This window comes from Mobula birostris, chromosome 13, assembly GCF_030028105.1.
Source record: "Mobula birostris isolate sMobBir1 chromosome 13, sMobBir1.hap1, whole genome shotgun sequence".
Lineage (NCBI taxonomy): Eukaryota > Metazoa > Chordata > Chondrichthyes > Myliobatiformes > Myliobatidae > Mobula > Mobula birostris.
This window is the reverse complement of record NC_092382.1, coordinates 95,733,735-95,805,823: the sequence shown is the minus strand read 5'-3', so window position 1 is coordinate 95,805,823 and position 72,089 is coordinate 95,733,735. Positions and strand designations below refer to the sequence as shown.

Below are 72,089 nucleotides of genomic sequence, written 5' to 3'. Positions count from 1 at the left end.
AGCATTCAACATTAACAATGTCTACCGGGAGTTGCAGTCACAGAAAAATCGACGAAGGTATCACTTGCACTTAAAGCGCACGACGCAAGCAGCAGCAGGACACGCACCAAGCCGAGCGCTTTTCCCTTTATCCACAGAGGATCAACTCACTGACGGGGCAGACCTGTAGCAATTTACCCTCTTGATGTTGAGTAGGGTCTTGCGATGGATTTTCGTAAGCACTTTGATTAGGTTCCCGGTTGTAGACTCATTACAAAAGTCAGCAGGCATGGGATACTGGGAAAACTAGCTGTATGCATACAGACCTGTTGTCCATAGATGGCAGGGGATAATGGTAGACGCCGCCTATTCAGACTGTATGCCCGGTGACCCATGTAGACAAGTTATCTCTGACTCGCCTGAGGAACTGGAAGGGTCTTAGTAAGTTTGCATATAACCGAAGCTTGTTGGTGTTGTCCATGCTGTAGGAGGTTGTCGAGGATTACAACGGGACGTTAACAGGACGCAGAGCGCGGCTGAGATGAGTTAGGTGGATATCAGTCCGGAAAAGCGCCAAGCGATTTGCTCTGTCAGTCGGATTTGGTGATAGATTAGGGTAGTTGATATCCAGGCATATTTTTGCAGGGAAGAAATACCTAATACCATTCGGCATGATTTTTACGCGATTATTGGAAAGTACAGGGTGAAAGACAGAGATAAGTTTTTTTTCACAAAAAGTGGTGAGTGCGTGGAAAACACCCTGCCAGGGTTTGTGGTAGAGGCGGATACATGAGTGGTATTTTAACAAACTCTTGAATCAGCTCAGGCTTATAGAGAATATTAAGGGCAATGTAGAAGGGAAGATTTATATTCATCCTAGAGTAGGTTGGATGTTCGGGACAACATGGCGGAGCAATGGGCTCACACTGTGATCTACTATTCCATGTTGTATATTCAATGTTCTATGGAAACAGACGGACAAAGTTCCAGTGTGTCAAAGAATACCAATTTAGCAAATAAAAATCAAATAATACTAAAATTATGTGTTATAGATTCCTTGAAAGTGAATCTGTTGATAGCTAAATCAGTTCGCAGCCGAGCTGAGTTTAATTATCCTCGGCTTTGCAGCAACCTGATAGTTTTTGGATAATAACAGTTCCTAAAACTGGCGGTTTGCGACCTAAGGTTCCGGTCACCCGCGACTGATGTTAGAACCGGTGGTTTGGGGTGTGGGCGTCATCTAGTAGAAAACTGCCGATTTCCTGTGGCCACGCTCCTTGCGATTGTGATCAATGTTGGGAGAGGACATTGCCTGTGGTGGACTGATTTATTCCATAACATACGAATCGGCGTAAAGGCGACACATTGAAAATTTGGTTCAATGGTGCCGCGGCAAGGATTTCTAACCGGGAGTCAGCAGAACCGGAATTCTGATCATCTGCTTTCGGAGGAAGAAACCGGAGGTCCGTGAGTCAGAATTAGCTTTACGATCACCAGCATATGTCGTAAAATAAGGGAGCTAGGGCTTTACTCTTTGGACAGAAGGAGGACGAGAGGAGGTATACACGATATTAAGAGGAATAGATAGAGTGGACAGCCAGCGCCTGTTCCCCAGGGCACCATTGCTCAGTTCAAGGGGACATGGTTTTAAGGTAAGGGGTGGGAAGTCAAGGGCGATACTAGAGGAAGTATTTTTTACTCAGAGAGTGGTTGGTGCACGGAATACCCTGCCTGAGTCAGTGGTGGAGGACGATACACAAGTGAAATTTAAGAGAGTACTAGACAGGAATATGGAGGAATTTAAGGTGATGGGTTATATGGGAGGCAGGGTTTGAGGGTCGGCACAACAGTGGGCCGAAGGGCCGAATTCCTTCTTGGGTTTATTGCCCTCTGTCCCCGGGGCAGAGTGGGGGGGGGGAGGGGGGCAGACGTCATAAAACCTGCAACATCAGCGAATTGATTGTTCTAAGAAATCGAGATTCTGGATAGCATCAGACAATTAATCTGAGAGTCCAGGGTACAGGTCTCTGCTCGGGCGATGTAAATTATGTCATCATCCAAAACCAGATGTAGACATGGTCGTCATACGACAGGACTCTCCGTCCTGTGCTCGGTACATAGGAAAACGGCCCAGCATATTGTCATAGGGCGGTGGCTGGGAACGGACCCAAGTGCAAGACACAGACATTGAAGTACCAGGGACAGGACTAGGATACAGGGCGAGGGCAAGGTCATGGACAGGAAAACCAGGAACCTGGAACAGGACTGGACAAGAGAACTAGGAGCCCGGGCTTGGACTCCGAGCCAGAGGCTGGACAAGGACCCAGTACCTGGGTCTTGCCTCTGGCTCGGACCCCAGAACTAGGTAAGGACGAGGCTTGGCAGGGAGGCAGGACGAGGCTGGAATCTTCAGGTTTGAGGCTAGAGGCGAGGCTTGGCAGGAGGGAGGAGGTTGGAGTCTTCAGGCTTGAGGCTAGAGGCTAAAGACTAGGCTTGGCAGGAGGCAAGAGGCTAGAGTCTTCAGGCTTGAGGCTAGAGGCTAAAGACGAGGATTGGCAGGAGGCAGGAGGCTGGAGTCTTCAGGCTAGAGGCTAGAGGCTAGAGACTTAAGGCGAGGCTTGGTAGGAGGAAGGAGGATGGGGCCTTCAGGCTTGAGGCTAGAGGCTAAAGACGAGGCTTGGCAGGAGGCAGGAGGCTGGAGACTTCAGGCTTGAGGCTAGAGGCTAGAGACTTAAGGCGAGGCTTGGCAGGAGGCTAGAGGCTAGAGACTTGAGGCGAGGCTTGGCAGGAGGCAGGAGGATGGGGTCTTCAGGCTTGAGGCTAGAGGCTAGAGACGTGAGGCGAGGCTTGGCAGGATCAGGAGTCTTCAGGCTTGAGGCTAGGCAGGAGGATGGAGTCTTCAGGCTTGAAGCTAGGCAGACTCCTCCTGGGCAGGGCTCGGTTCATCTGGGCAGGGCGCTGTACTCCTTGGCAGGGCGCGGATCACCACCCGACGGAGGCAAGGGACAGGAAGGGACAGAACCAACCGCAGATAACGTCAAGACGGCCTGGCTCCAGGACAAGACCGCAGACGAGACGAGGCGAGAGTTACCAGCAAGACAAGGCAAGACTTCAGGCAATGTAAGACGAGACGAGAACTTCAGAAGAGGCGAGAGTTACCGACAAGACAAGGCAGGGCTTGAGGCGAGGAAACAGAAGGCAGAGCAAGGGATACAAGTAGTAAGGACAAGAACAAACTAGCAGTCACTCCTGGGTCTCTGAAGGTATTTATGCAGCCAGCCCCAACGAGCATAAGCTGCCTCAATTAGCTCAACAAGAACAGAAACAGGGTTGATTGGAAAACCCGGAGCAACCGGTCGATGGACCGGACCGTGAACCGGAATATGGTCTTCACTGACCGGACCATGACACATATTTATTTTCTCAGAAAGTTAAGGTGATTTTGCTGTCGGCAAGCATTCCTAAAAAAAAAAAGCTTCTATAGCTGTTGAAAAATATTTGCTGCATAATGTTTTGTTTGCATAATGCCCTGGTAAGGCAATGTGAACGTGCAGGAACGTAATGAGTGGTTCAGGTGAAGACAGCACAGATACATGCTTCCCCCCAGCCAACCTTGTGTTAAATATATTTACCGAGGTAACCTCCACTGCTTCATTGGGCTGAGAATTCCACAGATTCACCAGTCTCTAGGAAAAACAGTTCCTCCCCATCATTCCCCTAGTTCTTGTCTCACCCACCTGTGGAAAGAACTTTCCTGCCTCTATCTTCTCTGTCCCTTTCATAATGAGCTGTAGGGCACTTGAACCTGAGTTCGTTGCTTGTGGAAACAGTTCAGTGCTGGGCTCAGTGAAGTTGAGTAAAGTTATCCCCTCTGGTGGAAGACTCTGATAGTTGACAGGAAGTAACTGTTCCTGGACCTGTTAATGTGGGACCTGAGGCTGCTATATCACATTCCTGATGGCCGCAGCGAGTTGTCAACATGGCCTGGATGCTGCGGGCCTTAATGATGGATGTTTATCGACAAGAAACGATGCTTCCAAAGGCAACATTCAAAGCTTTCAAATTTTCCTATATTATCGAAGTTTGCAACTCTGAAATTCTACTTCTCCGGGTAGTCAAGAAAAGAACGGAAGCTCAGTCATTAACTCCCACATCTCCCCATCCCCGCACAAAACAAATGAACAGAAACGGGGCAGGCACATCAGCCCCCATATCTCGCTCCTTGCACACACAAAAAAACGAACAAACACGTCGAACCCGGAATCCCCATCCTCGCAATGCAAAAAAAAAAAAACGAGAAAGCTCTGGCGAAAAGCGGACGATATAAAAAATTACAATCCTGAAAAAAAACTTTACAGTCCAAGTTCACAACCAAAACGCGGAAAACATGAATCTCATCTCCGGGCTCAGTCAGACACTCCCCTCTCCGACAGCAGAGCGATCAAGTGACAGGTAACCAGCGATCAGTTTCCGCATTCGCCTCCATGCTTCAGTCTCTCTCGTCGCTTTAATCGGAGAACAGTAAAAGTTTTCCTCGGAGAAATGGAGTCGCGCATCGGCAGATTAGATTAGATTCAACTTGATTGTCGTTGTGCCGAGTACAGACACAAAGCCAATGAAATGTAGGTAGCATCTGACCAGAAATGCAAAGAATAGTTTTATTTACAAAATAACTGCGAATAAAAAGTAAGTGCTACAGCACACAAATATAAAAATACTGAGACAGTACAATACGGGTGCAATACTGCTTAGCGCTGTGATGTGAGGTTCAGCAGGGTCACAGCCTCAGGGAAGAAGCTCTTCCTGTGCCTGCTGGTGCGGGAGTGGAGGCTCCTTTAGCGCCTACCGGATGGGAGGAGAGTAAAAAGTCCATGGTTAAGGTGAGATGAATCCCTGATAATGCTTTTCACCCTGCCCAGGCAGCGGTTATGGTAGATGTTCCAAATGGTGGGCAATTGGGTACCGATAATCTGCTGGGCAGTTTTCACCACCCGCTGGATTGCTTTGCGGTCCAAAACGGGACAATTCCATACCACACTGAGATGCAGTTGGTGAGTATGCTCTCAATGGTACAGCGGTAAAAGTCCGTCAGTATTCTGGGACAGAGGTGAGCTTTCTTGACGCTCCGCAGGAAACAAAGACGCCGTTGCGCCTTTTCAATCAGGATGGAGGAGTTCAGGGGCCAGGTGAGATTCTCGGAAATGTGGACACCTGGAGCGTTGTCCAGCAGCCTGCCCGCTATGGGTTGCGCGGCCGCGGCCTCTGCCTTCCCCTTTCCTCTTGGGGGCTGCAGAGCGCTGTAACTCTCAAATGGTTACTACACAGCAAATCACTGGCCCAACAGCTGCAGAATCACACCCGAGACCAGTCCTGAACGGGTCCTGGCCGTGTCGTTGACCTGACACGAGGGAAATGAGAGTCTGCTGGGCTCTGACACTCGGTTGTAGAGGTGGTAGGCGGGGAGTGGGCCAAAATCCTTCCTGGTTTATTGCGCTCTGATCTAGATACAGCGGTGCAGACGGTATGGATCCGGAAACGCTCGGGCAATGGGAATGCCCTCACTTGTGAGGGGACCGCTTATACTGGAGGGATCGCTGCCGAGGGTGAGATAGGATTGCAAGCAGGTTGACGGCATGGTCAGCCAGCAGAAAGCTGCTCGGTGAGACCTCAGACAGCCCAGTCAGTAGAGAATCAGATTTTCATCTGAGAGGTGAGGGTTTAAATCCCTTTTCAGGCGATGGTTTCAAATCACCAGGTTGATGATGCAACTGTATTATCCCCCAAATTAATTATTTTGATAGAAGTGTTGCGACCATTTCATAAATACTTACGTCTTAGCGGCACTTGAGAATTGATTCAGAAACGACGTATTCTCTCCCCCATCGGGAGTGAGAAATGACGTATAGCTTAAACTACGAACTCTCTAATTATTAGGGTGCTACGTATTAATTTACATTTGTACTATTTATTAATTCGTCGTTAGACTCACTCTGAACCTCTGTGCTAGACAGCGACCGAGAAACCACGAATTTCATGTTATTTCGGACACTGATAAACATCCAGGTTGTGATTCTGTGGCAAATCAGCGAGAGGGAGAGACCCCGGATCTTAGATCAGAGTGTCGTCGGCACGGAGCGCTGGGTTAATACAACGCCAGTAAAAGGCTGGAGGTCTTTGTTACCTAAACCTGAATTATCAGACCGCGAGACCATAAGACCTGGGAGCAGAATTAGAGCATATTGCCTATCGAGTCTGCTCCGCCATTTAATCATGGTTGTGTGGCGACCCACTTTCTGGCACACACGAACCGGCTCACAACAGCGCGCGCAGGCAGAGGGCCGGCCCCAAAAAGGGCGCCAAGCCATCTTCACCAGCAGGGGGGAAATCCCGCGCGCAGTAAGGGTCTGGGAATATGCATTCCCTACAGCAATCCCGCCCAGGGAGGGCGGGAACGGGCAGGCTTTAAAGCGGGCCGCGAAGTTTGAATAAATCTCTTTCATCGCAAGTCTAACTCACCGACTCCGTGTGGTTATTCTATCGCTGTGTGTAGCACATCGCTACAATTGGTGACCCCGACGGCCCAAACGATAGTTGGACCACAGATGACCGACGTTGCATCTGTTCACGCAGTTCCGTTAAAACTGCCAAGCTTCTGGACGCTGCGACCCCAATTATGGTTCGAACAAGCAGAAGCACAATTCCACATTCGGCAGATAACCTCGGAGTCCACTCGCTACTACTACGTGCTGAGCTCACTCGACCAGGAGATAGCTGCACAAGTTGAGGGGTTTATACAGTCGCCCCCGGACGACGGCAAATACACAGCATTCAAAGCCCTGCTCATAAGGACTTTCGGACTCTCACGGCGCGAACGAGCACGCCGCTTAATACACCTGGATGGTTTGGGAGACAGGCCGCCGTCAGCATTAATGAACGAGATGCTGGCCCTGGCTGAAGGACACAAACCCTGCCTCATGTTTGAGCAGGCGTTCCTAGGGCAACTGCCCGAGGACATATGCCTGCTGCTGTCCGACGCAGATTTCAGCAACCCCCGGGAGATGGCGGCCAGAGCAGATGTGCTGTGGAATGCCAGGAAAGAGAGAGGGGCATCCGTCGCACAGATCACCAAGCCGTGTGCCCAACGACAGACCAGACCAGCCCTGGCAGCAGAGCCTACAAAACCCGGCGACGGGAGTGAGGAGCCCAACGAACAATGGTGTTTCTACCACCAGCGGTGGGGCACAGAGGCCCGCCGCTGCAGACCACCCTGCAAATTCCCGGGAAACGCCAGGGCCAGCCGCCGCTGATGGCTACGGCGGCTGGCCATCAGGACAGCCTCCTGTATGCCTGGGACAAGCAGTCGGGACGCCGCTTTTTCGTCGACACCGGAGCGGAGATCAGCGTCTTACCTCCAACGAGTTACGACACCCGCAACAAAGAACCGGGACCCACCCTGAGGGCCGCTAATGGCAGCACAATACGAACCTACGGCACCCGCACGGTGCGGCTACAGTTCAGCTCCAGCCGGTTCACATGGGACTTCACACTGGCCGCCGTGGCCCAACCACTGCTGGGGGCAGATTTTCTACGAGCCCGCAGCCTGCTGGTCGACCTGCACGGGAAGCGATTAGTCCACGCCGAGACTTTTCAAACGTTCTCCCTGGGTGAAGCACAGTTGCCAGCCCCACACCTGGACTCCATCACGCTGTCCGACGATGAATTCACCAGGGTCCTGGCGCATTTCCCATCAGTACTGACACCGCAGTTCACGGCAGCCATGCCCAGACACGGAGTACAGCACCACATCCCGACCCAGGGACCACCCCTCCACGCCCGTGCTCGAAGCTTCCCCCGGACAAGCTCCGACTGGCGAAGGAGGAGTTCAATACGATGGAGGAATTAGGGATCATACGACGGTCCGACAGCCCATGGGCCTCCCCTCGTCCGGGGTTACCATCAAATCCCTGTACATCCGGACGACATCCCCAAAACAGCACTTATCACCCCGTTCGGACTTCTCGAATTCCTCCGAATGCCGTTTGGTCTAAAGAATGCCGCACAGACTTTCCAGCGGCTAATGAACGCGGTGGGACGCGACCTGATCTTTGCATTCATCTATTTGGACGACAACCTCATAGCCAGCAGTAGTCGGCAGGAGCATCTGTCCCACCTCCGCCGGCTCTACTCCCGCCTCACACATCAAAGTTGCTGCTGAACGCAGCAGGCCAAGCAGCATCTGTAGGAAGAGGTGCAGTCGCCGTTTCAGGCCGAGACCCTTCGTCAGGACTAACTGAAGGAAGAGTGAGTAAGGGATTTGAAAGTTGGAGGGGGAGGAGGAGATCCAAAATGATAGGAGAAGACAGGAGGGGGAGGGATAGAGCCAAGAGCTGGACAGGTGATAGGCTAAAGGGGATACGAGAGGATCATGGGACAGGAGGTCCGGGAAGAAAGACAAGTAGGGGAAACCCAGAGGATGGGCAAGAGGTATATTCAAAGGGACAGAGGGAGAAAAAGGAGAGTGAGAGAAATAATGTGTGTATAAAAATAAGTAACAGATGGGGTACGAGGGGGAGGTGGGGCCTAGCGGAAGTTAGAGAAGTCGATGTTCATGCCATCAGGTTGGAGGCCACCCAGACGGAATATAAGGTGTTGTTCCTCCAACCTGAGTGTGGTTTCATCTTTACAGTAGAGGAGGCCGTGGATAGACATGTCAGAATGGGAATGAGATGTGGAATTAAAATGTGTGGCCACTGGGAGATCCTGCTTTCTCTGGCGGACAGAGCGTAGATGTTTAGCAAAGCGGTTTCCCAGTCTGCGTCGGGTCTCGCCAATATATAAAAGGCCACATCGGGAGCACCGGACGCAGTATATCACCCTAGTCGACTCACAGGTGAAGTGTTGCCTCACCTGGAAGGACTGTTTGGGGCCCTGAATGGTGGTAAGGAAGGAAGTGTAAGGTCATGCGTAGCACTTGTTCCGCTTACACGGATAAGTGCCAGGACGGAGATCAGTTGGGAGGGATAGGGGGGGGGGCGAATGGACAAGGGAGTTGTGTAGGGAGCGATCCCTGCGGAATGCAGAGGGGGTGGGGGAAGATGTGCTTACTGGTGGGATCCCGTTGGAGGTGGCGGAAGTTACGGAAAATAATATGTTGGACCCAGAGGCTGGTGGGGTGGTAGGTGAGGACCAGAGAAACCCTATTCCTAGTGGGGTGGCGGGAGGATGGAGTGAGAGCAGATGTACGTGAAATGGGGGAGTTGCGTTTAAGAGCAGAGTTGATAGTGGAGGAAGGGAAGCCCCTTTCTTTAAAAAAGGAAGATAGCTCCCTCGTCCTAGAATGAAAAGCCTCATCCTGAGAGCAGATGCGGCGGAGACGGAGGAATTGCGAGAAGGGGATGGCCACATATTTTAATTCCACAACCCATTCCCATTCTGACATGTCTATCCACGGCCTCCTCTATATAAAGATGAAGCCACACTCAGGTTGGAGAAACAACACGTTATATTCCGTCTGGGTGGCCTCCAACCTGATGGCATGAACATCGACTTCTCTAACTTCCGCTAGGCCCCACCTCCCCTTCGTACCCCATCTGTTACTTATTTTTATGCACACATTCTTTCTCTCACTCTCCTTTTTCTCCCTCTGTCCCTCTGAATATACCTCTTGCCCATCCTCTGGGCCCCACCCTTGTCTTTCTTCCCGGACCTCCTGTCCCATGATCCTCTCGTATCCCCTTTTGCCTATCACATGTCCAGCTCTTGGCTTTATCCCTGCCCCTCCTGTTTTCTCCTATCATTTTGGATCTCCCCCTCCCCCTCCAACTTTCAAATCCCTTACTCACTCTTCCTTCAGTTAGTCCTGACGAAGGGTCTCGGCCTGAAACGTCGACTGCACCTCTTCCTACAGATGCTGCTTGGCCTGCTGCGTTCACCAGCAACTTTGATGTGTGTTGCTTGAATTTCCAGCATCTGCAGAATTCCTGTTGTCTGCTCCCGCCTGAGCGAATTCGGCCTTAAAATCAATCCAGCCAAATGCCAGTTCGGACTCGACACCATGGACTTCCTGGGCCACAGGATTACTAAAGACGGGGCAACCCCGCTACCCGCCAATGTAGACGCGGTCCGCCACTTCCCCCGACCCAACACAATCAAAGGCTTGCAGGAATTCGTGGGTATGGTGAATTTTTACCACCGTTTCCTCCCCTCAGCAGCCCGAACCATGCGCCCCCTGTTCACCCTGATGTCGGGTAAGGGCAAGGACATTACCTGGGACGAAGAGGCCGCAACCGCTTTCGTTAAAACCAAAGAAGCCTTAGCAAACGCCGCGATGCTAGTGCACCCCAGAACGGACGTTCCTACTGCCCTCACTGTGGACGCATCCAACACAGCGGTCGGTGGAGTGCTGGAACAACTCATCGAGGGTCGCTGGCAACCCCTGGCGTTCTTCAGCAAACACCTACGACCACCCGAACTCAAATACAGTGCTTTCGACCGGGAGCTATTGGCACTATACCTGACAATCCGGCATTTCAGGTACTTCTTAGAAGGTAGGCGCTTCACCGCGTTCACAGACCACAAACCGCTTACCTTTGCGTTCAATAAGGTGTCCGACCCCTGGTCGTCCCGCCAGCAGCGACATCTGTCCTACATCTCCGAGTACACGGCGGACATCCGGCATGGACTGCGACGTGGGTCTGTGCCTGGCCGAGCTAAAGGTGAAGCCGCTGAACATAATTTACCGCCCCGTCTTCCACAACTACCGGGTGCCGTTCTCCATCTGCTCGTACCGGCAGCTAGTCACCTCCCACCGGCTCACGCCGACTGAGCAAGAGGACTACTGGAGACAGCTGCAGGCCTCTGGCAATGAGAAATGCCCAAGTGACCGGTGAGGGACTTGATGTCTCTTAGCCCATACAAAGGGACGGTGACCTCCATGCAATAGAGAGAGAACGGTGGGGGGGGGGGGGGGGAGCGGGGTGTGGTCGTGGAATTGGCAGGGAGTACTTGTGATTTGACGACGGCTGTGTTGTGGGTGATAGGAACGGGAGAGTATTCATCGGCCCCGGACCTTACGGCCGTAGCAATTTACCAGTCCATTGGCCATTGAACTTAGGAGTGGGAAAGTGTCTTGATTCTCTAAGAATGGAGGTACTGGCAGTGGAGAGGGTCCAGAAGAATGATCCGCCGGGAAGGAAAGGGTTAACGCATGAGGAGCGTTTGCTCGCCAGCTGGAGTTCAGAATAATGGGGGCGGGGGGGCCTGATTGAAACCGATCGAATATGGAAAGCCCGAGGTGGAGTAGACGTGGAGCGGATACTGGGGATGTCTGGGACCTTTTCAGCCAGAGGGTTGTGGATCTGTGGATCTGTGGAAATCATTGATACAGACGGTCGTGGAGGGCAACTCATTGGGTATATTTAAAGTGGGGGTATTCGGGGTCTTGATGAGTAAGGGTGTCAAAGGTTACGGGGAGAAGGCAGGAGAATGGGGTTGGCAGGGATCATAAATTAACCGTGATGTAAGGGCGGAACAGACTCGATAGGCCGAATGACCTAATTATCACTTATGTCTCATTGACACACGGTCTTCTGTTCGCCCAGCCTTGCCATTTTGTCGGTATCGTTGCGTCTCCTGTGCTGAGACAGTGACCTCCGGATTCTCCATTGAGAACTGTGGATACTCCGGACCGACACTTCAGTTGCTCGAACGTAACGGGATTTAGATCATAAGATCATAGGACATCGGAGCAGAAATGGGTCATTCAGCCCATCGACCATGTTCCGCCATTCCATCACGGCTGATCCCGGATCCCCCTCAACCCCGATACATCTGCCTTCTCGCCCTGTCCTTCGATGCCCTGACCGATCAGTAAACGGTTAACGTTCGCCTTAAATATACCCACGGACCTGTCCTTCACCGCAGTTTGTGGCAGAGAATTCCACAGATTTACTGCTGTCTGGCCAAAAAAAAAATATCCTACTTACCACTGTTTTGAAGCATGCCCCTCAATTTTGAGGCGGTGCCCTCTAGTTCTGGATACCCCCACCGTAGGTAACAACCTCTCCACATCCACAGCATCTAGTCCTTTCAACTTTCGGTGGGCTTGAATGAGACTCCCCACCCCGCGCCACGGTTTCTTCTGCATCCCAGTGCGGACAGGCCCAAAGCTACCAAACGCTCCTCATATGTTATCCCTTTCATTCCCGGGCACTCAGGCAGCAGTTGGCGGTAGAGCACAGCAGAGTGAACAGTCTCTTCAGCTCAGCTGCCATTTGTGCGCCGATCATGACGCCAATCTAACTAATGTCGGCCACTGAACGGGATCCATTGCCCTCCATTTCCTGACCGTCGTAATGCCTGTTCAACCATAAAACCATAAGACCATAAGACCATAAGAAATAGGAGCAGAAGTAGACCGGTCGCCCCATCAAGTCTGCTCTGCCGTTCAATCATGGACCGATCCAATTCTTCCAGCCATCCTCATTCCCCTGCCTCCCCCTTCCCCATGCACCTTCATGCCCTGGCTAATCAAGAACCTATCTCTGCCTTAAATACACCCAAGGACTTGGCCTCCGTATCTGCTTGTGGCAACTAATTCCACAGACTTATCACCCTCTGACTAAAGTAATTTCGCCGCATATCAGTTCTAAAAGGACGTCCTTCAATCCTGAAGTCGTGCCTTCTTGTCCTGGACTCCCCTATCATGGGAAATAACTTTGCCATATCTAATCTGTTCAGGCCTTTTAGCTTTCGTAATGTTTCTGTAAAATCCCCTTCATTCTCCTGAACTCCAGCGAGTATAGTCTAAGAGCTGCCTGACGTTCCTCATACGGTAACCCTTTCATTCCTGGAAACATTCTTGTGAATCGTCTCTGAACCCTCTCCAATGTCAGTACAGTATATCCTTTTTAAAATGAGGAGCCCAAAACTGCATACAACACTCCAAGTGTGGTCTCACGAGTGCCTTATAGAGACTCAATATCACCTCCTAGCTCTAATATTCCATACCTCTAGAAATGAATGCCAACATTTCATTCATCTTCTTCACAACCGACTCAACCTGAACGTTAACTTTTAGGGTATCCTGCACAAGGTCTCCCAGGTCCCTTTACACCTCTGCAGTTTGAATTATCTCCCCATATAAATAATAGTGTGCCCGTTTATTTCTTCTACCAGAGTGCATGACCATACACTTTCCAACACTCTATCTCATTTACCACTTGTTTGCCTATTCCCCTAATCTATCTAAGTCTCTCTGCAGGCTTGCTGTTACCCGACGCTACCAGCTCCTCCACCTTTCTTTGTATAATCGGTAATTTAGTCACAAATCCATTAATCTTTTTGCATAAATCGTTAGAAGCAGCGGTCCCAACACCGACCCTTGTGGAACTCCACTGGTAACCGGCAGCCAGCCAGAATAAGATCCCTTTATCCCCACTCTCTCTTTTCTGCCGATCAGCCAACTAGCCACTCATGCTAGTAACTTCCCTGTAATTCCATGGGCTTTTATCTTGCTAAGCAGCCTCACGTCCGGCATCTTGTCAAAGGCCTTCTGAAAATCCGAGTACACCATGTCTACTGCATCTCTTTTGTCTACCCTGCTTGTAATTTCCTCAAAGAATTGCTGTAGGTTTGTCAGGCAGGATTTTCCTTTCAAGAAACCATGCTGCCTTTGGCCTGTGTTGTCATCTGCCTCCAGATACTCCGTACTCTCATCCCTAACTATCAGTTCCAACAACTTCCCAACCATTGATGTCAGGCTAACAGGTCCATCGGTTTCTTTCTGCTGCCTCCCACACTTCTTAAATAGCGGAGTGACATTTTCAATTTTCCAGTAACCCGGTACGATGCCAGAATCTATCGATTCTTGAAAGATCATCGTTAATGCCTCGGCAATCTCTCCAGCTACTTCCTTTCGGAACTCGAGGGTGCATTCCATCAGGTCCAGACGATTTATACACCCTCAGACCTTTAAGCTTCCGGAGTACTTTCTTAGCCCTGATTTTCACTGTACAAACTTCACTTCCGTGACACTCTTGAATGTCTGGTATACTTCAGTCGGGCCGCTGAGTTCAACGGTTGGCGTGCTGTGACACAATTTGATAAACCTCTAATTAGGAAGTATTGCTAAATAAATTCAGCCCTATTGTTGGAAGGATGTGGGGGCCTTTGTGAGGGTTTTACCGGATGCAGTTAAGATCAGAGAGGCTGAGCTGTACTTAGTACCCGTTACGCCACTGGCGGTTAAGGCAGCAACGAAGGGCTTCCATCTTGGTCTAGTCTTGGCTGCCATGGAAGACCCGGATGGAAACTCAGGAACACCGCAGGTGTAGAAGGATTCTTCACGCTGTTTCTGTAACCGGATGAACGAGTCGTTTCTGGGGTACTGCAAGTCTGTGTCTTTATTGATGCTTTGCTGCAGGCTTGTGGAGGGTGCAGATGTTTTTTTTTACTGGTGGTGGGTTGATGGATCGAGCGGTGCTTCGGGGTTCTAATGTTTTAACTGTCTTTCATTCACTGGGACACTCATCTGTTTTCGTGGATGTTTGTGAAGAAAAAGAACTTCAGGATGTATATTGTATACATTTCTCTGACATTAAATGCACCTATTGAAACCTAACAATTTTATTTCACCATTCTTGTGTCGCCCTGTTCTATGGTCCTGGGGAAGGACACTGGGACTACTGGGGGGTGGGGGCTTCATCCATAGATCCTTGAGAGTGGCCGCACTGGTGTACAGATCATAAGACCAGAAGACGTACTGTTGGAGAATACTTCGGCCATTCAGTCTATCGAGTCTGCACTGCTGTTCCGACACGGCTGGATTATTATCCGTCTCACCTCATTCTCCTGCCTTCCCCCCGTGACCTTAGACGCCCCGACTAATCCAGAACCTGGCAGCCTCCGCTCTAGACAGACCGAAATGACTCGGGCTCCACAGTCACCAGTGGCATTGAGATCCACATATTCGCCACCCTCTAACGAAAGGAACCCCTCCCCATCCCTGTGTCGGATGGCCAGGAAATTCTCTCCCCTGCTCCCGTGGTGGCGGAGAATATAAGCGCCGTGACGTCACGTGACGCCTCTCTAAATCATCGGTTCGGCGACTCGTGAAGAATTGTGGGTCGTTGTGGTCGCGGTGCTACGGGGAGGGCGTGTCCACTTACCGTGCCCGAGGACGCCGCACGGCCCATCCATAGTATTGAGAAACAACTAGAGACAGATCGTGCCCACAATAAAATTATTCTGTGCCCCCACCCCCAGGTGAAGCACATCCAGGGGAATTAGAACACATATCTGTCTCTCAGTCCCCTTTGGTGTTTCTTTCTCTCACTTTAATTTAAACAAGTTTCTGCTCAATTCTCTGGACGCCATGTGTCAGAATGCTGCGCGGGGGTTTGGGGACTTGAGTTCACGCTGCTTCCGTTTCACATGCATCCTAATATGGAAATACCGATGCCCAGGAGCGGAATAATCTACCACCCAATTTTTAATACGGAAATAAACCCTTCCTATAATTGAGCACGAAGAGATAGCAGAGGTACTTAATGAATACTTTGCTTCAGTATTCACTATGGAAAAGGATCTTCGTGATTGTAGGGATGACTTACAGCGGACTGAAAAGTTTGAGCATGTAGATATTAAGAAAGAAGATGTGCTGAAGCTTTTAGAAAGCATTAAGATGGATAAGTCATCGGCACCGGACGGGATGTACCCCAGGCTACTGTGGGAGGCGAGGGAGGAGATTGCTGAGCCTTTGGCGAAGATCTTTACGTCATTAATGGGGACCGAGGAGGTTCCGGAGGATTGGAGGGTTGCGGCTGCTGCTCCATTACTCAAAAAACAGGGTAGAGATAGCCCAGGAAATTACAGACCAGTTTGTGTTAATGCAGTGGTTGGTCAGTTGATGGAAAAGATCCTGAGAGGTAGGTTTTATGAACATCTGAAGAGGCATAATACGATTAGGAATAATCAACATGGTTCTGTTAAAGGCGGGGCGTGCCTTACGAGCCTGATTGAATTTAACATAGAACATAGAATAGTACAGCACGGTACAGGCCCTTCCGCCCACAATGCTGTGCCGACCCTCAAACCCTGCCTCCCATATAATCCCCCACCTTAGATTCCTCCATGTACCTGTCTGGTAGTCTCTTATACTTCACTAGTGTATCTCCCTCCACCACTGACTCAGGCAGTGCATTCCACGCACCAACCACTCTCTGAGTAAAAAACCTTCCTCTAATATCCCCCTTGAACTTCCCACCCCTTACCTTAAAGCCATGTCCTCTTGTATTGAGCAGTGGTGCCCTGGGGAAGAGGCGCTGGCTATCACTCTATCTATTCCTCTTATTATCTTGTACACCTCTATCATGTCCCTTCTCATCCTCCTTCTCTCCAAAGAGTAAAGCCCTAGCTCCCTTAATCTCTGATCATAATGCATACTCTTTAAACCAGGCAGCATCCTGGTAAATCTCCTCTGTACCCTTTCCAATGCTTCCACATCCTTCCTATAGTGAGGTGACCAGAACTGGACACAATACTCCAAGTGTGGCCTAACTAGAGTTTTATAGAGCTGCATCAGTACATCACGACTCTTAAACTCTATCCCTCGACTTATGAAAGCTAACACCCCATAAGCTTTCTTCACTACCCTATCCACCTGTGAGGCAACTTTCAGGGATCTGTGGACATGTACCCCGAGATCCCTCTGCTCCTCCACACTACCAAGTATCCTGCCAGTTACTTTGTCCTCTGCCTTGGAGTTTGGCCTTCCAAAGTGTACCACCTCACACTTCTCCGGGTTGAACTCCATCTGCCACTTCTCAGCTCACGTCGGCATCCTATCAATGTCTCTCTGCAATCTTTGACAATCCTCTACACTATCTACAACACCACCAACCTTTGTGTCGTCTGCAAACTTGCCAACCGACCCTTCTCTTCCCACATCCAGGTCGTTAATAAAAATCACGAAAAGTAGAGGACCCAGAACAGATCCTTGTGGGACGCCACTAGTCACAATCCTCCAATCTGAATGTACTCCCTCTACCACCACCCTTTGCCTTCTGCAGGCAAGCCAATTCTGAATCCACCTGGCCAAACTTCCCTGGATCCGATGCCTTCTAACTTTCTGAATAAGCCTACCGTGTGGAACCTTGTCAAATGCCTTACTAGACTCCATATAGATCACATCCACTGCACTACCCTCATCTATATGCCTGGTCAGCTCCTCAAAGAATTTTATCAGGCTTGTTAGACACGATCTGCCCTTCACAAAGCCATGCTGACTGTCCCTGATCAGACCATGATTCTCTAAATGCCTATAGATCCTATCTCTAAGAATCTTTTCCAACAGCTTTCCCACCACAGACGTAAGGCTCACTGGTCTATAATTACCCGGACTATCCCTACTACCTTTTTTGAACAAGGGAACAACATTCGCCTCCCTCCAATCCTCCGGTACCATTCCCGTGGACAACGAGGACATAAAGATCCTAGCCAGAGGCTCAGCAATCTCTTCTCTCGCCTCGTGGAGCAGCCTGGGGAATATTCCGTCAGGCCCCGGGGACTTATCTGTCCTAATGTATTTTAACAGATTTTTGAGGATGTGACTAAACTCTTTGATGAAGGCAGAGCAGTAGATGTAGTGTATATGGATTTCAGCAAGGCATTTGATAAGGTACCCCATGCAAGGCTTATTGAGAAAGTAAGGAGGCATGGGATCCAAGGGGATATTGTTTTGTTGATCCAGAACTGCCTTGCCCACAGAAGGCAAAGAATGGTTGCAGATGGGTCATATTCTGCATGGAGGTCGGTGACAAGTGGTGTGCCTCAGGGATCTGTTCCGGGACCCCTACTCTTCGTGATTTTTATAAGTGACCTGGATGAGGAAGTGGAGGTATTGTGGCAGCTCTATAGGACCTTGTTCAGGCCCCACTTGGAGTACTGTGCTCAAGTGACCTGGATGAGGAAGTGGAGGTATTGTGGCAGCTCTATAGGACCTTGTTCAGGCCCCACTTGGAGTACTGTGCTCAGTTCTGGTCACCTCACTACAGGAAGGATGTGGAGACCATAAAAACAGTGCAAAGGAGATTCGCCAGGATGTTGCCTGGATCGAGGAGCATGTCTTATGAGAATAGTTTCAGTGAACTCAGCCTTTTCTCATTGGAGCGACGGAGGGTGAGAGGTGACCAGATAGAGGTGTATAAGATGATGAGAGGCATTGATCGTGTGGATACTCAGAGGCTTTTTACCAGGGCGGAAATAGCTAGTACGAAAGGACACAGTTTTAAGGCGCTTGAAAGAGGGTACAGACGAGATGGCGGGGGTAAGTTCTTTATGCAGAGCGTGGCGAGTGCGTGGAATGGGCTGTCGGCGAGGGTGGTAGAGGTGGATACGATAGGGTCGTTTAAGAGACTCCTGGATAGGTACATGGAGCTTAGAAAAATAAAGGCCTATGGTAATTTCTATTGTAAGTATATGTTCGGCACAGCATTGTGGGCCGAAGGGCCTGTATTGTGCTTTAGGTTTTCTACGATTCTGTGTTTCTATGACCCCCACCATCCAGACCATGCTCTCCTCTCACTACTCCCATGGGCTCGGATCTACAGTATTCTCTGTTCCCGCGCCAGCACGTTGAGGAACACCAGGTGACCGGACAGCCATCTGTCTCCTGAACCAGCGTTCAACCACCTCAACGCGGAACTGACTCCACTCACCTTGAAGGGCCTTACACACTCCAACTGTCGGATTTATTTATTTACTTTTTCTTTTTTTACACGATTTGTCCTGTTCTACATATTCAATGCTTGCCAGACATTGTTAGGAATAGATTTTTTTTCAGAAATTGTATTCTATTCCTTTATTTTTCTGAAAAGAACAAAATTTCTAGCTAGCAATTGGTGACGTATGCAGACTATGGTAATAAATTTATTTTGAACTTCGAAACACTTCCTTGGCGAATGTCTGTGTCTGCGTCTGGTCGGTCCTGGAAGTCCTGGATTGTTTCAGCTGGGCTGCAAAGTAGGCAACACCAACATGTGCCCATTACTCGCCGTGTTGAAAAAAAATCCCGCAAATCTCCCTCCAAGTCCACCACCGCTAAAGACATGCTAGCAAGGACAGGGGCAAAACTGCAGCCAACAGGTTGAGTTGCAATGTAAAAGGGGAACAAAATCGGGAAGAATAATGGATACAAGACTGAAGGGGTTGCAGTTGAATGCAGCAGTATACGGGAAAAGGTAGATGAAATTGTAGCATATTGATAAATTGGCCTGGTTGACATTGTGAGCATCACAGGATCGTGCTGAAAACAGGATTACAGCTGGGAGCATAACCTCCAAGGATACATATTGCATCGAAAGAACGGGCAGGTACGCAGAGAAGGCGCCGTGGCTCTGTTGGCAAAAAGAAAAAGAAAAATTAAAACAAATCCTTTGAAAGAACTGACAAGATCGGAAGGCGTAGAAACCCTTTGGGAAGGGCGAAGAAACTGCAAGAGTTTAACGGCCCTGAGGAAAGTTATATACAGGCCTCTGAACAGTAGCAAAAACGTGGGCTACAAATTAGTAGAAGAGAAAGAAATTACACGTCAAAGGGGCAATATTACGGTAGAGTTGGGAGATTTCAATACGCAGGTAGATGGAGAAAATCTGGTTGGTGCTTGATCTCAAGATGGAGGAGTCCAATGTCTGAATGTTGGCTTTTTGGATCAGCTCGTGGTCAACCCACAAGTAGATTGGGCTAGGGTGGGGGATCAGCTAATCTGGATTGGATGTTGTGCAATGAACCGGAATTGGTTAGAGAGATGAAGGTACAAGGACACTTTGTGACCGGTTACCATAACATGATACAATTCACCCATTAATGTGAGAAGCAGAAGCTGAGGTCAGATGTATCAATGTTAAAGCGGAATTACACAGGCATAAGGAAAGAGCTGGCAGAAGTTGATGGTGAGGAAGGCAAACGAGATGTTGGAACTAATTTCAAGAAGACCAGACTATAAAAGCAAACATGGGATGTTGAGGCTTTATAAGGCACTGGTGAGGCTTCACTTGGAGTATCGTGAGCATTTTGGGCCCCTTATCTAATAAAGGATGTACTGACGTTGGAGCGGGTTCAAAGGAGGTTCACGAAAGTGATTCTGGGATTAAAAGGGTAAACACGTGAGAAGCCTTTGATGGCCCTGAGCCTATACTTACTGAGGGGGATCTCATTGAGGTCTATCGAATGTCGAAATGCCTCGATACAGTGTACGTACATGTTTCCTGTGTTGCGAGAGACGAAGGCCGAGGGACACAGCCTCAGAACGGAGGAAGATCCATTGAGAACGGAGATGAGGGGGAAATAGTTCTGGGCAGAGAGTGGTGACTCTGTAGAATTCTTTGCAACAAGCGGCTGTGGAGGCCAAGTCATTGGGTATATTTAAGGCAGAGGCGGACAGATTCTTGATTGGTCAGGACGTGAGGGGTTCCGGGGAGAAAGCAGGAGATTGGGGCTGAGAGGAAAATGATAAAATGACGGAACAGACGCGACGGGCAGAATGACCTAATTCTGGTCTAATGTCGTCTAGATAATGAAATGTCTACCCAGGGACAAATAATCCGAGTGTCTTACTGGTCTGGGCTAAATTTGTATACTTCTAACTGCTCTTCCCCAACTTTTAACGCTCCGGAGAAAACAATCGAAGTATATCCAACCGTACGCTGCAGCTGAAACCCTCTGACCGAGACAGCATCCGTGAGGCATGTTTTGTACCCTATCCACAACGCCCAGAACCTGTCTGCTTCTGGACGAGCAGATTTACTCCGGATTCTCGGACTGCGGCTTAATCAGGATTTTAGGCCTTTTTGCGATGCTCTCTACTTCCTTCTGCACTTTCAGGGGACGACTGACTCGGACCTGACTGGATGTTTGGAAGAAGTAAACTTCCTGGGGTTTCTGGAAACGCGGGCGATGGGACTAAATGGATGACCATGCATAGGTGTTTGCGCATAAGTCCTGCGCTCAAATGTCTTCTGGATCTGCCCAATGAAAAGCATCCCGGATGTTAATTCCCATTGCTAGGGTAGCTGTCCACGGAGAGTAATTCTGGGATTGATGAGTGGCGTGCTCTCGTCTTCATTTACAGTCTCTGGTACGTTATCCCCGCCTCCTGGCCGCGACTGGCAATGCAAGTCCCATGAGGAGCTGCATACATCAGTACCGCCACCTGCCGGCTGTGCTCAGCGCTTCCTGGCACATGGGGATCGACAAGGCTCGGTACCGCCATCTCCCGGCTGCGACTGGCAGTACAAGGCTCATGTGGAGCTTCAGATTTCGTGCATCCCGAAGTCCATTCAATTCTCCGTCGGCACCTACTTGTTACAATATTTTTTTCCCTTTCTTAACTGCAAAGATGAGACGCGAATTGTGAAAGGAATTTCTCATTGCATTGACGTCCATCGAGGTAAGGAAGAATAGCATAGATAATATTGATGCTATTATATTAAAAAAATAATAACATTATTAATAATAATAATGATATAGTTTTTATATTATATCAAAACTAGATGCCCGAGAGAATGATGAAGGCGACCTCAGTCATAATGCTTTATAGAGATTCAGGCTGGTTGATGGATAGGAAAACTTGGAAGGATGATGGCCAACATCGCGAAATAGAAGTGGGTTAGAAGGGCAATAGGGTCAACGCAGATCTTTTCGACAACTAGGTCTTCTCCGTGCCGCATAACTCTCCAATTCTAAAGGTAGGAAGTATTGACCCTGACGGATGGACTTTAAGAAAGTAGCCAAGCTGTTCTGAGGGTGACGTCACAGAGGTACACCTAGTGTCCACTTCATATGCTGCACCGGTACACGGGTTCAGAAACGCAAATATCTAATCAGACATTCATATGTCAGCAACTCACGTAGACATGGTCAGGAGGTTCACTTGGTCAGACCAAGCATCAGAGCAGGCAAGAAATGTGATCTAGTGACTTTGACTGTGGAATGATTGTTGGTGCCGGACCGCGTGGTTTGAGTATCTCAGAACCTGTTGACCTCCTGGGATTTTCACGCACAGCAGTCTCCGCAGCATGCAGGGAACGGCGCGAAAAAGAAATAATCCAGTGCGCGGTAGTTCTGTGGGTGAGAATTAGGGAGGGGAAAAGGAGAATGTCCAGACACTTCCGTCTGACAGGAAGGCAACAGCAACTCAGTTAACCACGTTTTAAAATAATGGTGTGAAGGAGACGATGTCTGAACGCACCACACGGAGAACCCTGAAGGGGGTCGGTAACACTAGCGGTAGACCATGAACCTACAGTCAGTGGTCACGTTATTAGGTACATGAGCGCTCTGTGGACGACCCTACACCAGGCTCCTGGGATGAAGAGTTCTGCAAACGATGAGATCGAACGCGTTGTGGTCCAACCTAACATCACTTTCTGCAGTAGTCTGAGTGCGGCACCAATAAACAGGACGTGGGCGCCTAGATTCAGAGCAAGGGTTTCTTTGTTCAAAGCGGGTAAGGAGGGAATTTCTCAGCGGACAGATTGGTTGTAAGTTCTCTGCTCCAGACAGCATGTACAAAAAGTATCAAGTTTTCCCAAAATATTTCCGCACCTCGAGATGCTCGATCCACTTGGATAAGTGCAGTGTTTCCATCCTCGCCCCGTATTAATTAGAAGATAGAGCACATGCGCATATCCGGCCACCTAGCTACACGAAAGGTGTCAATAAGATTGAAAGAGTGAAGAGAAATTTCACCAGGATTTTCCCGGGAATCAACGACCAGAATTATAGGGAAAAAGTGAATAGGCCACGGTTTTAATACCTGAAGCTTTGGGGAATGATGGGAGATTTGATAGAGATTTATGAAATCAGGAGTGGTATAGATAGGGTAATTGCACGCAGGCTTTTCCACTGAGGGCGGTTGAGACAGGAACTGAAGCTCACGGGTTAAAGGTGAAAGGTGAAATGCTGAAGAGAACCAACAACGGGCATCTTCTTCAAACAAAGGAGAGCAGGGGCGTGGGATGATTGGTGGATGCGGGTTCGATTTCATCCATTAAGCGACGTTTCTCCAGTCACATTAGAATTATGACCGGTCGTATGAGCCATTTCCTCGCTGGGAAAAGTGTCTGGTTCTCCGCACTATCCAAGCCTCTTCTCATCTTGTACACCTCTATCAAGTCACCTCTCATCCCCCTTCCCTCCAAAGAGAAATTTCCTAGCTCACACAACAGATCTTCATAAGACGTACCCTCTCGTCCAGGCTGCATCCTGGTAAATATCTACACCTTCTCTAAAGCCTGCACATCCTTCCTATGAAGAGGCGACGAGAAATAAACAGGAAAAATGTTTGCACTTTTACGTTTACAGTACTTGTGCAGAAAACTCGATCCACGAAACATAATCTCAAGCATCTTATATGAACGAAAGTGTATGTGTGCATCTGCACCCTCAATTAAAGTCTCCCTCTCACTCCCCCTCACTCTCCCCCTATCTGTCCCTCTCCCCCCCCCTCTCTCTCTCTCTCTCTCTCTCTCTCTCTCCCTCTATCTCGGTCTGTCTGTCTCCTCTCTGTCTCCCCTTATGTGTCTCCCCTCCTGTCTGGATTAATACTGAAAGGAAAGTGTTAAAGGCAGTGCCCATTCCTTCAGTTTAGGAAATCCTAATCCTGTCAACGGTGGAAGTCACTCGTCAAAAATAACTTGAAAAATAATTTACAGGAGCATCACGTGTTCCCGAGATCAGTATGACAAAGACAAAGGGTGACATTTCAACAACATTTTCCAAAGCAGTGAATCAGTCATTCAAATGTTCTCTCTTACACCGCCAGGCGTATCATTCATTCAGTAAACCCACCGTCAGATTCAGCCGTTCTTCCACAGAGCCACGCAGTCATACAGCATACAAACAGGTCCATCTGCACAGCGCTTCGTGCCAACGGTGCTGCCCAGCGATGCCATCTGCCGGCGTTTCCTTCCAAAGCTATTGTATCCGTGTACATATTTATTTGGATTTTAAACTGTGTAAATGTACTCACCTCAACCACCATTTCGGGCAGTTCATTCCAATTGCGTACCACACTTCGCGCGAAGAAGTTGCCCCGTAATATCCCTTTTAATTTTCAAGCCTCTGATCGTAAGCCTTCGCCTCTTGTTTTTAGCATCTTGGTTTTACCCTGAGGAAGGACGATGTACCTTCACCCTGGTAATCTTCTCTACCCATGTCTGGTCACCCTGCAGTCTCCTGCGTTCCAGGGAATAAAGTCGGTCCACGCAACGTCTTCTCGTCACACAGACCCCAATTCCGGGCGCGTGTCCGCTTTTACGGTGGGAGGGCTTGGTTCTGCTTTCAGCCTTTCTTGGGTTATTGCTGAAGATGAGGGGTGATGTGGAATGTCTGCCATCCAATTAGCAGGAGGTTTTCTTGGTGAGGGACAATAGGGCTTTTGCTTCGGCGGGAGATGGAGAGGGGATGCTGGGGAGAACCGGTCGAGGCTTACGATCCAGTGGGAGACCTGTTTGTTGGAGATGGATTGAGAGCGACATTCGGAAGGTGGTGAGGGCGATCACGCTGAGCGAGGGGCCAGCGCGGGAGCGACAGTGAAGTTCAACTGGAGCTCCAAATTGTGCACATTAGACTGTTTAATTAGAATGGGTCTTTTTCTTTTGTTTATTCTTTACTAACCATTTAGTTACGTTAAGATTCAAAAATATAGTTCCTTTAATCGTATGCATTGTACTGTCTGTCATTTCATGGCCCAGTTCGTAACAGGGTCGCAAATCACACAGCAGCTACACAAACCGGGGTCTGGGCTGTGAAGGTCCGTCTCAACCTCACGAGTTTAGCGGGACTTGAGAGCGATTTCCCTAGACTTACACATCCAAGGAAACCAGGGTGTTTCAATTACAACTGCGCGCCCCCGTCTGTTTGAAGAAACTGCTACTGATGTTCTTTTTAAATATCTGGCCTCTGATGTTATACATACGCTGCAACGACAGCCATGTTCACGCGGGCATTTCAGTTACTGCGCGGCCGCGCACCCGCGCAGCTTAAAGGGAACAGTGGCCATGATCTTATTTTACTCGTTCAGGTTGCTTCTCAATCTCCCAGCCTATGCAACCCTCTTTGTACTTCAGACCCCCATGGTTTGTAGACATACCGGTAAATATTTTATGCACTTTTTTTTTGTTTATTAATGCGTTTCGTTTAACCAGTTGACCAAATCTGTAAAACGTATTTCACGTGCAGTCTCATCAACGTTGAATATAACTGCACATAACTTGGCATTTCTCTACTCAGGGCCCTGACTGATGAAGGCCATTGTACCAGGTGCCTTCTTCACCAACCTGTCAATCTTGGCTCTACTTTCAGCTAACTCTACACTTACACTCCTCGGTCCCTCTGATTTAGAACAATCCTCATCGGTCCTGTTATTCACGGAATGCCCTATTCTTGTTAGATCTCCCCAAATTCAAGCCCTTGCACCGCACCGTGATGTTATACATAATTAACATAGAGCATAGAACACACAGCTGAACAGCGTCTGACGCACCATTCGCCTCATGCAGTTGTCGCGACCCTCACCCTCCTACGTTGCAGTGAATTAAGTCTTAGGCTGGCCAACCTCCCCTTGTAATTCAGTCGCCGGAGTCCTTGCGGCATCCTCGTAAATCTTCTTTCCGCAATCTTTACAGTTTAATAGCGACACCCCCGCGACAGGACGAACAAAACGGAACATGATACTCCAGGTGGAGCCCCTCTGATAGAACGGCAACGTGATGTGCCAACTCCCAGACCCAATGACCGGACTGATGACGACCATCACGGCAGTACTGTTGAAAGCACCCCACCTGCGGCAACTGGCTTTGGTACGAACTCCTGAATCCACGTTGCTCTTATGGGAGTCACGGGCGAGCTGAAGGACGAAGTGTTGCAGTTTCACTGGGCGAAGTGACACTGACCGAGCCTGACCCGGGGCTCACGGCAGTGCCGGGCCGAACTTCAGGCTGGAGCAGGCGGTCGGGTGCGGTCGGCTGACGTGAATGCGGACAGTCCCAAGTTCACACGAAGACGCTCAGTTTGTTTCTGATCCCTTGCAGCAACTGCAGCTGCTTCTCTCCACCCGAGGTGAACTGGTTCCCCACCAGCCTGAAACAGATTGAAGAGAGCTATAGAGTCACAGATCCCTGAAACAGGCACTTCGTCCCAAGTTACTAGCGCCTAAAGTTACCCGAGATTGTCCTATTTGACCGTGATTGGTCTACATCAATCAGATTTCCTATCCATGCAGATATCCAAGTGTGTTTTTTTAATGTTATTACTTCTGCCCCAACCACCTGCTCCGGGACATACGGACCACACTCTGTGTGAGAACCCTACTCATCAGATCCCCTTTAAACCGTTCTTTTAAAGATGAGAATCTTTAACAGGGTCATTCCTAGTCCGGGAAAAAAGGTACCCTCTACAGCCCTCAACCGCGAGGAAGAGTCTGCGACAACCCAGCTCAAGACAGGATGTTATGCTGACGCTGTATATTGGGCCGCTTATCTGAAACGAAAAGCTGTGCTGGCGCTGGTGAGAGTCCAGAGGAGGTTCACCATAGTGATTGCGGGAACGAAAGAGTTAAGATGTGAGGAGCGTTTTGTGTCGCTCTGCTTATACTTGCTTGAGCTGTGATTAACGGAGGGAATTTAACTGAAACCTATCGAATATTGCAAGCCCAAGACAGAGTAGATGTGGAGAGCGTGTTCCCCACAGCGGGGGGAGTCTAGAACCAAAGGGCACGGCCGCAGAATACAAGGACGCCCCTTTCGAACAGAGTTAAGGGGGGATTTTCTTTAGCCAGAAGGTGGTGAATCTGTGGAACTCATAGCCTCAGATGGCTGTGGAGGACACGTCTTGGTGTCAGCAACTCCAGTTGAACTCTGTCTGTTTGTGTGTTTCCCCCTAGCTGTCACTGCGTGGCTTTGTATTTCCATGGGCTCCTGTCCCCGCTCCTGCTCTGCTCCTGCCCCTGTATTACGGAGTACTCCGTCTCTCACCTGTTTCGCATTATTACCTGTATTGCTTCCACTGTGTCTCATTGTGGTGCTCCACCTATCAACTGCCTCTCTGTATATTGCTCAGTGTATTTCAGTCCTGTGCTTTCACCTGTCTGTTGCCAGATTGTGCCAGTGAATCTTCCTGAGCCTTTCCAGCATTCGTACCTGTACTCTGTCCGTATGAATATCGACTCTGCCTGTTTCCCATTGTGGTTTTTGGATTTCTCTGGATGTTTTTGATCTTTGCCTGCACTTTGACGCCGCCTTTATTTGCACCTCGGAATTTGTTACTTCATTCATATCACTGTGTGCACAGTACTGAGTCTGAGATTGGATCTCTTTTCCAGCGTCTTGACACTTGGGTATATTTAAAGCAGAGGTTGAACGGTTCCTGATTATTAAGAGTGTCAAAGCTTACCGGAAGAAGATGGAAGAATGCGAGATGCTTAGTTATGCCTTCCTCTCGCTGCGAAAGGAGACATCTCATTTCCCCTTTGTCAGGGAGAGTGGGAGAGCTTGTGGCACGTCCAATTGTCGGGTGAGGTGTGTTTTGTACAACAGATCATGGTCTTTATCGGGGGCCTTGTCCTTACATGCTTGGTGGGTGCGGGGCGCTGAGGCAGTTTTTTTTTTGCGGAAGTCAGCGGGGAGGAGAGCCGGCTGGTGGCGTGGTGGCATCAGCGTCGGACTTCGGGACGAGAGGTCCCGGGTTCAAATCCAGCCAGCCGGCTCCCCTGCACGCTTCCCATCCGTGCTGGGTTACGAGCTGGTGATCCCTTTGGAAACTCACCCGGCGGAAGGCAATGGCGAACCACCGCTGTAACTTGCCTCGTACGCTGTTCCCCGCTACGTCACAGAGGCGTGGAGGGAAGTCGTCCGCTAACCGGAGAAACTCCGGATGTGACGTAACTTTCCTTTAAGTGGGGAGCCAATAAATCATCCACTACGTAACAGAGCGGGAGACTCGATGCACCGAATGGTTGAATTCTGCTCCCATGTCTTATGGTCTTGTCTGTGCCCGACATGACTTAGAAGGCGCTGTCCGTACCCCGCAGCCTACTTCTCTCGAGGGGGAGACAGCCACACAGTATCAAACTGAATAGAATTAGATCGTAGGGAGCAAGGGAGCTGCGTCTGACAGCCAATATCAGCTACGGGCACAGGTTGCCCACGAAACTGAAAGATATTTCAGCGAATTGCCGAGCAGCGCAAACACTCACTGGATGTTCTCCAGGCTATTTCGGTTCATGATCAGGCGCCGGATAGCGGGTATCGATCCATCCGTGAAGGCGTTTGAGCTCAGGTCCAAGGCCTTGAGGGAGGAGTTGAATTCGAGGACGGAGAGGAGATGTTCGGTGCAGGAGTCCGTGAGACCGACGGCCCTGAGTCTGAGGATCAGACAGAAAAATCAGCGACTCGGCGGCAGAGAGTTGGCCAGCCCGGGACTGGCAGGAGGCCGGGCCATACCGTTCTTGCCATAGCGGCCTGAGCGCGGTGTCCCTCTGGGGGGGGGCCTTGTTCCTAGTGGCGCAGTGACGGTGGGGGGGGGGGGCAGCATGGGAGTACTGAGGGTCTGGGCACCGTGGAACATGAAACACAACCCACCGGTGGCCGGAATACTCCAGCAAGGGGCGGCGACATACTGAGTGTGTGTGGGTAGAGACAGACAGTGGACGCCTCAGATCGACAGAGCTGAAAAACAGAGATATGGGCTGTCCAGGATAGGGTAGACTGTGGAACGTAATCTGGTGAAGGCAGTCTGGGAGCGGGCGGGGGCTAATTTCTGACCAATGATGCCGGAAGGAAAGATGGTGAACAAAGGACAACATAAAAGGCGTGAAATAGAGGCGTTGCGGGTGGGAACAAGACTGTGACAGCAACGTACGTGAAATGCAGCGCTGTGCCGTGTAACGTGGGTCAGGCAGCGTTGAGGAGGAGCCCGTTGGTGATTCCTCAGCCTCCCTGAGATAGTTCCCCTTGCATTTCCTCGGCAGCGTAGTTTGATGCACAAGACATCTCCCACAACTTCACAGGTTCCAGCACCTTGGAGAATCCACGCCCAGTGTGAGCTTGGATCTCCGACAACCTCACATCTCACAGTCCTTTACATTCCTCTGTTTGATGTCACACTCCAAGTTTCCTTCCTGTGCTCTATTCAACGTTCCGTTGTTGGTATATCTATCTCTCAGCTCTCTCTTCTCTCTCTCTCTCTCTCTCTCCCTCTCTCTCTCCATCCACATACCTTATACTTTATTCCCGTCTCTCCACTTCTACATCTCTTTGTCTCTCTCTCTTCCTCCATTTCTGTCTTTCCACCTCTCTCCTTATCTCACTCGATCTCTCTATCCATCTCTCATCTCAGTAGATCTCTTTGTCTATTCCTCCTTTTCTCACTTGATCTCTCCATCTGTCGCTCTTCCTCTCACTGGATCTCTCTATCCACCTCTACGTATCTCACTCGATCTCTCTAACCACCTCTTCGTATCTCGCTAGATCCCCCTATCCATCTCTCCTCATCTTATTCCATCTCTCTATCCATCCATCCTTTCTCACTCCACCACTCTATCCACCTCTCCTTGTCTCACGCGATCTTTCTATCCACCTTTCCGTATCTCACTAGATCCCTCCATCGACCTCTCCTCATCTCACTCCATCTCTCACTCTCCACCTCTCCTTATCTCCCGAGATCTCTCTCTCCATTCCTCCTCATATGACTATATCTCTCTATCCATCTCTCATAATCTCGCGAGATCTCTCAATCCACCTCTTCTCACTCACTAGATATCTGTGTCCATATCTTCTATGCCTCTGTCACAGCTCATCTCTCTCCAACTCTCCCCCCCCCCACACACACACACCCTCCCCATTTCCTCTCCATTTATCTCTATCCATAAATCACTCGCTTCCAATTATTATCATCCGCGCATCCAGTTATTATTGTCACAGTTTCTGGAAGTCTGCTGCTTACCGTAATCCCTGTAGTTTGCACTCCCGGACGTTCAGAGCTTGCCACAGTAAGCTCACCCCCGAGTCGCCCAGCCGATTGAAGCCGAGATCCAGCCTCAGCAGCGAGGTGTTCCTTCTGAGAGCGGAGGCGAGTTCCTTGACGCAAGAGAGCGTGAGACCATTGTTGTCAAGCCTGGGGATCCGGAAAACACAAAGGGGAGACAATGGGATTATATAGACATTATTTGCCAGCCTGGAGCTTCTGAGGAATCGCAGAAACGACGCAAGAATACAGAACAGTGCAGCACAGGAACAGGTTCTGTGGCAAATGAAACACCATCTAAATGTGGGTGATCCACATCCCAGTACGTGGCCCTTCACCATCCTTCTCCGTGCACTGCCACTTCACGCTTCCACTCCATAACTCATATCTACGGTGACGCACGGTCCTGCTCTGCTTTAATCTGCCCCACCGCTATCAGAAACAGTATCGCTTGCCAACTTTATGACGTTATCATTTCCTGTCAGAGTCACCTTACGTTCAAATACTCCTGCAACTAGAGTGCTGATTCTTGTTTTCGTTAATGAAAGTATATCTGTAGAAGTTTTATATGACTGTTGAGTAATTTCTAATACTTGGCACCTCACTTGCCCCTCTGTCCTAGGTAGTGTTAATCTAAGTGCGTTAGAGTATACATAGCGTTTTCAAATATAGTTGGTTTCATTTCTTAGTTCTATTGTAAATTTATCCAGATTGGTTTCGGATCAAAATACTATGCCGAAAGAATATGTTAATATGTGCACAGTGGAAGTGTTTATTTTCTTTGATTTTTGTTTTTGTATTGAGCTCTGTTTGGCAGATATTTTAAGCCTTGAACTAAATTGTGTAGTAAATTTTGACTTTATCGCACTATGATCTACTGCTTTCTTCTTCTGAATATTATATTGTTGTCGTTATTATTATTATCATCATCATCATCTATTTTTTTCTTAACTCCAGCTGGTAAAACCTGAGGCTCGGACTAATCCAGGCACACTCATTGGTCAATTGATAGGGATTTTCCGACCATTCCAGTGGAGTTTAGTCCTGTGGCTTTCTGAAGATCTACATAAATATTACTGAGTAGCCCTAATTGTTTAATGCTATGGTGTAGTGCCTATGGGATTACAGAAGTTGTAGATATTACTATCGGGACAATGTATACCTTGATCATCTTCCAAAGTCTTTCAATTTCCTCTTTCAATTCAGCATCTTTATGGAGTTTTTCCACTTACTTATTTTTCTAAGTTATGTGTGTTTGGAATCGCTGGATGGATTAAATAAGTTGTTCTTGCTTGTTCATCCGGTATTATTATATCCAGATGGTTTTTTACGATTGCGCCATCTGTAATAATTGATCGTCCATAATATAATTTGTGGTATTATAATCTTAAACCTGGGTCAGGCTTGTATTTTTTTAAAAAAAGGTGAGATTTCATTTATGAGTGTACATTTTCAAGCAAGCTTTTGATGAATGATGTTTGCGTTGATCAGATTGGGTGAAGGATCCTGTGATGTGTTGGATTGTTTCTGCATTATTTTTTTCTCGGCATTTTCTACATTTACAATCTTCAATTTGTTGGTCTTTGATCACGTATTTTTGATACTTTTTTTTGTTAACCACCTGGTCCTGTTTTGGCTCAAGGGGCCCTTCTGTTTCTGGGAAGAGGTGTCCAACTCTGAGCCAGGCGTTCGACCCTTCCTTGTCGACAACTCGTTTGCTCAGCTGGTGGGGATGTTCTCCATGGAGGGCCATGCTCTTTTATTGGTTAACTTTTTCTTCACAGGAGATAAATTCATTTTTCTGGGTTGTGCTCTCATTTACATTTAGTGGTATATAATTCTTATCGGAATTTCATACGCTTCCGTGACCCTTGTTTCCGTTGATGAAAGTGTACTCTTAGAAATTCCTTCGGGCCGTTGTTCCGGTAATTAGAGTCTGTTATTCCTTTCCGCTGCTGTCCCGCGTCGAGTTAATCTATGCGCATTCGAACGTACCTCATGTTAGCTGAAATTTGTCACTTCAGTCCTTATTTTCTTTGTATTTGTATTTACCCAGATTGGTTTAGGGCCAAGATATCATGCCAAAGGATCACGTTAATATGGGTGAAAGTGTTTATTACCATTGTTATACCTTTACCGCTGAGCTCTGTTTGGCAGATTTTCTTAAGCCTTGAAGTTAATTACATCACGCTGTGATCTATTTTCCTTGTTAATATCCCAGGTACTTATCAGTTTCATATTCACCCATCGATTGTATTGTATCCCGCTGCTTTGTTCTGCATTTTACTGGCTCCACCGCATCTTTGTTTATATTTATTATTATCCTTTCTTTCCTTCTCAATCTTTTTTATTAAGTTTCGAATTGATAAACGTAACAATAATGATGATACAAAGAGAACAGGATTACATTAATAACGGTTAATGTATACAGACACAGACTCCAAATAACATATGTAATTTAAGCCTCCAATCTCTTAATAACTGAACATGAAAAAGATGCAAAAAATTTTATACAAAGAAAAAGTCCCCCTACACTTAAAAAAACGAACAAACAAACAAACGCCGGGCTGGCATGTTTCATCGGTTAAAATCACTATTTGTCATTAACTCCACTCCTCTGTACACAAAGAAAAAGTTATTGAAAAGGATTCGGAAAAGGTCAGCTTACATCATATGAAAATGTTGAATAAATGGCCTCCAAGTTTCCTCACGTTTAACCGGAGGATCGATAGTACCACTCCTAATTCTTTCCAAGTTTAAACATGTTATAGTTTGGGAAAACCATTGAAATGTGGCAGTGGGATTAGAATCCTTCCTTTTAAATAAAATAGATCCAATTTTGATACAATTTAAGGTGGTTCATAGGACCCATATGTCCAAGGATAAGTTAGCTCATTTTTATTGCCATATAGTTCCTATCTGTGACAGATGTAATTCTGAGGTAGCTTCCTTGACATATAAGTTCTGGTCTTGCCCTCTTTCTGAAAAATACTGCAAAGTCATTTTTGATATTCTTTCAGTAGTTTATTTACTATGGGTTTATTTACAACCTCAACCTATTACTGCAATTTTTGGATTACCAGTGATGGGCTCAAATCATTTATCCCCTTCAGCTTGCCGTTTGGTTGCATTTGTTATATTAATAGCCAGAAGATCCATGTTTATTATTAGTAGTAGTAGCATGTAATATAACTATATAAATAGCTCTGGTTCGTTCAAGTTCAGTTATCAGTCAACCAGATATGAATACCAATCAATACCGCTAGCTGAAACAGCGTTGCACCGGGGCGAAGGTACAAGCTATCGCGCGAACCATCATACGCAGCACCAAACACATTTTCCGGAGCACATACAGGAAGTTTGTACACATAAAAATATATAAATGTAGCCCAAGTCTCTACAGTCATCCTGCAACCTCTGTTTGCTACAACTTGAGAACGGGGACAGGTACACAAGGACTGGACAAAAGGGGTCATTTCTCGGATTAATGCCAACAGTTTGAGCTGAGAACAATAGATGATAATAGCATGAAAAGAAGAAGTATCAGTGCCAGGATTAGAGTCCTTACAAAGACAGAGAGCGACTTTGCCAGAAAGGAGCCCTCAGTGATTGAAACAGCAGGCGTGACACTTTTCTAGACAATAGACAATAGATGCAGGAATAGGCCATTAAATCCCTCGAGCCAGCACCGCCATTCACTGTGATCATGGCTGATCATCCACAATCAGTACCCCGTTACTTCCTTCTCCCCATATCCCTTCGCTCCGCTACCTTTAAGAGCTCTATCTAACTCTCACTTGAAAGCATCCAGAGAATTGGCCTCCACTGCCTTCTGAGGCAGAGCATTCCGCAGATCCACCACTCTCTGGGTGAAAACATTTTTCCTCAAATCCGTTCTAAATGGCCTACCCCTTATTCTCAAACTGTGGCCTCGGGTTCTGGACTCACCCATCAGCGGGAACATGCTTCCTGCCTCCAGAGTGTCCAATCCCGTAATAATCTTATATGTTTCAATAAGATCCCCTCTCAGCCTTCTAAATTCCAGTGTATACAAGCCCAGTCGCTTTAATCTTTCAACATATTACTCCTGCCGTCCCGGGAATTAACCTCGTGAATCTACACTGCGCTCCCTCAAAAGCTAGAATGTCCTTCCTCAAATTTTTTTTTGTCATCGCCGAGGCAGATTCTCGCTAACGCCATCGTCCAACCGATTACAGATGCTGCCGATGCGTGTGTGAGGAATGAGCGAGCTGTTTTGGGGAAGAACAGAGGACGCGTCCACCAGATCTTAAAGCTGCGTAACATCATAGAGCAATGCACAGAGTAGCAGAGACTACTGTATACAATCTTCGTAGGCTTTCAAAAGCTGTTGATCGCATCCTCGGGGAGAGCCGCTAGCGAATTCTCAGATCTGTTCCAAACTTGCGCACTTCATCCCGACTTCCTATGCTAATGTCACCTGTACAGCTGGGGAAAGACCAACCTGAACGTTGAAGTGAAAACGGGAGTCAGGCAACGCTGTGCGATGCCGGCGATATCGTTTGGCCTGGATGATCGACTGATGTATGAGGCCGACAATGAAATGTCAGCAGAGAGGCATTAGGTGGACTCTGCTCTGTACTTCGGAAGGCCTCGACTTTGTGGATGCCCTTGAAGTTCTCCGCATGCGCACCGGCACGTGCGAGAGAAAACTCAGCGCCTGCGCACCGTTCGCGGACGGGCTGGACTCCGGATCAGTCAGAGAAGGACTGAGCTCATGACCTTTACTACGGACTCTCCTCCTTTCGTCAAGGCATTTGGCGTCGACCTAACCGGCAACTGCAGGTTCACAGGCCTGGGTAGCATCGTTCGGCAGGATAGTGACATCCAGTGAGGATCCGTCGAAGCTAGAAACGACTTCAGAACAACGAGCGAGGCACGGAGAACAACCAAGTACTGAGTCCACAACAAAGAGAGGCTGTACCAGAGCAGTCTTCTGCCCACACTCTCCTATGAGCCAGAATGCCGGCGCATGACAGACAGCGACCGTCCCAGGCTGCCGTCCTCCCACACCACGAGCCCCCGGAAGATCCCCCGTAACTTCCGGGCAAGTAGTATCTCCTTCAGCGTCATCAAGAGGACTTGACCGCAGTCATCATGAGGAAGCGCTGGGACGGATTGGGCACGTGATGAGCAGAGGGGCCCACTCCCTCGTCAAGACTAAGGAGCTGGTGATAGACCTGAGGAGAGCTAAGGTACCGGTGACCCCTGTTTCCATCCAGGGGGTCAGTGTGGACATGGTGGAGGATTACAAATACCTGGGGATACGAATTGACAACAAACTGGACTTGTCTAAGAACACTGAGGCTGTCTACAAGAAGGGTCAGAGCCGTCTCTATTTCCTGAGGAGACTGAGGTTCTTTAACATATGCCGGACGATGCTGAGGATGTTCTGCGAGTCTGTGCTGGCCAGTGCGATCATGTTTGCTGTTGTGTGCTGGGGCAGCAGGTTGAGGGTAGCAGACACCAACAGAATCAACAAACTCATTCGTAAGGCCAGTGAGGTTATGGGGATGGAACTGGACTCTCTGACGGTGGTATCTGAAAAGAGGATGCTGACCAAGTTGCATGCCATCTTGGTCAATGTTTCCCATCCACTACATAATGGCTGGGTGGGCACAGGAGTACATTCAACCAGAGACTCATTCCACCGAGATGCAGCACAGAGCGTCATAGGAAGTCATTCCTGCCTGTGGCCATCAAACTTTACAACTCCTCCCTTGGAGGGTCAGACACCTTGAGCCGAGAGGCTGGTCCTGGACATTTCATAATTTACTGGCATAAATTTACATATTACTATTTAACTATTTATGGTTCTAATACTATTTATTATTTTCTGGTGCAACTGTAACGAAACCAATTTCCCCCGGGATCAATAAAGTATGATTATGACTATGACGATGACGATGACTATGACTATGATGATCACTATGACGATGACTATGACGATGACTATGATGACGGCACTTCACCGGACCCCTGAAGAGGGAGGAAACGCCGGAGACCAAAAGGCAAATTGGCGCCATGCCGTAGAGGCAGGAATCCAGAAGCTGAGCCACACCTGGGACAGAATCGAGACGATGGCCAAGGACGGACGGGGACGGGGGACTGCCGCCTGAAACGGGCAGCGGCGTCACGGTCAGTCAGTAAGTAAGCCCAAGTCGCTGCGTCCAAGAACGACCCCGCTACAGTCGGTTGACGGACGCAGTCCAGCTTGTCTTCCACCCAGTGAACACTGGAGGGCAGCACAGACTGACACCGGAAGAGCCGGCGCACCGCTCCGCCTCCGTCATCATCTGTCCTGGCGGCAGCAGTGGGCGACACGTGGTACAAGTCAGCACTAGAACTGTGGCCGCGCCGCTCCCCTGCTCTCTGTCCCCAGGCCCCCCGAATAAACAAGTGAACCGACTTGCAGCATTCCACATTACCCATGTCCAATAGGTTCCTATGGCCACAAGAGGAAAAAAAAAGAGGACAGTCACTGCATACTGCTCTCACACACCGGCACCGCCGTGGCAGCAAAACCGTCAATATCGGTAATAATTGAAAACATCAGCTGCAGGGACCTTGACGTCAGTCCCAGGGGTTGTGGAATCAGTTCAGCGTGGCGGCGTGTGAAGTCGTCCAGGTCGGTACAGGAGCCAGGATGCTTGAGGGGTAGTAGGTTCTCCTGAACCTGGTGGCGTGGGACCTACGGGTCTTGTTCCTCGCTCCAGACGGCAGCAGCGAGGAAAAGGGCGCGGTGGGCGTCCTCGACATTGGCACCCTGCCAGAAACACTCTGACTGTCAGCCCAATCTCATCCTTTAATTCAAAACTATGCTGCCGTTCTCACGCCACCGAACGACGCCATAGGGTCCAGTCTCAGTCGCCCAATGGGAACAAACACAAATCCCCGTCAACACAAACCGGCCTCAGCATTGGGGGCGACGCTTTAAAACAGAGTTGGTTTCGCCAGAGAGTGGTAAATCTGTGGAATTCTCTGACACAGACTGCGGTGGAGGCCAAGTACGGGAGTATACTTAAGGCGGAAGCTTATCGTTTCCTGATCGGTTAGGGCATCAAAGGATACGGCGAGAAGGCAGATGTACTGGGGGGAGGTGGGGGATCCGGGATCGGCCATGTTGGAATGGCGAAGCAGACCGGATGGGCCGAATGGCCTCATTCTCCCTCTCTGTCTGATGGTCTTATGGTGCTACCTACCCCTGTTCCTGAAGTTGACATTGCGGCTTCCTCAGCGCCGAACCCAATCGTTCCACTCCCGAGTCGCCCAGATGATTGAAACCCAGTTCCAGCTCGGTCAGTGAGTCACTCGCAGTCAGTGTGGAGACCAGATCCTCGGCGCACGCCGCGGTGAGACCGACAGCCCAGAGCCTGTCAACCAGAGAGCAGCGAAGGAGTAAGGTCACGGGAGGGGCGAGCGGGAATAAGAGGGCTCAGTTCACCGACATCGCCTGTAATTGTCGATGTCAATTACGAAGGTCGATGACACTGTTTTATGGATGTGCACGTAGTAAACAGATCTACGACATACTCTGTGATGGAGTAACCGATGCCCCGTTCTACGTGTTAAATGGGGACCTCGCTCTGCGTCTGGTTAAATAGCTGAATTCAGGTCCACAGCATGCATCACCTAATAACGGTGACCGTGGGGGAGGTGAGAATGTTGCAATCTAGAGCAAAGTAAAAATAAGAAGAACACACACAGGCACACCCCCCCCCCCACACACACACACAGGCACACACATACACACACACACAGGCACACCCCCCCCCCCCCCCACACACACACACACACACACACAGGCACACACATACGCACGCACTCACACTCACTAGACAGACACACACACACACACACACACACACACACACACACACAGGGACACACAAACACACGCACTCACACTCACCAGACAGACAGACAGACAGACAGACACACACACACATACAGACACACACACACACACACACACACACACACACACACACACACACACACACACAGGCACACACAAACACACGCACTCACACTCACCAGACAGACAGACAGACAGACAGACAGACACACACACACACACACACACACACACACACACACACACTCGCGCGCACAAATACACACACAAAGCTGGAGGAACTCGGAAGGTCAGAGTGGAGAGGAATGAAGAATCGAATTTCCGACCTGGAAAGGAAGGGGCGAAAACAGAATAAGAAGGTAGGGGAGGGAAGGATTACAACCTAGAAGGTTATGTGTGAAGACAGGTGATGGGGAAGGAAGGTGGGCTGTGGGGGGGGGGGTTAAGAAATGAGAAGTTTGGAGCTAATAGATGGAAAAGGATAAGGATGGGGAAGAATGAATCTAAGAGGAGAGCAGAGTGGAGCATGGGGGGAGGAGGGGCGCCAGGGAGGGGAAACAGGGAACTTAGGAGACGAGATTGGGTAAGGGAGAGGCCAGAATGGGGAATGGAATAAAGAGAGGGGGGGCGAGGGAGGGAGGATCAGTTATTCTAGCATCTTCTGAATCTCTCTAGTGTTTACAAAGTACAAACCATCTGGTAGTGGAACTCATCGCGTCGGGCAGAATTAATGTGAGTGTTGGGGAGGGAGGTGCTAGTGGGGAAGAGTAGGGGAAGGTGAACAATGGACGTTTCTGGTCGAGACTATTTGTCTAGACAAGTGTTTCCTACCTTTTTAATGCCGTGAACGAGTACCATAAAGCAAGGGGTCCGTAGACCCAGGCTGGAAGGCCCTGGTCTAGACGGAATGATGGTAGGGAGATAGTACAGTACAAAGGGGGTGGGGAAAACAGCTAGCAGGTGGATCCTGTTGAAGAGGAGGGGGACTGTAATAGGCAGATGAAGGAGGGAGTAAAGAGTGGAAGTTTCATGTAAATCGTTCCCGCCTCTCTCCCCTTTCTCTTTCTTCTTGATCCACCCAGTTCCTCTCAACCTCATCCCAGTCGACGTGACCCATTTTGCTTCTGACCATTGCTTGGAGTCTCTTCCGGTTGCGCCCGCCTCCCACTGTTCCCATCTGCTCTTGAAACCTGCCTTATTTGGTTCCATGGTCCGTCTTCTCTGAACACAATAAACTGTCCACCGTCTTGTCTTGCCCCTACCTATCACCTCTGTCGCCATCTATCCTTCCCTCGTCGTCACCTATCCACACCTCGATCCTTCTATCGACCGCCAGCCGTTACCGGACCCCTTCTACCTCAATTCGTTACGCTGGCGAACTCCTATCCGATCTCCCAGTCCAGATAAAAAGTTTTGACCTTTCATGTCCTTCCATAGATCCTGCCTGACAGAAGAGTTTTGACAGCTATCTATCTATCTATCTATCTACTTATCCGTCTATCTATTGAATCTATCTATCCATTTTTCTATGTCTATCTTTCCATCTATCTATCTATCTGTCTGCCTGCCTGTCTATCTATCCATCTATCATTCTGTCTGACCTATCTGTATACTATCTGTCCATCTATCTGTCTGTCTGTCTATCTATCTCTCTATCTCTATACCTATCTATCTGTCTGTCTATCTATCTATCTATCTATCTATCTATCTATCTATCTATCTATCTATCTATCTATCTATCTATCTATCTATCTATTTATTTATTTATCTAATCTATCTGTCCATCTATTTGTCTAGCTATCTGTCTGTCTGTCTGTCTATCTATCTATCTATCTATCTATCTATCTATCTATCTATCTATCTATCTATCTATCTATCTATCTATCTATCTATCTATCTATCTATTTATCTATCTATCTATCTATCTATCTATCTATCTATCTATCTATCTATCTATCCAACCATCCATCCGTCTATTTGTCTGTCTATCTATCTATCTATCTGTCTATCTATCTATCTATCCATCCATCTATTTATTTGTTTGTCTATCTATCTATCTATCTATCTATCTATCTATTTATCTAACTATTTATATAATCTATCTTTCCATCTATCTGTCTATCTATCTTTCTTTATCTCTATTTATCTGTCGATCTAGCTAACTAGCTAGCTAGCCAGCTATCTATCTGTCTATATATTTATCTGCCTGTCTGTCTATTTAGGATTTATTCGCTTTCATAAAGCGACCCAGAGTCACCTTACAGTTTTACAATCAATGGTTACTGCACACTAGACGTACTGGGGACGTTTTGCATCTCGGCACCACGGTGAGGATGTGATTAATCAGGGAAGAACGCTTCGTGAGGGCACTGCCTGGATTGGAAGGCTTGGGTTATAGCAAGATGGCCTTTCAGTGTGGGATGTTCGCTCCTTTGGAGGGCAGGAGAATGAGAGAAGGCCATGTAGAAATTTAAACAATCATGAGGGTTACTGAGAGGCCAGGTGGCTTTCTATAGTGTGGAGGAGACTATAATTAGAGAGCATTGTTTTTAGATGAGAGGGAAGTATTTAAAGAAGTGTACGGAAAGGGAAGTTAAAACAAAAATGGGCAAAACAGAGGCAACTGGGACCATTTTAGACAGACAATGTGATCTGAAATGGGGAGTCGACCGAGTGGCCCTTTGAAGAATTGCACAACCCAATGATCTTGTGCTGCAATGGCGCCCTTGGGAATTTGTCACAGATATGCTGGATAATTTATTGAGATATCGGGCTAAGTATTTTGGTCTAGGTCCGTGTTTCCTGCTCTGTACCCGTACCTGCCGACCAGGATCGGAGGATTGAGTTCAAGAGCGGCGAGGTGACGTGCACCTATATAAACCCCTGGGTAGACCTCACTTGGAGCACTGTGATCTGTTCTGGTCTCCTCATGATAGGAAGGATGTGAAAGCATCAGAGAGGGGTGCACAGTAGCCTTATCAGGAAGCTACCTGCGTTTGGGGAATACGTCCAGGAGGATAGATTGAGCGAGCTCGGATTTTTCTCTCTGGAGCGAAGGAAGATGAGAGGTGACTTGATGGAGATGTACAGAATGATAAGAGCGACATCCAGTCGATAGCCAGAGATTGTTTCCAAGGGCGGAAATGCTTAATACGATGGGGTCATAATTGTAAGTGATTGGAGGAAAGCACAGGGGGGTTGTTTTTTTGAACATAGAAAATGGTGAGTGCATGAAACGCTCTTCCAGGTTTGGAAACACGGGGAGATGCATTCGAGGTGTAATACCCTGGTTAAGGTTTATACTGTTATGCTGTAGCTAATTAATTGTAGCAACTTCTGCAAAAGCAGTGAGTCCTGCTGGTAGAATGGTTCGCTTCAATTGAAGATTAGGGGCTATGAAGTTTAACTTAGGAATGCTGGGTTAGCCAATCAGGATGGTGGAATTAGGAGAAGGTTCTCGAGAGAGCTGGGCGAGAGAGATTTGGGACGGGCACGAATGGGGCTCGTGGTCTTTTTTTTTGGCAGGAACTGCGCAGAGGGCAGGACGGAAAATGGCTGAAGATGCAGCGGGGAGGTAGCGTCCCCGCTGCACCAAGTGCTTTCTGCAGATGAACGGCTCCAAGGGGAGAGGGTCAATGCTCCCGACAGGGATCCGTTTGATCGAGATGGACTTCGAGGGACGTTCGGGATGTAGTTTGTGCTTTCGCGCAGACTGGAGGTCCAGTGCGTGAGTAAAACGTCATCTTTAGGATGAGCTCCAACTTCATGTGCACATTTGGACAGGGTTAACTGTAATAGGTCATTTAATTTTTTTTTTCTTTTAGTTTTCTTACTAACTGTTCGATAAATCTGAAATTCGTAAAAAAATTCTTTATAAATTTATGCGGTGCACCATCCTACCGAACAGCGAGGAATCTTTAATCAGATTCTGTTTGGTTGAACCCCAAATCATGTCGATTCTAGACATATTCTTTATGAAAGGTGGCCTTCTCACCTCTGAGCCCCGTGGCTGATAGCAGAACAACTAACGAGCTAATCCACTTTTCCCTATCGACATACTGGGCGTGTACACATCTGGCTTGTGGCAAGCAGGCTACAGACAAGCACAATTCTGAACTCACATTTCAAATGAACGCGAATATCCCAGGATCAGAGCATGCTTTGGCTGACCGGTCGGAGACTGTTGAATCAAAAGATCGGCGCCCGTCTCCGCCAGTCTGGTGCTTACCCCAGTTTCTGTATTTTGCAGTTCGGCCCCCTCAGAGCCGCAGCTACCAGTTTAATTCCCGAATCTCTCAGGTCATTTGATCCGAGGTTCAGAGTCTTCAGCGACCGGTTGGCACTGAGAGCAGAGGAGATATCCTGGGCAGAAGCAGACGTGAGGCAATTGAAACTTAACCTGGAGAAGGGCGGTTGGGAGGAGGAGGAATACGCGAGAAGTGAGTGTCATTGCGCGCGGTAGCGTCGAATGCCGACAATGACGTCAGAGCACAACGTAGTGAACGCAGTCTGTTATTTCACCCCTCCCAGCTCCGTCACATGCTGTTCCTGCAGTTTGTGATGTCCCTGATTCCCTCGGCTTCCCAATATTCACTCAGTGGCCACTATATTTGCTGCACCTGGAAAACTGCCCGTTAATACAAATATCGACTCGGTCAGTCACCTATCCGGCCAACCATGTTCAGACCAAACAGCAGAATCGGGATGAAATGTGATCCAGGTGTCTTTGATCGTCGAATAACTATTGAGGCCCGATGGGGTGGAGTGGGAATCTCGGAAACTGCTGATCCCCTCGTACTTTCAAGAATTTACAGTAAAAAAAATAAAACACACACACACACACACACACACAAATCCAGTAACCAGCGCTTCTAGGGCGGAAACGCCATGTTAATGAGGGAGGTCACAGGAGAACAGCCGGACCGGTTCAAGGTAAGGGAACAGGAAGGCGACAGTAACACAAATACCACAATGGTGTACAGAACAGCATCTCTGGATGCACAACACCTTGAGGTGGATGGGCGGCATCAGCAGAAGACCACGAACATACACTCGGTGGCCACTTTCTTCAGTACAGGGGACTCTTAGTAAAATGGCGGCCGAGTGCATATCTCTTGACAGTGCTACCAAATGGCTAACACAAAATAATCTGCAGATGCTGGGACCAAAGCAACACCCACAACACGCTGCAGGAACTCAGCAGGTCGGGCAGATTCCGTGGAAACGATTGGTCGACGTTTCGGGCCGTAACCTTTCGTCAGGACTGAAGAGGGAAGGGGCAGAGGCCCTATAAAGAAGGTGGGGGAGGGTGGGAAGGAGAAGGCTGGTAGGTTCCAGATGAAAAACCAGTAAGAAGAAAGATAACGGGGTGGGGGGAGGGAGCAGGGAGGGGATAGGTAGGAAAGATGAAGAAGGAATAGGGGAAAACACAATGGGTAGTAGAAGGAGGCGGAACATTGAGGGAGGTGATGGACAGCTGGGAGAGGGGGCAGAGTGAAATAGGGATAGAGGAAGGGAGGGGGAGGGAATTACCGGAAGTTGGAGAATTCTATGTTCATACCAAGGGGATGGAGACGACCTAGATGGCATATGAGATGTTGCTCCTCGAACTTGAGTTTAGCTTCATCATGGCAGTAGAAGAGGTCAAGTATGGACATATTTGAATGGGAATGGGAAGCGGAGTTGAAGTGGGTGGCTACCGGGAGATCCTGTCTGCTGTGGTGGACGGAGCGGAGGTGTTCGACGAAGCGGTCCCCCAACCTGCGTCGGGTTTCACTGACGTAGAGGAAGCCGCAGCTGGAGCACCGGATGCAATAGATGATCCCAACAGATTCACAAGTGAAGTGTGGCCTCACCTGGAAGGACTGTTTGGGGTCCTGAATGGTGGCAAGAGAGGAGGTGTAGGGACAGGTGTAGCACTTACGCTTACAGGGATAAGTGCCGGGTGGGAGATCCGTGGGGAGGGACGTGCGGATGGCTGCAAGAGAATGAACTCTAAATATACTCTCAGTACTGGAATATCTTTTCATCGCTTTCCCGAGCCTCCGTCTCCTTTATTGTGAACACGAACCGCACCAGACCGAGAGGCACAAAGGACTACAGATACCGGGGGGACTCAGGCGGAGAAAAGAGATCTGAATCGAAATGCGCTTGAAGGTTCTGTGCCTGTCCGCGCTAGAGTACAGACGGATGAGCGGGGATCTCATTTAAAGCTATCGAATATTGAAAGGCCGAGATATGGTGGGCGTGGAGTGGATGCTCCGTATAGCGGGCGAGTCTAGGACCAGAGGGCACAGCCTCAGAATACAAAGCTAGTCACCTCAGAAGAGCGGCGAGGAGGAATTATTTTAGCTATAGGGTGATGATTCTGTGGAGCTCATGGCCACAGATGACTGTGTAGGCCAAGTCCTTGGTTATATTTAACGCGGAGGTTGATAAATTCTTGATGATAAAAGCGCTAGAGGTCATGAGGAGAAGCGGGGAGAATGGAGTTGAGTGGGATGAAAAGATCAGCCATGATGGAATGGTGGAGAACACTCGATGGACCAAGTGGCCTAATTCTGCTCCCATGGAGTAAATCCTCTCCTAGTGTTTGAACCCCAAATGTCGGCAATTCGTTTTCCTTTCACAGATGCTGCTCGACCCGGGATGGCCTCAAAGTGAAAATTAAAGTTACTATCAAAGTACGGATCTGGTTCCATATGCTGCTCGACATTCATTGTAAAATAAATAAATGCAATATAATTTCTGAAAAAAAATTATACATAAGCAAAGACTGACGAGCAACCAAAATGCAAGAGGAGAGAGATTTTGCAAATGTAGAAAACAACTTATACTGAGAACACGAGGTGCAGAGTTCTGGGAAGTGAGTCTATAGGCCAGCGTGACGTTATCCACGTCTGTTCCGGAGCCTCAGGATTGTCGGGTCATAACTGCTCCCGACCCTGGCGGTATGAGACCCTATGGTGCAGCCCCAAAGGGGTGTTAAGTCTGTTTGGGCAAGAATTCAGCATGGGCGATAGGGTTCCGTGACTATAATAACGATTTCTTCTGGGTGAAAAAAGATCATTCCTTCCCCTCCCCTCTTCTTCTAGTCCCCACTCTGGCCCTTTACCTCTTCTTACCTGACTATCACTTCCCTCCTCCTTCTCCTCCACTGTTCTCTCCTATCAGATTCCATCCTCTCCTTCCCTTTGCCTTTCCTACTCACCTGGCTTCACCTATCACCTTCTAGCTGTCCCCCTTCCTTTCTATTCTGTCGTCTCCCTCCTTCCTTTTCAGTCCTAAAAAAAGGGGGTCTCGTCCGGAAAGGTCGACTGTTTATTCCTTTCCATCGATACTACCTGACCCGCTGAGTTCCTCCGGTATTTGGCCGGTGTTGCTTTGGATTTCCAGCGTCTGCAGAATTTCCCGTCTCTCTGGTACCCAGTAATCTAAGGCACAATTAGTCACGACCTCGAACTTATCCCAGTTTCTGTATTTTGCATTCCGGGTGACTGAGGGTCGCCCTCAGAAGTTTTCTCACCCCAGAATCTCCAAGTTTATTGTAGCCAAGCTCCAGCTCGGTCAGAGAGCGGATGGTGCTGACGACGGTTACGAGGTCCCCGGAGGAGGACGCTGTCAAACTATTGTTATCCAGCCTGGAAAAATAAAATCCATGAACGAGAGGTAGGATGGGAGAGGACGCACCAAGAAAACAACAGCAATAAAAGGTTCAGTGTTAGTCCCCCAGAGTGTGCTTATTGTTCAGTCAATGACTCCGGTGAAATACAGCGCCAGGTATTAGAATAACACGTTGCAATTACTTGCAGCGGCCACTAGGAGGTGCATCTGCACCTGCTCATGAATGCCCATTCACAGAGAGAGGCGGAAAAAGAGGGAGCGAAAGAGAGCGAGAATGGAGAGAGACGGACAGAGAGAAAGAGAAAGAGGGGGAGAGACTGAAAGAGAGAAGGGAAGAATGAGAGAGAGAGAGAAAGATAGAGAGAACGACAGAGAGAGAGAGAGAGAGAGAGAGAGAGAGAGAGAAGAGAGAGAGAGAGAGAGAGAGAGAGAGAGAGAGAGAGAGACTGGTGTGCGGTGTCTCAGCACAGAGAGTCCCTGTGCTCAGAGCCGCCAGTAGCTTGCGTCCCCACCTCTGGGCGATGAATGCATCTCCCTGCCAAATAGTTCTTCCCCTGGTCTGGCTGGGCAGCACCTGTGCCATCGCAGCGGCTGCCCACCACATACGGCAGGGCCGTGCCTGGTGCGCTGCGCGCGGGCTGAGCGCCTGTTTGTGACTTGTGCGGCGTTGGCAGCGGTGTGGGGAATGGTCGTGCTGGCCTGCCTCTCCGCCTAACCTGACCTCCGCCCACCCTCCCAGCCCGACTGTCAGAGTATGTGCTGGCTTTGGAACTGAATGATTGGTAATCCCGTCTCCCCTATTGTGAGAGGTCGCGCTTGTTCGCTGAGATGTAAGTGACATTGGCCCTGGCAGTCTGAACCGCCACTCTGTGTTCCCTTATCAAAACATCCTTTCCTCTCCCATGGGCTGTGGCTCTAGACTTGCACTAATACCAAGGGCCAGTTTGCTACTCTGCGCGGTTTAAGTACGCTTTGTCTTTTTCCACTCACTGTGATGCAGCGGCACACAAGGAGATAATTTTATAAGTTAGGTTGATTAAGGCAGTAAACAAAATCTGAAATAATTACATAAATGGGAGGGACGATCTCAGGTCGATTCCGAGATAGCGGCGAGTGCTCATGCCGCCGATCGATGGCGCGGTGAATGGATTGGACCTACTACGCGCAGTGGACTCTCTCTCTCTCTTTGGGCGCGGGCTATCGATTGCTCATGCCTTTCGGCGCGGCAGGCCCGGGTCGCCACTCCTGCGCGGTCAGTCGCCCCGGTGCGGGTTGTCAAAACTGGGCAGAATAAAAGCTCGGCACCACCTGGGGTAGGCTCAATCTGCGATCCAGTGCTCTATGGGTTTGTAACAGATAATTCAATCGTTACCTTAGCTCCTGGCATTTCTGTAGCCCCGGGCCCAGCTGCTGGAACCCTTCGCACAGGATGTGGCAGTTCTGCAGGTCGAGGCGCTTTATCACGCCGCAGAAAGCAATGACATGAGACACGACGGCGCAGTCATTCGGAGTCAGCTTCAGGTAACTAAACGAAAGAGTTACCACGGATCCCATTGTGGCCTGAACCAGTTCACAATTCTGAGACTCAAACAGGTAGTGCATTGCGTTCAGGAGGCCTCTGTTGCCGGAGTCCCCCTTTGCCTTTTCGATCTGACGCGCAATCTTCTCTTCCACCCAGCCAGTCACCTGCAACGTTGTCTGACGAGGCAGCGTGCCCAGAACCTCCTCAAGTGGTTCCGCCGACCCCGGGAAGGTGAAGCCGGCGACAAATCGGAGAAATATCTCGAATCGGCCGTCTGTCGTTTTGTCCGCTTCAGCGAGGTGCTCCAGTGCATCTTTAGGGCCGGGAGTCAGAAATTGTCCGAGCGCGGCGACAAACTCCTGGACGGTGAGGTGCGGGAATGTGTAAACCACGCTCTGGGCGGAATCCTGTCTCTCCAGAAGCTCCCCCAGGAACCCGGACAGGAACTGGGAATTCCGCAGGTTGTAGCTGATCAAATCTCCATCTGTAAACACGATCTTCTGCTCGAGCACTCCCGTGAAGGCCATCTGGCCAACCCTGAGTAACACATCGCGGGGGCTCTCAATCTCACGGCCGTGGTTTTTCAGGATGTTGCTGATATAGTAGGAATATACTTGGGTGACGGTCCTGGGAACTCGATGCAAGTCCCTGCCGCTTTGCATGAAGAAGGGGCCCAGTGCCAGAGCGAGGATACAGCAGTAGGAGGGGTTGTAGCTCATGGTGTACAGGATCTCGTTCTCCCGCACGTGTTTGAAAACAGCAGCCGCCACCGTCTGATCTTCAAAACACCTGTGGAAGTATTCCTCCCGTTCCTTACCCTCAAATCCCAGGATTTCGGCCCAGACACTGATGTCTGCCTTTTCCAACAAATACAACGCAGTGGGGCGGGTGGTCACCAGCACGGAGCACCCTGGGAGCAGCTTGTGCTGGATTAAATTGTACACAATGTCCGACACCTTGCACCGGAATTCGGGATCTGTGCATTTGCGCTGAGGATCTGTGTCTCTCCGACCGTCGGCAAAATCGATTCTGTCCTTAAATTCATCCAGACCATCAAATATAAACAACAGTTTCTCTGGGTCCTTCCACAGCTCACCGAGAACATTCGTCAAGTAGGGATAGAAAATGAGTACCAGGTTCCACAGGTTTATGGTGCAATTGATCGTGTTTAAATCTCGGAACCTGAATCTGAAGACAAACTGGAATTGTTGGTACATTTTCTCCGTGGCCCAGTCATTAACGATCTTCTGTACCATTGTCGTTTTCCCGATCCCCGGCACTCCGGCCACTGCTGCCGAACACCCGGTTTGGGATTTAGTCCGGGAAAAGCTGCTCTGGAATAGCTGGTCCGTTCGGATTTTCTCCAGCTCCGTCCGGAGGTGCTCCTCTCTCCACTCCTCGTGGTCCCGGCCTCTTGCCAGCAGCTCGTGCTCCACCAGCCTCCGGTCGCGGACGGTGAAGATGATCGTCAGTTCGACGTATCGATCGATCAGCTGGAAAGCGCCGGCTGCCGCGCTCTTCAACACGGTGCTCACTCTCAGGGTGCCAGTCTGCGCCAGCAGTGTGTCCTTGTGTTTCTATTGAACGTCTTTGGAGAGAAACCACACAAAATATATGTACGTTCACACAGACAGACAGACAGAACACACACACACACACACACACACACACACACACATATATATATATATATGTATGTATGCATGTAGAAAGGTATATAAGTATGCAGGTATATGTATATACATAGATATAGCTCTATATACAGATTCACTAGAATGATTCCGGGAATGAAAGGGTTAACATATGAGGAACGTTTGTCCATTCTTGGATTGTATTCATTGGAGTTTAGAAGAATGAGGGGAGACTTTATAAAAACATTTCAAATATTGAAAGGCATGGACAGAGGGATGTGGCAAAGTTGTTTCCCATGATGGGAGAGTCCAGTACGAGAGGGCATGACTGAAGGATTGAAGGGCGCCCATTCAGTACAGAAATGCGAAGAATTTTTTTTTTTGTCAGAGGGTGGTGAATCTATGGAATTTGTTGCCACGGGCGGCAGTGGAGGCCAAGTCATTGGGTGTATTTAAGGCAGAGATTGATAGGTATCTGAGTAACCAGGGCATCAAAGGTTATGGTGAGAAGGCGGGGGAGTGGGACTAAATGGGAGAATGGATCAGCTCATGATAAAATGGCGGAGCAGACTCGATGGGCCGAATGGCCGACTTCTGCTCCTTTGTCTTATGGTTTTATATACTGTATCTATAGATACATAAAGTTACATTAGATAAATAAAAATCGCAGTCAGCAAGATTAGTGAGACAGAGTGCGTGGGTTCATTGTCCCGTTTAGATATCTAATGGCAAAAGGGAAGAATCTGTTCCTAAAGCGCTGAGCGTGTGTCTGAATGTTGACCGCGCGTCCCAACACACACAGCTTCCGGAACGTCTACCAAGAGGTAGAGGGAAGGGACGCAGTGGGCAGATGTGCAGGACTATAATGGGAACGCACACCCTTAATGGCAGGACCTCGAACAGAGTTGATCTACAGAAGGACACTGGAGTCTTGGCTACCTGAAAATGGCCTGACGTGCCGATGGCGATGGTAAGGAAACCCTATGACATTCTTCCCTTCGATAGTAGAGATGTCACCTTGCAGCTTAATAGAACACTACACTGGCTGCATCGGGAAGTTACATTTGATTCTGATCGCCCCATAACTAGACGGAAGTGTTCGCCTCATAATTCCGTCAGGGGTGTGATCGGGGCGCGATTGCGTAAGTGAGCGGACGTCAGCCAGGTAGTATAGCGAGAAGAGTTTAAAAGCGAGAAGAGTTTAAAATGAGACGGTTATTCCTTCAGCGGTTTGATCGGGGCACGACTGCGCAAGCGCGTGAACGTCAGCAAGGTAGAACAGCGAGACGAGTTTGAAAGGAGACAGCTTTATAGAGCGGGCGTCCGAGGAGCGGGCGACGGAATAGAGGTAGACAGAGTAGGGAGGCTTTGGCTCAATGGGGCTTCGGCGACAACGGGTCGAGGCGAGGAAGGTTGCCTGTGTAGGAAGCAGACAGGAAGTATGTATGTGAGGCCAGTGTTCTGTGCTGGGTATCAGCTGTAGGAAGTGCTGGAGATTCCCAGCCTCCCGGACGGCCACATCTGCGCCAGCTGCGTAGAGCTGCAGCTCCTTAGGGACCGTGTTACGGAACTCCAGATGCAGCTCGATAACCTTAGTCTGTTCAGGGAAAGTGATAAGGTGATAAAGATGAGCTACAGGTAAGTAGTCACATCGGGGCCTCGGGAGACATGAAGGAAGGGGAGGTGGGGTGGCGTTGCTGGTTAAAGAAGAGATTAACGCAATAGAAAGGAAGGACATAAGCCGGGAAGAGGTGGAATCGATGTGGGTAGAGCTGCGTAACACTAAGGGGCAGAAGACGCTGGTGGGAGTTGTGTACAGGCCAACTAACAGTAGTAGTGAGGTCGGAGATGGTATTAAACAGGAAATTAGAAATGTGTGCAATAAACGAACAGCAGTTATAATGGGTGACTTCAATCTACATGTAGATTGGGTGAACCAAATTGGTAAAGGTGCTGAGGAAGAGTATTTCTTGGAATGTATGCGGGATGGTTTTTTGAACCAACATGTCGAGGAACCAACTAGAGAGCAGGCTATTCTGGACTGGGTTTTGAGCAATGAGGAAGGGTTAATTAGCGATCTTGTCGTGAGAGGCCCCTTGGGTAAGAGTGACCATAACATGGTGGAATTCTTCATTAAGATGGAGAGTGACATAGTTAATTCAGAAACAAAGGTTCTGAACTTAAAGAGGGGTAACTTTGAAGGTATGAGACGTGAATTAGCTAAGATAGACTGGCAAATGACACTTAAAGGATTGACGGTGGATATGCAATGGCAAGCATTTAAAGATTGCATGGATGAACTACAACAATTGTTCATCCCAGTTTGGCAAAAGAATAAATCAAGGAAGGTAGTGCACCCGTGGCTGACAAGAGAAATTAGGGATAGTATCAATTCCAAAGAAGAAGCATACAAATTAGCCAGAGAAAGTGCATCACCTGAGGACTGGGAGAAATTCAGAGTTCAGCAGAGGAGGACAAAGGGCTTAATTAGGAAGGGGAAAAAAGATTATGAGAGAAAACTGGCAGGAAACATAAAAACGGACTGTAAAAGCTTTTATAGATATGTAAAAAGGAAAAGACTGGTAAAGACAAATGTAGGTCCCCTGCAGACAGAAACAGGTGAATTGATTATGGGGAGCAAGGACATGGCAGACCAATTGAATAATTACTTTGGTTCTGTCTTCACTAAGGAGGACATAAATAATCTTCCAGAAATAGTAGGGGACAGAGGGTCCAGTGAGTTGGAGGAACTGAGCGAAATACATGTTACTAGGGAAGTGGTGTTAGGTAAATTGAAGGGATTGAAGGCAGATAAATCCTCAGGGCCAGATGGTCTGCATCTCAGAGTGCTTAAGGAAGTAGCCCAAGAAATAGTGGATGCATTATTCATAATTTTTCAAAACTCGTTAGATTATGGACTAGTTCCTGAGGATTGGAGGGTGGCTAATGTAACTCCACTTTTTAAAAAAGGAGGGAGAGAGAAACCGGGGAATTATAGACCGGTTAGCCTAACGTCGGTGGTGGGGAAACTGCTGGAGTCAGTTATCAAGGATGTGATAACGGCACATTTGGAAAGCGGTGAAATGATCGGACGAAGTCAGCATGGATTTGTGAAAGGAAAATCATGTCTGACGAATCTCATAGAATTTTTTGAGGATGTAACTGGTAGAGTGGATAGGGGAGAACCAGTGGATGTGGTATATTTGGATTTTCAGAAGGCTTTTGACAAGGTCCCACACAGGAGATTAGTGTGCAAACTTAAAGCACATGGTATTGCGGGTAAGGTATTGATGTGGGTGGAGAGTTGGTTAGCAGACAGGAAGCAAAGAGTGGGAATAAACGGGACCTTTTCAGAATGGCAGGCGGTGACTAGTGGGGTACCGCAAGGCTCAGTGCTGGGACCTCAGTTGTTTACAATATATATTAATGACTTGGATGAGGGAATTAAATGCAGCATCTGCAAGTTTGCGGATGACACGAAGCTGGGTGGCAGTGTTAGCTGTGAGGAGGATGCTAAGAGGATGCAGGGTGACTTGGATAGGTTGGGTGAGTGGGCAAATTCATGGCAGATGCAATTTAATGTGGATAAATGTGAAGTTATCCACTTTGGTGGCAAAAATAGGAAAACAGATTATTATCTGAATGGTGGCCGATTAGGAAAAGGGGAGGTGCAACGTGACCTGGGTGTCATTATACACCAGTCATTGAAAGTGGGCATGCAGGTACAGCAGGCGGTGAAAAAGGCGAATGGTATGCTGGCATTTATAGCGAGAGGATTCGAGTACAGGAGGAGGGAGGTACTACTGCAGTTGTACAAGGCCTTGGTGAGACCACACCTGGAGTATTGTGTGCAGTTTTGGTCCCCTAATCTGAGGAAAGACATCCTTGCCATAGAGGGAGTACAAAGAAGGTTCACCAGATTGATTCCCGGGATGGCAGGACTTTCATATGAAGAAAGATTGGATGAACTGGGCTTGTACTCGTTGGAATTTAGAAGATTGAGGGTGGATCTGATTGAAACGTATAAGATCCTAAAGGGATTGGACAGGCTAGATGCAGGAAGATTGTTCCCGATGTTGGGGAAGTCCAGAACGAGGGGCCACAGTTTTAGGATAGAGGGGAAGCCTTTTAGGACCGAGATTAGGAAAAACTTCTTCACACGGAGAGTGGTGAATCTGTGGAATTCTCTGCCACAGGAAACAGTTGAGGCCAGTTCATTGGCTATATTTAAGAGGGAGTTAGATATGGCCCTTGTGGCTACGGGGGTCAGGGGGTATGGAGGGAAGGCTGGGGCGCTGTTCTGAGTTGGATGATCAGCCATGATCATAATAAATGGCGGTGCAGGCTCGAAGGGCCGAATGGCCTACTCCTGCACCTATTTTCTATGTATGTTTCTATGTAAGTGCATAAAAGTCAGAAAAGGGAAGGGAAAGAGTCAGATACTGGAGAGTACCCCTGCGGCTGTCCCCTCAACAATAAGTACTCCTGTTAAAGTACTGTAGGGAGGGCGGACGGCCTAACTCGGGGAAGCAACTGGCACAGAGTTTGGTCCTGTGACTCAGAATGGTAGGGAAAGGAAGCGGAAGGCAATAGTGATAGAGGAACCCATAGTTAGGCGGTCAGACAGGCGATTCTGTGGACGCAGGAAAGAAACGCGGATGGTAGTTTGCCTCCCCGGTGCCAGGGTCCGGAATGTTTCGGACCGCGTGTGGTGGGAGGGAGAACAGCCAGAGGTCGTGGTACATATTGGTACCAACGACATAGGTAGGAAAGGGGAGGAGATCCTGAAAACAGACTACAGGGAGTTGGGAAGGAAGTTCAGAAGCAGGACCTCAAAGCGAGATATGACAGTGCCACGCGACAGTGAGTATAGGAATAGATTGATGTGGAGGATAAATACATGGCAGAGGGATTGGAGCGGGGGGCAGGGATTCAGATTTTTGGATCATTGGGACCTCTTTTAGAGCAGGAGTGACCTGTACTAAAAGGACGGATTGCACTTGAATCCCAGGGGGACCAATATCCTGGCAGGGCGGTTTGCTACGGGTATTGGAGAGAGTTTAAACTAGAATTGCTGGTGGGTGCGAACCGAACTGAAGAGACACAGGAAGAGGCGGTTGGCTCACAAACAGAGAAAGCTTGGAGACAGTGCAAGAGGGAGGATAGGCAGGTGATCGAGAAGGGACTTGCTCAGACTGATGGTTTGAGATGTGTCTATTTTAACGCAAGGAGTATTATGAACAAAGCGGATGATCTTAGAGCGTGGTTCAGTATTTGGAGCTATGATGTTGTGGCTGTTACAGAGACTTGGATGGCTCAGGAACAGGAATGGTTACTTCAAGTGCCAGGCTTTAGATGTTTCAGAAAGGACAGCGAGGGAGGTAAAAGAGGTGAGAACGTGTCACTGTTAATCAGAGATAGTGCAGAAAAGGAAGAAGTCATGGGGGGATTTTCTACGGAATCCCTGTTGGTGGAAGTTAGGAACAGGAAGGGGTCAATAACTCCACTGGGTGGTTTTATAGACGACCCATAGTAACAGAGGCATCGAGGAGCAGATAGGGAAACAGATTCTGCAAAGGTGTAATGATAACAGGGTTGTTATGGTCGGAGAGTTTAATTTCCCAAACATCGATTGGCATGCCCCTACAGCGAGGGGTTTAGATGACGTTGTGTGTGTTAGATGTGTTCAGAAAGGTATCCTGGCACAATATGTAGACAAACCTACAAGAAGAGATATAGTACTTGATCTGGTATTGGAAAATGAACCTGGTCAGGTGTCAGGTCTCTCAGTGGGAGAGCATTTTGTAGATAGTGATCACAATTCTATCTCCTTTACCATAGCACTGGACTGAGATAGGAACAGACAAGTTAGGAATGCATTTGATTTGAATAAGGGTAAATGTGAGGCTATTAGGCAGGAACTTGGAAGCATAAATTGCAAGCAGATATTCTCAGGGAAACGTACGGACGGAATGTTGCAAATGTTCACGGGATATTTGCGTGGAGTTCTCCACAGGTACGTTCCAATGTGACAGGGAAAGGATGGTAGGGTACAGGAACCGTGGTGTACAAAGGCTGTTGTAAATCTAGCCAAGAAGAACAGAAGATCTTACGAAAGGTTCAAAAAACTAGGTTATGATAGGAATCTCTTAGATTATAAGGCGAGCGGGAAGGAGCTTAAGAAAGAAATTCGGAGAGCCAGAAGGGGTATAAGAAGGCCTTGGCGGACAGGATTAAGGAAAGCCCCAAGGTATTCTACAAGTATGTGAGGAGCAGGAGGATAAGATGTGTGAGAATAGGACCAATCAACTGTGACAGTGGAAAAATGTGTATGGAACCGGAGGAGATAGCGGAGGTACTTAATAAGTACTTTGCTTCAGTATTCACTACGGAAAAGGATCTTGGGGATTGTAAGGATGACTTACAGCTGACTAAAAAGCTCGAGCATTAGATTGTAAGGAAGAGGATGTGCTGCAGCTTTTGGAAAACATCAAGTTGGATAAGTGTCCGGGACCGGACGAGATGTACCCCAGGTTACAAAGGGAGGCGAGGGAGGAGATTGCTGAGCCTCTGACGATGATTTTTGATTCATCAGTGGGGACGGGAGAGGTTCCGGAGGATTGAAGGGTTGTGAATGTTGTTCCCTTATTCAAGAAAGGGAGTAGAGATAGCCCAGGAAATTATAGACCAGTGAGTCTTACTTCAGTGGTTGATAAGTTGATGGAAAGGCAGGATTCTGAGAGGCAGGATTTATGAACATTTGGAGAGCATAATATGATTAAGAATACTCAACATGACTTTGTGAAAGGCAGGTCATGGCTTACGAGCCTGACTGAATTTTCTGAGGATATGACAAAACACATTGATGAAGGTAGAGCAGTAGATGTAGTGTATATGGATCTCAGCAACGCATTTGATAAGGTACCTCATACAAAGCTTATTGAGAAAGTAAGGAGGCATGGGATCCGAGGGGACATTGCTTTGTGGATCCGGAACTGGCTTGCCCGCAGAAAACAAGCAGTGGCCGTAGACGGGTCATACTGTGCATGGAGATCGGTGACCAATGGTGTGCCTCAGGGATCTGTTCTTGGACCTTTACATTTCGTGATTTTTATAAAAGACATGGATGAGGAAGTGGATGGATGGGTTAGTAGATTACCGATACCACAAACGTTGGGGATGTAGTGGACGGTGTGTGGTGGTGGGGGGCGGGGGTGCTGTCAGAGGTTACTGCGCGACATTGATAGGATGCAAAACAGAGCTGAGAAGTGTCAGACTGGGGTTCAACCAAGATAAGTGTGAGTTGGTTCATTTTGATAGGTTAAATATGATGGCAGAATATAGTATTAGAGGTCAGACTCTTGCCAGTGTGGAGGATCAGAAGGACCTTGCGGTCCGATTCTATAGGACACTCAAAGCTGCTACGCAGGTTGACTCTGTGGTTAACAAGGCATTCGGTGCATTGGCCTTCATCAATCGTGGGATTGAGTTTCAGAGTAGAGAGGTAATGATGCAGCTATATAGGACCCTGGTCAGACCCCACTTGCAGTATTGTGCTCAGTTCTGGTCGCCTCACTACAGGAAGGATGTGGAAACCATAGAAATGGTGCAGAGGAGATTTACAAGGTTGTTGCCTGGATTGGGGAGCATGCCTTATGAGAATAGGTTGAGTGAACTCGGCCTTTTCTCCTTGGAGGGACGGAGGATGAGAGGTGACCTGATAGAGGTGTACATGATGATGAGAGGCATTGATCGTGGGGATAGTCAGAGGTTTTTCCCAGGGCTGGAATGCCTAGCACGAGAGGGCACAATTTTAAGGTGCTTGGAATTAGGTACAGGGGAGATGTCAGGAGTAAGTTTTGTTACGCAGAGAGTGGTGGGTGTGTGGAATGGGCCGCCGGCGATAGTGGTGGAGGCGTAAACCATAGGGACTTTTAAGAGACTACTAGATGGCTACACGGAGCTTTGAAAAATAGACGGCTATGGATAACCCTAGATAATTTGTAAGGTCGGGATATGTTCGGCACAGCTTTGTGGGCCGAAGGGCCTACATTGTGCTGCAGGTTTTCAACGTTTCTCTGTTTCTAGTTGGACGGATGTGATGGCCTCATAGGACGTGGAAGAGGCCATGGGAAGGGAGCCGATGAGGTTCAACAAATGAATTAGAGGCCATGTGATCTAAGCAGGAAGCTGGACAAATGGGCGTGTTTTCTCCAGAGCGGTGGAAGCAATGTGGAGACTGGTTAGCGTTTTTATTTTTTTTAAGTTCGACAGAGGCCGGTGTGGAGTAGACACCCGTTGTGTCTTTTCCAAGGTCGACACGTGCGTGACAGAGGATATGCATTTAAGAAGACAAAAGACTCTGCAGGTACTGGATGCGCGAAGTAACACACACTGGAAGCGCGGAGTAACACACACTGGGAGAGCACAGTAAGACACACTGGAAGCGCGGAGTAACGCACACTGGAAGTGCGGAGTAACACACACTGGAAGAGAGGTGCAACGCACACTGGAAGCGCGGAGTAACGCACACTGGAAGCGCGGAGTAACGCACACTGGAAGCACGGAGTAACGCATACACAAAATGCTGGAGGGACTCAGCGGATCAGGCAGCATCTCAAGAGCGGAATGAACAGTTGAAGCTTCGGGCCGAGATCCGCCCATCAGGACTGGCCCATTTCCGGGCTGAGCCCCGGCCCAAAGCGTCGATTCGTTATCCTCCATACGATGCTGCCTGACCTGCTCAGTCGCGGTTGCATGGAAATTGCAAGGTATCTGACCGCAAGACGCTGCAACGGATCGGGAGGACTGCAGAGAGAATAATCGGGATGACTCTCCACACTCCCCACCTTCCGCGCCCCCCCCCAACACCACCACCACCGCCATTCAGGACATGTACCAGCAGTGCAGCATTGGCGGAACCTTCAGCATTGCCGTGGGCTCCCTTCATCCGTCTCACAATCTCTTTGACCCCCTGCCGTCAAGCAGAATGCACCGGATTACAAGGGCAGGGACTGTCAGGCTGAGTAACAACTTCCTTCCAGAGTTTGTAAGATGCCTGAACAATCTGCGGCCACCCGATCCATACTATTTATGACAGCGCCAGTAGCGGTATCGTCATTATCATCATTACGTTGTGTGTCGACTGATGGAGGCGATCATGGACTGTGAACACGATTGTTCTTGGCAAATTTTGCCACAGAATCGGTTTGCCGTTACTTTCTTCTGAGCAGTGTTTTCACATGGCGGGGCGACCCCCCCCCCCCCCAGCCCATTATCAATACTCTGCAGAGATTGTCTGTCTGGCGTCAGTGGTCGCAAACCAGTTAAATTGGATAGATATATTGACAGGAAAGGAATGGAGGGTTATGGGCTGAGTGCAGGTCGGTGGGAATAGGATAGGGTAAGAGCTCGGCACGGACTAGAAGGGCCGAGATGGCCTGTTTCCGTGCGGTAATTGTGATATGGTGATAAGGTTATATTCATGATATCCACCGGCTTTTGCTAGAGACGTACCTGCACCCCGCAACCCACAGTTACAATCTGCTGATTAAATTTACCAACGACACTACATTGATTGGCCTCCTCTCAAGCAATAACCAGGTGGCCCACAGGGAAGAAGTCATCTCTCTGAGACAGTGGTGTCAAGAAAACAACCAACTCCCTCACACGTCGCCAAAACAAAGGAGCTGGTTGTGGACTACAGGAGGAACGGAGACGGGCTAGCCCATATTGACGGGTTCAGAAAGTGAACAGCTTTAAGTTCCTCGGTATGCACATTAATTCAATTCAACAGCTGTCCAGGCATATCTTGAACGCTTTTAATGTACCGTCTTCGTTCACTTCTTCTGGCAACTCGTTCCATATTTTTTTTCTTCTTCTCATTCTTCCCGGCTCAGTGACGTCTTCCGCAATAACGTGGCGGCCAAATCCTTGTGGTGCTCTCCGTGCGGACTCGCCAACGTCTTGTACAACTGTCATGTCACATCGTATCGCGACTTCTCCACTCTGTGCACCGCCCATTCCAAGACCTGGCTAGTTTTAGTTCGGCGCACTGCACTCTTCCCTGTTCCATGTTCTACGACTCGTAACCTCCACTTATTCCCTTCCGGTTTGATTTGACCGTTTTATATGATAACTCAAATGCTACTGACAATGACACCCCCTGAATTACACTAAACGCACCGCCAAAGCTTCATCAATTTCAGTTGAAGTTCAAGGTTATTGTCCTTCAATCAGAGTTACGTCGACAGCCGAATGAAATGATGTTCCCTTGCCGCCCAGGTGCAAAGCAGGCCACATACAGCCGGCCGCAGCGCAGGTAGTTTGGTCCCGGCTCGAACAATCACAGAATAATGCGAGCACAAGTCCCCGAATGGCCTGAAGGTGGAGAGGCGCACGTTTGTGCAAGGCAGTGTGATATTACCGGCACTAGTTTCAATGCAACAGTGCAAACCCGTCAAACAGTAGCAATAAAAGATGGAAAGCTATCCAGTTGATGAGCGACCTGGGCCTTCAGACTGGATATGGGTGGGCAGCATAGCGATAGGGTGCCGAAACAGTCTGGTAGAGGAAGCCGTTACACAGCCCAACAAGTTCTGGTTCTCCTGCCCGGCGGTGGGAGGTGAAAGACATTGTGGGAAAGGTGGAAGGGATCCCCTTTCAATGTTGCATTGCCTTCTGCCTTCTGGGTAGATTGGGCACTAGCCTACAAGGTACCCAGGACATCTTCAGGGAGCGGTGTCTCAGAAAGGCGGTGTCGATTATTAAGGACCTCCAGCACCTAGGGCACGCCCTTTTCTCACTGTTACCATCGGGTAGTAGGAGGTACAGAAGCATGAAGCCTCAGCGATTCAGGAACAGATTCTTCCCCTCTGCCATCCGATTGCTAAACGGGCATTGAAGCTTTGGACACTACCTCAAACTTTTTTTTAAAGTATACTGCTTTTCTGTTTTTGCACATTTTAAAAGAAGCTATTTAATATACGTAATCGATTTACATGTTTATTTATTATCATTTTTATTTTCTTTATTATTTTTTCTGCTATATTATCTATTGTATTAAACTGCTGAGTTAACAAATTTCACGTCACATGCCGGCGATAATCAATCTGTTTCCGAATCTGTATTCCCTAGACGTACGCAGCCCAAGGAAACCTGGGTGGCTTCATATACAAAAGCATTTATATGTGTATATATGTATACCGTATATGCGAACCGGACGGCGGAAGGGAGGAAGCTATTTCTAAATCGTTAAGTGTGTGCCTTTAAGCTCCTGCGCCCGATGGCGACGATGAGAGGAGGGCAAGCCCGGGTGACGTGGCGCTACCTCTAGCGCCCTCTTTGACCACGTTGCATTGCCTTCTGCCTGGCGGTAGATTGTGGGAAGGGTGGGAGGGATCTTTGACCGTGTTGCATTTATACCCCGCTCAGCAGCGTAACCAAGTTTCGAGGGCCCAAAGAGAGGAATCTTCTCACCCTTCCCGTCTCGTATGTCCATCAGCTTCTGATTGAACGGCTTACCGCGGTTTTAGAACCATTCGCCTCTTACCTTTCAGCTTGTCTGGCAGGGTGGACGCTTGCGACGTGATCTTGATGTACTCATACGGAACAAAACCTGCTCGGGCGCAAGAAAATCAAAAACTCTCTCATCCTCATGACGGATCCCACTCTCCCACCTCCAGCACTCCCTCCCCCACACCCCCAGCCCGCTCAAGGGACTGTTTGCCCCTCTGCCATCGGGGAAGGCGCTTCACTCCGCATCCACACCTGCCCCACGGTGATGAAGAAGGAGGCACTTCCCCACGCCGTCAGGCGGACCCGCCACACTCACACATTAACCCACCCCACCCTCCCCATCACTGCATCCAATCAGACTCTCCTCCCCACCCGTCGTCCTCTATGCACCTTCACCCCTCCCTATACTGACGCTTTACGCCCACCCTCCGCGCTACATGCTGTCCGACTGCGTTCTCATCTGCCTCGCTGCCACCGTGAAGATTTCCTCTTCCCGGCAGTCGCTTCGTCACTTTATCATTTCCTGTCCGAGTCGCCGTATGTACAGATACTGACGTTAAACTCACCGGCCTATAATTTCCAGGATTACTTTTATAGCATTCCTCTACCATTGTTATTTGTCATCTATATCAATGATAGCAGGCAACTGTAGGAAATATAAAGTTGTGGTGGTAGGGGATTTTAATTTGCCATACATTGATTGGGACTCCCATACTGTTAGCGGTCTAGATGGTTTAGAGTTTGTAAAATGTGTTCAGGAAAATTTTCTAAATCAATATATAGAGGGACCAACTAGAGGGGATGCAATATTGGATCTCCTGTTAGGAAACGAATTAGGGTAAGTGACGGAAGTCTGTGTAGGGGAGCACTTTGGTTCCAGTGATCATAACACCATTAGTTTCAATTTGATCATGGACAAGGATAGATCTGGTCCTAGGGTTGAGGTTCTGAACTGGAAGAAGGCCAAATTTGAAGAAATGAGAAAGGCTCTAAAAAGCGTGGATTGGGACAGGTTGTTCTCTGGCAAAGATGTGATTGGTAGGTGGGAAGCCTTCAAAAGGGAAATTTTGAGAGTGCAGAGTTTGTATGTTCCTGTCAGGATTAAAGGCAAATTGAATCGGAATAAGGAACCTTGGTTCTCAAGGGATATTGCAACTCTCATAAAGAAGAAGAGGGAATTGTATGAAATGTATAGGAAACAGAGGGTAAATCAGGTGCTTGAGGAGTATTAGAAGTGCAAGAAAATACTTAAGAAAGAAATCAGGAGGGCTAAAAGAAGAAATGAGGTTGCCTTGGCAGTCAAAGTGAAGGATAATCCAAAGAGCTTTTACAGGTATATTAAGAGCAAAAGGATTGTAAGGGATAAAATTGGTCCTCTTGAAGATCAGAGTGGTCGGCTTTGTGCGGAACCAAAGGAAATGGGGGGGATCTTAAATAGTTTTTTTGCGTCTGTATTTACTAAGGAAGCTGGCATGAAATCTATGGAATTGAGGGAATCAAGTAGTGAGACCATGGAAACTGTACAGATTGAAAAGGAGGAGGTGCTTGCTGTCTTGAGGAAAATTAAAGTGGATAACTCCCCGGGACCTGACAGAGTGTTCCCTCGGACCTTGAAGGAGACTAGTGTTGAAATTGAGGGGGCCCTGGCAGAAATATTTAAAATATCGCTGTCTACGGGTGAAGTGCCGGAGGATTGGAGAGAGGCTCATGTTGTTCCGTTGTTTAAAAAAGGATCGAAAAGTAATCCAGGAAATTATAGGCCGGTGAGTTTAACGTCAGTAGTAGGTAAGTTATTGGAGGGAGTACTAAGAGACAGAATCTACAAGCATTTGGATAGACAAGGGCTTATTAGGGAGAGTCAACATGGCTTTGTGCGTGGTAGGTCATGTTTGACCAATCTGTTGGAGTTTTTCAAGGAGGTTACCAGGAAAGTGGATGAAGGAAAGGCAGTGGATATTGTCTACATGGACTTCAGTAAGGCCTTTGACAAGGTCCCGCATGGGAGATTAGATAGGAAAATTCAGTCGCTAGGTATACATGGAGAGGTGGTAAATTGGATTAGACATTGGCTCGATGGAAGAAGCCAGAGAGTGGTGGTAGGGAATTGCTTCTCTGAGTGGAGGCCTGTGACTAGTGGTGTGCCACAGGGTCCATTGTTATTTGTCATCTATATCAATGATCTGGATGATAATGTGGTAAATTGGATCAGCAAGTTTGCTGGATGATACGAAGATTGGAGGTGTAGTAGACAGTGAGGAAGGTTTTCAGAGCCTGCAGAGGGACTTGGACCAGCTGGAAAAATGGGCTGAAAAATGGCAGATGGAGTTTAATACTGACAAGTGTGAGGTATTGCACGTTGGAAGGACAAACCAAGGTAGAACATACAGGGTTAATGGTAAGGCACTGAGGAGTGCAGTGGAACAGAGGAATCTGGGAATACAGATACAAAATTCCCTAAAAGTGTCGTCACAGGTAGATAGGGTCGTAAAGAGAGCTTTTGGTGTATTGGCCTTTATTAATCGAAGTATTGAGTATAAGAGCTGGAATGTTAATGATGAGGTTGTATAAGGCATTGGTGAGGCCGAATCTGGAGTATTGTGTTCAGGTTTGGTCACCAAATTACAGGAAGGATATTATTAAGGTTGAAAGAGTGCAGAGAAGGTTTACAAAGATGTTGCCGGGACTTGAGAAACTCAGTTACAGAGAAAGGTTGAATAGGTTAGGACTTTATTCCCTGGAGCGTAGAAGAATGAGGGGAGATTTGATAGAGGTATATAAAATTATGATGGGTATAGATAGAGTGAATGCAAGCAGGCTTTTTCTACTGAGGGAAGGAGAGAAAAAAAACAGAGGACATGGGTTAAGGGTGAGGGGTGAAAAGTTTAAAGGGAACATTAGGAGGGGCTTCTTCACACAGAGAGTGGTGGGATTGTGGAATGAGCTGCCAGGCAAGGTGGTAAATGAGGGTTTTTTTTAACATTTAAGAATAAATTGGACAGATACATGGATGGGAGGTGTATGGAGGGATATGGTCCGTGTGCAGGTCAGTGGGACTAGGCAGAAAATGGTTCGGCACAGCCAAGAAGGGCCAAAGGGCCTGTTTCTGTGCTGTAGTTTCTATGGTTTCTATGGTTTCTATGGTTTCCTGACCCGAGTGTCACATCATGTGCTTACAATCAGTCTATCTATTTAAACTAATCTTACGTATTCACATTTGTTGTGTTTTAACTGTGTTCTTTATACTTAGATTTTTTTGGTGCTGCATCGGATTGGTGTAACTATCATTTTGCTGTCCGTTATACCTCTGTACTGAAAAATGTTAATAAACAATCTTCATTTTTGAATTGGAGGCGGAAAGTGTGCGGGGCACCGACCCGATTTCAATTTAGTCTCACCGTCGTCCAGGATTTCCTTCAATATTTTGTCCAACTTCGGGGCCCCGTCCCTCATGTTCACGAAGGTGTCCCACATCACCCTCCGGGCCCGGGAGCCCTTCTCCATCACCAGACTGAGGAGGACTTTCGAACTGTCCGCCCGATCTCCTAGATCGGCGAGCTCGGTGACTTTCTGCGGAAGAGACCGAACAGCGGACTGAGAGTTAAGGCTGATTTATACGTGCGTACTAGCTTACGCCGTAGCCCATGCAAAAGGGCTACGCCGTTGTGAACATTTATACTTGTGCGTTGGTGTGTCTGCATCGCTCTGCAATTCACCGCCAAAACACTAGTTGGCGGTGGGGTTTCTATGCCGCTGTGTCCAGTTTCTTCGTGTTGAAACTCAACACGAAGAAACACAAACTTCAAACAATGGCGACTGAAACTGAAGGAGGGTGAATTTTCTGTGCTTGTCCGGCCATTGAGAGACATGGACGAGGAAATGCATTTCAAATACTTTCCAATGTCGGCAGGCAGATTTGACAATTTGGTTCATCGTCTCCAACCATTTATTTTGCATCGGTGTACGCACAGTATACTCAGAGACTGGCAATCACCATTCGAGTTTTAGCTTCAGGTGGAAGTCAACAGGCTGTTGCAGCTTGCTACAAACTGGCGTCAAGCACAGGGTCCTCCATAATTTCGGAGGTCTGTAAAGCTTTATGGAAAGCATTGCAGCCAGAGTTCCCTCCCTGCCCTTCAGTCGCCCAATGGAAAACTATTGCAGTGTAAGGAGGAAATGTGATGCTATCAAGCGGACCAATCACAGTTGTTGCTGTCTACGTCGCCGCGACGCGTAGCTACATTTTTGGGGAGGTGCGCGTCAGGCTACGGCGTACGGTACGGTGTAGGGTACGCAGCCACGCCGTACCTATGGCGTCGATTTGACGCACGGGTCGGGGTCTGTTCTGACGCGGTGGCCCCTCCGTCCCGATGTGTCCTCTCAGGGGTGCGTGTGCGGGTACCTTTTGCCAGCAGCCTACGGAGGATTTTATACCGCGCCGAAAAAGGTTCCCACCCTCGACCTCGTTGGCTTGCTAAGTATTTTCCACGATCGTACACAACCACGTTTCCCTTTGATATTTTTACATGCTGTCGGACGGCATATGAGAAATAGAACTGATTGGTGTGTATTATTTTATTTACTTTAAACAACAAGCAGCAAACTGGACTTGGTCATGTGTTATCCTTAGAATAGCTTCGGGTTTACTTCCACTAAAAATGATTCGGTGCGCAGATGTTCTTGTCACCGGGCAAAAAGTAATTGCACAGTACAAGGCGTTTGCACAACTGGTCATTTCAAACTGGAGGGAAAATTGACCCATCCCCAAATTCTGGTGTCGGATGCTACCTTTCCTTTCTAACTCCTAATAGATACTCTCTCGCTCGGACTCCCCTGCCATGGGGATATACCTGTAGCCGTCCATCTGACACATGTTTCTTATTCGCTTCCAATATTTCCTCTTTCAAACATTTTTTTATTGATTTAAAAGATTAACGATAAATACAAACCAGAGGAGAGGAAATCTCAAATACATATTTCAATAATAGTACAAACAAAGAAAGGAGTATACACTGACAAAATTATATATAGTATAAAACTAATATATAGAGAGAAAAGAACCCCCTCTCCTCTTAACAGTTCGTAGAAAAAAAAGACTCAAGATTTCCAGTTATTGAGAAAATAAAACACTAAACTAACCTATATCAAAAAAGAGGGGGGGGTGCTGGGCAGTCCTTCTTGAGGATACAGTTAAAAGAAAGGGGAAATCCGTCTGGTTAAATCTAAAACTTCGTGGAGAAGAAAAAAAATACTGGAAAGGTAAAGTGAATTAGATCATATGAAAATAATAAATAAAAGATCGCCAAGTTTGCTCAAATTTCAATGATGTATCAAACTTCCGACTCCTTATTTTTCTTCGAACTTAAACAAGGCATATCGGAGGACAGCCAAAAAAAAAAAAAAAAGAACAGTAGGTGGATGGGGGTCCTCCCAGTACAATAGAACGGCTCTCCTAGCCAATAAAGTTGAGAAAGCTATCATGCGTTGGCCAGGTGGATTCAGATTTGGCTTGCCTGCAGAAGGCAGAGGGTCGTGGTGGAGGGGGTACATTCGGATTGGAGGATTGTGACTATTGGTGTCCCACAAGGATCGGTTCTGAAACCTCAACTTTTCGTGATTTTTATTAACGACCTGGATGTGGGGGTAGAAGGGTGGTTCGGAAAGTTTGCAGACGACACAAAGGTCGGTGGTGTTGCAGTTAGTGTAGAGGATTGTCAAAGATTGCAGAGAGACATTGATAGGATGCAGAAGTGGGATGAGCAGTGGCAGATGGAGTTCAACCCGGAGAAGTGTTAGGTGGTACACTTTGGAAGGACAAACTCCAAGGCAGAGTGCAAAGTAAATGGTCAGATACTTGGTAGTGTGGAGGAGCAGAGACATCTGGGGGATACATGCCCACAGATCCCTGAAAGTTGCCTCACAGGTAGATAGGGTAGTTAAGAAAGCTTATGAGGTCTTTTCTTTCATAAGTCAAGGGACAGAGTTTAAGAGTCACTAGGTAATGATGCAGCTCTATAAAACTCTGGTTAGGCCACACTTGGAGTACTGTGTCCAGTTCTTGTCGCCACACTATAGGAAGGATGTGGAAGCATTCAAGATACTAAGAGGAATAGATAGATTGGACAGCTAGCGCCTCATCCCCAGGGCACCACTGCTCAATACAAGAGAACATGGCTTTAAGGTAAGGGGTGGGAAGTTCAAGGGGAATATTAGAGGAAGGTTTTTTACTCAGAGAGTGGTTGGTCAGTAGAATACACTTCCTGAGTCAGCGGTGGAGGGAGATACATTAGTGAAATTTAAGAGACTACTAGACAGGTATATGGGGGAATTTAAGGTGAGGAGGTTATATACGAGGCAGGGTTTAAGGGTCAGCACAACACTGTGGGCCGGAAGGCCTGTACTGTGCTGTACTATTCTATGTTCTATGTTCTATGTAAACAGGAGCAAGTGTTGGTCCTCATGGCTCATCAGGCCACGGACTCATCTCCACCCACCTGGCTTTTCCCCATAACCCCTAATTCCTACCATGCAAAAATCTATCCAACCTTGTCTTCAATATATTTACTGCTTCTCTGCGCAGATAATTCATAGACATTTTATTCCATACCTGTACGTTAACCTCTGACTTTATTTTATATGATTCAATATTCTTTGTAATGGGTTGTGTTGCATTTCACGGCAACTCATCACAACAAAATCCTAATATACAATATGCAAGTATATATGGCTAATTGAGTTTGATCCTTGCTCCTTGTTGTGCGGCGTCCCCAAAGGCGTGCAACTGCAACGTTATATCGTAGCTTCATTTTAATAGAAGCAACGCACACAAAATGCCCGAGGGATTCAGCAGGCCAATCCTGCCAAAGGGTTACGGCCCGAAGCGTCGACTATCCTTTTTTTTCCGCAGATGCTGCTTGGCCTGCTGAGTTCCTCCAGAATTTTGTGTGTGTTGCTCGGATTTCCAGCATCTGCAGGTGTTCTCTTGTGTTTCTTCTTAATATAGTCTTTTAGCGCCCGCATTCCTCGTCTCAGAAGTAGCCCAGTCGCTCTGCGATGTGGGTAACCCAAACTCTGCCGCACCCCACCCCCCGACGCCGTTTTCCCACTCACCTCATGTTCTTGTCCACTGAACAGCGACTGGCCCGCTAACGCCGAGCTGACTCTGTTCACCCCTCCTTCCACCGCCTGCTCCAGCCGGTCCCGGTAGAATTTCGTCAGCTGGAACAGCTGGAAGTCGTCCCAGTTCGCCAGAAGCCGGGCGATGGCAGAGCTCGGACCTGGAAAGGGAAGGGGAAGCAGGTAAAAGGCAGCTCTGACCATCCAGCGCACGGCAGCGAGAGACTGAGCCCGCTGTATGTCAGATTCCCCGCATGCAAAATCAAGATTCAGCGTTCGAGAACCGAGATCATATTCCAGTTTGTATTCACTTCCACGCCACTCCGAGGTACTGGAAAACCGCGTACGAAGCAAGTTACAGCAGTGGCTTGCTATTGCCTTCTGCCGGGTGAGTTTTTTTTAAGAGATCACCAGCTGTTACCGGGAACCGGCTGGATTCGAACTCGGGACCTCTCGCCCCAAAGTCCAGAGCTGATGCCACTGCGCTAGCAGCCGGCAAGTGTTCTCAGTACGGAAGGAGAACGAAATGTTTGTTACTCTGGACCCAGTGCAGCATACTGAAGCACAGTATGGATAAAGACAACCATAAAACAAAGCAAAACCACAATGAATATAAATACAAGAACATTCCTATAAAATACAACCTGTTTGAGAGTGGCCGTCTATACATAAGATTAACTTATACACAGAGTCTGATTGCACGTAGCTGGCGTGACACCAGAGGCGGGAGCGTGTGCGCGCAAGGTGAGACTGACAGGAAATGACGAAGGGGAAAAATGTGCCGAACATATCCTTGCCTTAGAAATTACCTAGGGTTACCCGTAGCCCTCTATTTTTCTAAACTCCATGTACCTATCCAGGAGTGTCTTAAAGGACCCTATCGTATCCGCCTCCACCACCGTCGCCGCCAGCCCATTCCACGCACTCACCAGTCTCTGCGTAAAAAACTTGCCCCCGACATCTCCTCTGTCCCTACTTCCAAGCACATTAAAACTGTGCCCTCTCGTGCTAGCCATTTCAGCCCTGGAAAAAAGCCTCTGACAATCCACACCTTGAACAAGATCCCTTAACCGACCCCAGAGTCCCGTTCCAGTAATCTGCACCACGTTACGGTGCCGACTGTAGCGAAAACATTCCAGACTCTGCTACCTGCCCCCCACGTCAGCCCATCGCCCCGCCTTCACCGTGATCCTTCGGGATTTCCCGCTGGAATCAATTAAGTAGCGGGTTTCCGACGATCAAGAGGCGGCTAGCTTAATTATGGGTCGATCCAACCCGACCCGACTACTATCTGGTCACTAAACCAATTGGGCCGCGTCCCACAAACATCGGCTAACAGGACGCTATCAAGAAGCCGAGGACCCCCTGTGAGAAGGAGAGTTTAAACGGGCATGTGCGGTTTTCGCCGGCGTGCCCGGGGCTCCGACCGGACACCAGAAAACGTTCATGAAGTTAGTGGGCGCGGGGGGGGGGACGGGGTTTGGAAGGAGGCAAGGATTGTGGACACAGCTGTCGGTGCAAACTCTTTTCACACGCCTTAGCTTCCACCCGCCCCTCCCAAGCTCGTTTTACAGGTTGAATGAAACCTACATGGTGCGTGCACTTCTGGTCTGCCCATTACAGGACAGCTTTGGCGGCTTTGGAGCGGGCGGAGGCTATAAGGAGAGGCTGAGCGCCCTCGGGTTGTTTTCTCAGGGGAGGCGGAGGCGGAGCAGAAGCCTAATAGAGTTTTATGATATTACGTGACGTACAGACAGAAGGAGACCTCTCCTCGGGGCACAAATATCAAGTATTAGCGCGTCTTTCTTTAAAATGGGGAGGGGGAGGAATTAAAGTAGATAAGCGAGGCGACTTGCTTTATTTTTAACCGGGGGTGGGGGAGCTGGCGGTAGCTGCACGAAAAGGGCAGCCACGGGAGGTGCTGGAGGCAAGTAGGCTGGAGTAGAAGGAGATGAGTTATTAACTTCAAACCTTCTGCATTTTCACTCAAAGAGTTGAACTGCTCGTGCCCTGTAACGAGAGAGGTATAACTCATCTCCTTCTACCTTTGGCCACGAGCTTATCAATCGTCGCTGCTGTGGACCACCTGGAGATCCAAGACGCTCTCGTTAAATGTGCGTGCAGTTCAACTCTTTGAATGATAATGCAGAAAGTTGGGAATTAATATCTCACCTCCGTCTATCTTCGGCCACGAACTTATCAATCACCCCTAGTATGTTCTGTCGAGTCTGTGATAGTTCCCGCAAACTCCCCCGTCAGCTCGGATGGAGGTTTGCAAGTTCAAGTTCACTTCTCCCCGCGCCCACCCATACACCGCCCAACACCACCCCCCCCACCCACTTCACTTCTGAGCGACACGAACTGCCCGTCCCTTTCTTGGCTGCTCGGAACCCGCTGTCTGGAGGGGAAGCGACCAGCTCACGTGTTGACGTAAACGCGCCGTCGTCGCGCGCTCTTCACTGTGCGTGATTTGCCCGGGGATCTGCTCCCTCCTCACCCCACGCACCCTCTCCGGGCTGGTCTGCCCTCTGTCGGGGTCACAGAGGTGATGCCAGTGCCCGCTCCCAGGCTGTCCCTGCATCGTTGCCATGAGGCCATAAGACATAGAAGACTACGGGCCATTCGGCCCATCGAGCCTACCTCGCCATTAAATCATGGCTGATTTATTATCCCTCTCCACCCCATTCTCTTGCCTTCTCCCCGTAACCCTTGACGTCCTCACTAATCAAGAACCTGTCAGTCTCCGCTTTAAATATAACCAATGGCCTCGGTTCCACAGCCGTCTGTAGCCAAGGATTCCACCGGTTCACCTCGGCTAAGTAGGGAGGAACGTCGACTCAGACCTTGAGAGCCCTGCGTCGGGCATTTCCATGCCTTACATGGCGCAGATTGGAAGTCTGTGTGGGGCGCCACTCCCTCGCCCAGACACTAGAGCGATGTGTGGTTCAGTGCCTTGTTCAAGGACACAAACAGACTGCCACAGCTGAAGCTCGAACGAGGGACCTGCTGATCCCAAAGTAAACCCGGTCATCTCTTTTCCAAGGAGACGTCCATCTGTTCTGAGGCTGTGCCCTCTGATCCTCGTCTTCCCCATGATAGGGAAAAATCTCTCCACGTCCACTCTATCTGAGCCTTCAATAGGCTTCGATGTGATTCTACACCCCGCCCCCCCCCCACACCCCAATCCTATAAACGCCCGCGAGAACCGGCCCGGAGACAATAAATACTCCTCACACGTTAACCCTTTAATTTCCCGTGATCATTCCACTGAGCGTCCTCTAAACGCTCTATAATGCCAACACATTCTTCCTTAGATAAGCAACCCAAATTCACACACAATAGCAATGAGAAAGGGGTTACCCCACTCCCACTCACCGTTCAAATCCACCCCCCCCCCCCCACTTCGATAGTATATATATTCCAAAATTTTCCTGCAGTTTCGTGCACAGATCATCGCCCTCGCCGGCATATTTATATGTTTGAAAGACTAACCCACGTCTTCCGGTGTCCTCTCGTTTACTGGCTGTCCTCTGCTCTTTCCAATCCCAGCCATGGCGCGGGCAGGATTTTGTAAATACGCACTGGGAAGCTGCAAGAAAGCAAATGATTTACAGCGTGATTAGGTCACCGATCGATTCGGCATCTTGTCAAGCGCACAAGGACGCAGTGTAAATCCTCACCGCGCCCCGGGTAAAGGGCGATTCGAAATGACGGCGACCAGCCTGGTCAGAGCTGACACTGCGCACCATGTTCCCCATTGCAGGCTCTCACCTCCCGTGAGCATCTCCGCTCTTCAAAGGTTCCACACAGTCACTCAGGCACAAACAAAATCCTTTCAACCAATGACCGACAAATTGCTCCGTGTCATGGACACCGACCATTAATTGAGAGGCCCGTGGACCCCAGGCTGAGAACTCCTGCGTCAGACCCAGATACGGTCACCAGGCTCGGGATGAAGCAGAACCCTTTCAGGCACCGGAGGAAGTACATACGTCTCCCTGATCACCGAATCGGTGTGCAAGGAAGAGGTCGCTAGTGACGTGGGCACCGAAGAATGGACCTAAAGAACATATCTACATGGGTTCCATCGAGGGGGACAGTTTTTAGACCAAAAGACCGTAGGACCATAAACTACCGGAGCATAATTAGGCCATTTGGCCCATCGAATCTGCTCCATCATTCAATTATGGCTGATCCTCCCCCGCCCACCACCCTCAGCCCCACTCCCCGACCTTCTCCCCGTAACCTTTGATGCCATGTCCAATCAAGAACCTACCAAGCTCTTCCTTAAAGACACCAAACGGACCTGGCCTCCACAGCTGCATGTGGCGACAAATTCCAAAAAATCACCACCCTATAGCGAAAGAGGTTTCTCCCCACCTCGTTTTAAATGCCCCCTCCCCATCCTGAGGTTGTACCGTCTTTTCCTAGACTCCCCCACCATGAAAACATCCTTTCCACATCTACTCTGTCTAGGCCTTTCTACATTCGAAAGGTTCCAATGAGATCCGCCCCGCCATCCTTCTGAATTCCAGCGAGTACAGACCCAGAGCCATCAAACGTTCCTCGTAATGATAACCCTTTCATTCGCAGAATCATCCCTGTGAACCTCCTCTGAAACCTTTTCCAATACCAGAACATGTTTTCCAAAATGAGGAGAACAAAACTGCTCATAATACTGAAGGTGAGGCCTCACCAATGCCTTATAAAGACTCAGCATCACATCCCTGCTTTTGTATTCTCGACCTCGAAATGAATGCTAACATTGCATTTGCCTTCCTCACCA

General features: G+C 48.6%; 1 protein-coding gene across 1 annotated transcript; it reads right to left on the bottom strand.

The window, feature by feature from the left end:
• Positions 1-26,030: 26,030 nt before the first annotated feature.
• On the bottom strand, positions 26,031-71,061 carry LOC140208067 (NACHT, LRR and PYD domains-containing protein 3-like). The gene is made up of 16 exons (XM_072276591.1): positions 70,984-71,061; positions 70,796-70,892; positions 67,298-67,464; positions 63,586-63,757; positions 60,197-60,290; positions 58,978-59,053; positions 57,573-57,647; positions 46,893-48,619; positions 45,423-45,537; positions 42,126-42,259; positions 37,242-37,412; positions 36,101-36,484; positions 34,484-34,558; positions 29,980-30,150; positions 28,232-28,399; positions 26,031-26,118 (listed from the first exon to the last, which is right to left on the bottom strand). The coding sequence occupies exons 1-16, from the start codon at positions 71,059-71,061 to the stop codon at positions 26,031-26,033; spliced, it is 3,792 nt and encodes a 1,263-aa protein (XP_072132692.1).
• Positions 71,062-72,089: the final 1,028 nt, after the last annotated feature.

Coding starts and splice junctions, on each gene's coding strand:
- LOC140208067 (XM_072276591.1), bottom strand. CDS start 71,061: ATGGGGAACATGGTGCGCAGTGTCAGCTCTGACCAGGCTGGTCGCCGT. Junction 63,758..67,297: donor TCAGTGGACAAGAACATGAG/GTGAGTGGGAAA, acceptor TCTCTTCCGCAG/AAAGTCACCGAGCTCGCCGA. Junction 42,260..45,422: donor ATAAACTTGGAGATTCTGGG/GTGAGAAAACTT, acceptor GCTTCTGCCCAG/GATATCTCCTCTGCTCTCAG.